Genomic DNA, 72089 nt, shown 5'->3' on the forward strand with positions numbered 1-72089 from the left:
GAGACAACGGTGCTATCGTGCTTCACCGAAATGTGCAATGCCTTTGTGTGATCATGACCATTGGCAGGGAAATCTTCATCAGTGAAAGAGATCCGATCCTTCAATAAGATGGTCCCCACGAACTCCTGTAACTGGATATCATCGATTGTTTCAAGGACATGTACCTTGTTAAGGACCTTTAACAAAGCGTTTCTCTGCTTTTTAGAGGATTGAATTAGCTCCAGGATGGAGATTTGGACCAGCATTTTCTGCAGTTGATTTACTACGTTGAAATAGCTCATTTTCACCACAACTAGGAATAGCTTCATGTCCTCCTCAATCACGGCTTTCTATTCAACTCCTTTGGCAAGTGCATAGCAGCAGCCTAATCGAGTGACAGCATCTACTTCCTTTGTTATGTAATCCCAGTGTACTGCTTTGGTGTTGGATTCCAAGGGAGGTTCTAGCATTATTGCCTTGTCTTTTTCTTGAGGTGGTAGTTCAATCACGACCGGTGTTAGGCCTTCCTCCAAAATTTCAATCTCTAATAATTCCTCGATCATAAGGTCAATCATCATTAGCTCCGTGGTTTCCATCTTGACATCACTAGTGCGATCCTCATCAGGCAATTCTATCACCACCGGGGTTATCATAGCGACTATCCCCTCCTCTTGTGGCATCGGGTTATCCATGCCCCCCATCCGTCAGGGATGATGTCCTTAGGATCATTAAAGAAACTCGAGACAGGCAAATATTTCATTTAGTAGTCATACTTTCCACTTGGTTGACCCAACGTATTGACCATTTCTCTTTTTTCACACATCTTCTCTAGGAAGTCATGGCTCCAAAAGGTTCTCTTAGCGCCCGTTTTCGAGACGTTTTCTATGACAACGCGTTCACCCTCCTTTGGGAAAGAAGGCTCAATTTTCTCCATTTCACGAGCGCAAGTAGTATTACGGGATGATGAGCTAATCATGGATGGTGCTGTCATAGGTAGTAGCCCTTCTTCTCCATTAACATTTCAGATTACCCCCATGCCTATCATTTTATGGATACATTCTAATTTTTCTTCCACAGTTATGTCCTCCCCTCTTTCATAATGCCTAGCTAGCTCGAGGGCTTCATACAGTCTAGGGACATCCACCACAATGGGTTGCTCATTCACTTGCACTTCCCCAAGAATCACATTCACTCCTTCAGCGTGAGAGAGCAAAGGGTTTTGTTGCACATTAGGCATAGCTTCTTTGAAGGTCAACTTTTCTTTATCCAATAGGTTCTGAACTTTCAATTTCATTGCGTAGCAATTATCGACATCATGCCCCCTTTCTCCCATGTGGTATTCGCATGTCTTGGTCACATCGAAACCTGGGAATCTTAAGGGATTGTCTCTAGGCACCTCCTTGGCTACCAATCTCTTTTCGAGAAGGATATGTAACAATTTCGATATAGCTCGGGGTAGAGGTGTGAATTCCCTTTAGGGAAACTTCTTGCTTCGGTCAAATCCCTATGACGCATTTCCTTGCATGGCTTTAGGCCTTTGTGAAGGCATCGACAATGATTTAGGTGCAGATGGCTCTTGGACAAATGTCACTTCAACTGCCGTCTCCTTGTCCTTCCTTGCTGGGAACTTTTTGCTATTCCCAATAGGTTTTCTTCCATGAACTATTGCCCATTCAACTCCTTCGTCAACATCCACTAGCTGTGAAAATGTTTGGCACCCAGAGTACACTAATCCCTGGAAATATTCAGATGGCAGAGTCCTCAAGAAAAACTGCCTCATTTCTTTCTCACTCAGTGGAGGCTTCACTTGTGATGTTATCGTTCTCCACCTCTGGGTGAACGCTTTAAACGATTCATATCTCCTCTTTTTCAATCCGAACTAGCTCTTCTCTTGTAGGGACAATCTCAAAGTTGAATTTATATTGCTATAAAAACTTGTCGGCAAGATCCTCCCATCTAGTGAGCTCTTCAATATCCAGTGTGATAAACCACGGCAAGGCAGGGCCGTCTAAGCTATCTTGGAATGTATGTATGAGGAGCGGGACATTATCGGAGTAATGAGCCATCTTCCTCAAGTAGTATTTGAGGTGAGTTTTGGGGCAGCCGGTGCCATCATACTTTCTCATGAATTCTAGCTCCTTGAAAATCTCAGGCAATTTTACTTTGGCCTATAGGGTTAGTTTGTCCACTCCTTTCATCTCATATCCTTGAAGGACACAAAGTCGTTCCTCCATTTTGGCCAAAAGTCTTGCACTTTCTTCATCGAAGTAGACGGCAGGTCCCTCCTTTGGAGGTGGATCAAGATTGACGATTACTAGCATAACAAAAGGGGCTTCATAAGAAGCACCTTTTTCAGCAGGATCGGTGATATGTGACTCTCCAGTTGAGGGTGGAGTGTATCCCGACTAAGCGGGTGTGACATCCTGATTTTCGACCCTGTTTCGATAAGATAAAATGGACTTTTCATCAACGCGCCTAAAGCTTTTTTTCTCTGAGTTGGCCACTCATGAGATAACTTGTCACGTCCCGATCCTCAGGCACGCACACATCCGTCTCACTTGGTCGATTTTATAATGCGATATCCCAGGACAATGTATCGCCGACCCTTTCAATTTTATGCACATGCGGAAGCAGTTAAAATCCCCAGACAATAAAACGATGGGATAGAAAAGCAGAGTCATATTTTTCATACTGAAATTTATAACCAAACTTTTATACAAACCACAAATCACTTCATAACTATTCACATCAAAAAGGAGATCTCAAAAGAAGATAGGATCTCAATCCATCCAGATGATATTCAAGGCCCCTCTCGGGACTATCTTCTTCTTCCAAAAATCTTTCTCTTCAGATCTCACCTCCGAGTTCTCCTTCTCGGATTCCTCCTCCTCAGCTCTTCAGCGGGGTCCTGAAATGGTTTCCCCAAACTGGGATGAGACTACGTCTCAGCAAGTTCTACCCCACTAAGCCCGATTAGTAAACCATTATACTAAAGGCTGCCTAAACACGCACAGGGCAAAGGACTTACCTTGGCCTGTGATCCCACCTGCAAGTCAGTACAATTCACAATAGGCACCCATTTACTTCAAACAAATCGAACCAGTCGATTACATGTCATACAAATCAATCCCCACTATGGGATATTTAAAAGCTAGGCCACGTGCATTCTCCAGGACGACCTTCCAAGTCTCCGAGTTCACGTGCCTCGAACCTTGGGCCACGTGCATTCTCTAAGGCGACCTCTTCGCCAAAGTGATACATCAAGTCACCGAGCCCACGTGCCATTTTAGATGCTATTCTCAAATACTGGACCCACGTGCATTCTCTAAGGCACTCAATTGCCAAGGTGACACATCAAATCACCGAGCCCACGTGTCTTTTTTTTTTACGATGCCTGGGCCCACGTGCATTCTTTTAGGTGCTATCTCACCAAAGTGATGCATCAATTCACCGAGCCCACGTGCCCTTTTAGATGCCAAACTCTGTCACCGAGCCCACGTGCATTCTCCAGGAGGACATACCGAGTCTCCGAGCCACGTGCATTCTCTCAGGCGACCTTTTCGCCAAGGTGACATATTCAACCACTGAACTCACGTGCATTCTCCAGGTGACATTCCAATTGACCGAGCCCACGTGTCCTCTTTCAAGTGGTTACCAATTTACTTTCAATATCGACAACCAATGCCCAACGATTTCTCAATCAAATAATTAAATCAACTCAACAAAGCATTATAAATACTGAATAACATACTTGGCCATTTACTAATCAACAATTCAATCTCAATCAATTCCAATCAATTTAGGGTAAATCCCTAAAATATCACAATTTATTCAATTCCATACAACGTGGAGCTCAAATAAATAAACGGACTGCGCCACAACGATCAGCACGAGATTTCGGTCGTCGGCCATCAAAATCTTAATTTCTGAAAAATAATTAATTAATTTATTAATTTCGAAAATTAAATAATTAATATTAAAAATTCAATTTAGCTCAAAATAAAGTCTGATTAAATAAACGGACTTCACCACGATCATCAGCATAATTTTCCGGTTCCGAACCATCTCAGTTGAATTTTCGGAAAATAAATAATTATTTAATTTAATTCCGAAAATAATATTTAAATACCAAACTTTTTTCACTTAGGCCCGAAAAGCCTAATTGGAGCCCACTAAGGGTCGGGAAAAATCCCGAGGCACTTCCAATAATTAGTAGACCATGTCTACTTGCTAATTACACGTTCAATTTATCTAATTCGCATCACAATTGGCTAATAATTGCTAATTTAATCTAATCTAACAACCTAAACATAATTAATTAAATATAAACCAACCATAAGCATAATTAGCCACTAATCCTGGATTAGTGAGATTACTCACCAAATTGCGCGCAAATCGGATCAATCCGACGGCGGCGACGCGAGGAATGATTGTTCCCAAAGCACGGCTCAGGTTCGGGGCCGGGAAACGGCCCAAAAGCGGGCCCGAAGTCGCTGAAACCCACTCCGTGGGCTTGCTGGACGGGGCTGATTGGGCCTGCTCCGGCGGCTAGGGCGGTGAGGGAAGCCGGCGGAGGGTGAGGGGGTCGCGGGGAGGTCGGCGGGGGCTAGGCGGTGGCCGGAGGTGGCCGGACGGCGGCTGGTCGGTGCGGAACAGGGCGGCAAAACAGGCTGGGCCGAGCGGGAGAGGGACGCTGGCGCGCGCGCGGACGGCGGGACGGCGGCGGGCGCACGGGCGCGGGTGCGGGCGGCGGTGTGACGGCGGGGACGAGCGGCTCCATCGAGCTGCAGCCGTGTGGCTTCTTCTTCCTCGTTTGTGGTTTTCACGAGCGAGAAACGAAGGGAAGGGGAAGCCTTCGGTCACGTGGGGGAAAAAGTGGGAGAGAAGAGAGAGGAGAGAGAGGGAAGACATAAGGGAGAGAAGAGATAAGAGAGAGAAAGTGAGTCGGTGGGTGGGGCGTCCGCACGAAAGGGAGGGGAGAGGAGAGAGGAGAGAGAAAGAAAAGAGAGAAAAAGAAAGAAAAGAAAAGAGAGGGAGAGAGAGGGAAAAAGAAAAGGAAATACATAGCATAATTTTTTTCTCTTTTCCTTTTCCTTTCTATTTTCTTTTGGTCTTCAATTTTTCTTCCGATAATTTCTTTCTTGAAATTTCGGACCCGTCAATAAATTGACGAGCGATGAGACAGGATCCTAAAAATAAGAATTATGACGCGCTTAAAATTCGATTCCCAAAATCGAGTTCAATTTCGTGGTTAAAAATCGATCTAAAGTGATTTTAGCTCAATCCAACCAATTAGGTAGCTTTTAGGGATTTTACAGCTGATACATCCCTTAACGGCTTCACCCAATAGGTTAGTTAACTCGTGAGTGATCAGCTCGAGAGAAAAAGAGCCATAGGCACGTCGACGAAATGCCCATTTCACTTTATCGAAACGGGGTCGAATTTTAGGATGTCACAACTCTTCCCCTCTTATAAAAATTTCGTCCTCGAAATTTAAACCATTACACTTTGTTCAAAAAGGCAGGGGTACAACTGTCTCATCGATTCTTCAGTCTCCCAAGTCGCTCCTTCAGTGCCGTGGTGTTGCCAGACCACTTTGACCAACGGGATGGTCTTTGTACGCAGAACTTGCTCTTTACGATCGACAATCTGAACCAGGCTTTCAACGTATGACACACGGTCATCCACGTCCAATTCCTCGAAATTGAGCACGTGGGTCGGGTCAGGCTCGTACTTCCTTAACATCGACACGTGAAAGACGTCATGCACTTGCGCCAATCTTGGCGGCAACGCAAGACGATACGCTAGGTTTCCGATTCTTTCAAGAATCTCAAACGGACCTACGTACCTCGGACTCGGTTGCCTTTCTTACCAAAGCGCGAAGTTCCCTCATTGGTGACACTTTCAGAAAAACGTGATCACCAACTTGGAATTCCAAAGACCTTCGGCGCTTATCTGCATAACTTTTCTGCCTGCTCTGCGCTGTCTTCAATTTGTCTCTAATCACTGCCACGGCATCTACTGATTGCTGAACCAACTCTGGGCCTGTTATCTTCCTTTCTCCGACTTCATCCCAACACACTAGAGTTCTGCATGCTCTGCCATACAACGCTTCAAATGGAGCCATCTTGATGCTCTGCTGATAACTATTGTTGTAGGCGAATTCCACCAGATGAAGCTGATCCTCCCAACTTCCTTTGAAGTCTATTACACACGCTCTCAGCATGTCTTCAAGAGTCTGAATCGTCCTTTCAGACTGGCCATCCGTATGAGGATGATATGCCGTACTGTACTAAAGCTTTGTGCCCAAAGCACTCTGCAAGCTCTTCCAAAAAGCAGCAGTAAACCTCGAGTCTCTATCGGATGTTATTGTAATCGGCACTCCATGCATACGAACCACTTTTGCACATACAGGTCTGCATGTCTATCCAGACTCAGGTCCTTTCGAACTGCGATGAAGTAAGCCGACTTTGTCAGCCTGTCGACTACTACCCAAATCGAATCATTTCCCCTTTGACTCCTTGGTAGTCCAGTCACAAAGTCCATCGTGATATGCTCCCATTTCCACTATGGGATCGCGAGAGGTTGCAAAAAGTCCTCCGGCTTGCAATGCTGGGCTTTTGCTAACGACAAGTCAAACACTTGGCCACATGCTTGGCGATGTCCGCCTTCATACTTGACCACCAATAGTGTTGACGCAAATTCTGATACATCTTAGTGCTTCCAAGATGAATGCTGTAATTGCTACGATGTGCTTCAGATAAAATTTCTTCTCTAAGCTCTACATCATCAGGTACAACCAAACGTCCACGAAGCCTCAGTACCCCATCATCAGAAACTTGAAAATCAGCCTTTCTTTTATCAGTATCCTCTTGAAGAATTTTCTGTACGTCTGGATCTGTCGGTTGAAGTTGCTTGATTCTGACCTGGACATCCGGTTCAATTTTGAGGGTGGCCATAAAACTTGAGAGGTGGCTTACCTCAAATTTGAATTCCGAATCTCGAGCTCTCTCGATTAAGTTCCACTCCTTAACCAAGATCCGTGCCACTGAAGACTTCCGACTCAATGCATCGGCGACCTTGTTCGCCTTTCCCGGGTGATATAAAATATCACAGTCGTAGTCTTTCAACAATTCCATCCATCGCCGTTGTCTCATGTTCAACTCCTTCTGAGAAAACAAATACTTGAGACTCTGATGGTCCGTAAAGATCTGAAACTTTTCCCCACACAAGTAGTGCCTCCAAATCTTCAACGCAAATATGATGGCTGCGAGTTTTAAGTCATGCATCGGATAATTCAATTCATGAGGTCTCAACTGCCGGGAAGCGTATGCAACAACTCTGCCATGTTGCATCAGCACGCAACCCAATCCCCTGAATGACGCATCACTATAGATCTCGAATCCTCCAGGACCAGATGGAATCGTCAGCACAGGTGCGGTAGTCAGCTTTTCCTTCAGCTCTTGGAAACTACGCTTGCACTTGTCTATCCATATAAACTTCTCATTTTTCTTTGTGAGTTTTGTCAGAGGCGACGCTATCGATGAGAATCCTTCCACAAACCGTCTGTAATAACCTGCTAACCCCAGAAAACTTCTGATCTCTGTCACTGATGTCGGTCTCGGCCACTTGATCATGGCTTCTATCTTGCTCGGGTCGACGGAGATTCCTTCTCCGGAAATCACATGACCTAAGAACGCAACACGAGTCAACCAAAACTCGCATTTGCTAAACTTAGCATATAGCTGATGAGTTCTTAAGGTCTGAAGCACTAATCTCAAATGATTCTCGTGCTCTTCATTACTTCTCGAATAGACCAGGATATCATCTATGAACACGATTACAAACTAATCTAGATATTCCTTGAACACTCTGTTCATCAAATCCATAAAGGCAGCCGGAGCATTCGTCAATCCAACGGCATCACTTTGTGAACTCGTAATGACCATACCGAGTACGAAATGCTGACTTAGGAATATCCTCTTTCCGAATCCTCAGCTGATGATATCCTGTCCTCAAATCGATCTTCGAGAATATTAACGCCCCTTGCAATTGATCAAACAAGTCATCTATCCTCGGCAATGGATACTTGTTCTTGATCATTACTTGATTGAGCTGCCGATAGTCGATGCACAAACGCAATCAACCATCTTTCTTCTTAACAAACAGAACTGGTGCTCCCAAGGCGATGCACTAGGACGAATAAATCCTTTATCCAGTAACTCTTGCATCTGCACCTTCAGTTCCTTCAACTCAGATAACGCCATTCGGTAAGGTGCCTTTGAGATCGGTTCTGTCCCTGGTGCTAGCTCAATTACAAATTCAATCTCTCTTTCTGGCGGTAACCCTGGCAATTCTTTTGGAAAGACATCTGGAAACTCTTGTACCACTGCAATATCTTCCATTTTTAGCTCTTCAACTGTCGTATCCACGACAGTCGCTAAGTACCCTCGGCAACCCTCGTCTAACAAACGAGCTGCTTCCGGCGACGAGATTAAGGAAATCGAAGGTCCTCCTCGATTCCCGACAAACTCGAAGCTCTTATCCCCTAATGGGTCAAACTGAATCGCCTTACGATAGCAATCCATTTTAGCTCGTTGATTGGTGAGCCAGTCCATGCCAATTATCAAATCAAAATCATACATGGCTAGGACTAACAAGTCAATTTTCCCCACTCGCTCACCAATCTCTAACTTGCACCCCGAACATCCCAAAGCAGCAATAACTTTATCTTTCAAAGGTGTAGATATGCAAATTGCCGATTCCAACAATACAGGATTCAATCCTAGCATCCTAACATATTGCTTAGCAATGAAGGAATGGGTTGCTCCCGAATCAAACAAAGCATAAGCAGGTTGGTCGTTGAGTGAGACCGTACCTGTAATCACGCTAGGCGCAGCTTCTACCTGACCTTGGGTAATCGCGTACACAGTGCCCTGAGCTGGAGGTCTCTGCTGTCCTCCTTGCGGTGCATTTTGAGGGGCATGCCCTCCTATCTGTCTCATCGGTGGTGGTGGCAGCGGCAGCAACTGAGGTTGTCCTCTTTGCTTCTTTGGACAAAATCTGGCTATGTGGCCCTGTTGGCCACATTCAAAGCATGCACCCGTCCTAGCTGGGCACGGTCCTGCCCCATGTCTTCTCCCACAGAAGCGACACTCATTAGTCCTAATAGGTCCTGACCTATTAAATCCACTCTTCTTGCTGGGCGGACTTTGGAATCTATTTCCAAACATCGGCCTCTTCCCTTGACGGATGTTGTCTCTGTGCGAGCTAAACCTCGATCGAGATGAGGCTGCTTGCTTCGATATACCTCTCTCTATCATCTGAGCCCGACGGTAGACTTCACGATAATCTACCAAATCCAATGGTAATAGAGGTTGTTTCAGTTCTGTATGAAGACCATTCCTAAATCTCCGAGCTTTCTCCTCGGGGTCCTCGATCAATCTTGGGGCATACGCGAGATAGTTCGGCGAACTTAACCCCATACTCGATCGACAATCATCGATCCTTGGCGAAGGCGTTGGAACTCCTCCATCTTCAACTCTCGGGCAGCACTCGAAAAATATTGATCATTAAAGGCTTTGAGGAAGGTGTTCCACACCCTTGGTACTCCTTCCGGGAACACAGCATCCTTGGTGGCTCTCCACCAAATGTTGGCATTATCTTGAAGTTGATACACAGCTAGTATCACCTTTTCTTCTTCATTACACGTCAAGACTGCGAATGCTTTCTCCATATCTTGTACCCACTGTGATGCAGCCTCAGGGTCTCCAGTACCCCTAAATCTTGGTGGATCTAGCCTTCGAAAGTGCCCCACTAACTTACTTATTGGTCTTTCTGCAACCACTATTCCTGGCTAACCTTCAACGATCACTTCAGGAGGAACTATGGCAGGTGCGACTGTGGGTGCGGTGGTAGGAGCGGCCGAGCAGCGGTGGCGGCGCCTACGGCATTAGCGGCGGCTTGAGCGGCGGCTTCAACTGTAGTGGCTTGCTGATCAATTCTATTACCCATTGCTTCCAAAACACGCAAGATCCCATCCACCCTGGGATCATTAGGGGCTGTTACCCCGACATCTACGACAGGTGGATTCACTCCACTCGCGCTAGCTGTGTCTTGGCGCTCGACCACGTCCACCTCGGGTTCCGACACGAGTCGGAGCTCTACCCGAATAACGGCCCTGCGGTCCTCTTTGCGGGAGTTCTCGGCTCTGATCGCTCATGGTGTAGCTTTACTCAACTAACACTTGTTTCCAATTCAACACCGAATTAGAAACAGAGCGATCCAAACAACAAACAATTTTAGCACTTAGCTAACACAGACATGCACTAGCATGAATTTAAAGGCCATCCTACTAACTATCCCATTAACCATCGCTCCTTATCACTCCAATCTTGAACCTCACTCTGATACCACTTAAACTAGATGTCACGCCCCGATCCTCAGGCACGCACACATCCGTCTCACTTGGTCGATTTTATAATGCGATATCCCAGGACAATGTATCGCCGACCCTTTCAATTTTATGCACATGCGGAAGCAGTTAAAATCTCCAGACAATAAAACGATTGGATAGAAAATGAGAGTCATAGTTTTCATACTGAAATTTATAACCAAACTTTTATACAAACCATAAATCACTTCATAACTATTCACATCAAAAAGGAGATCTCAAAAGAAGATAGGATCTCAATCCATCTAGATGATATTCAAGGCCCCTCTCGGGACTATCTTCTTCTTCCAAAAATCTTTCTCTTCAGATCTCACCTCCGAGTTCTCCTTCTCGGATTCCTCCTCCTCAGCTCTTCAGCGGGGTCCTGAAATGGTTTCCCCAAACTAGGATGAGACTACGTCTTAGCGAGTTCTACCCCACTAAGCCCGATTAGTAAACCATTATACTAAAGGCTGCCTAAACACGCACAGGACATATGACTTACCTTAGCCTCAGATCCCACCTGCAAGTCAGTACAATTCACAATAGGCATCCATTTACTTCAAACAAATCGAACCAGTCGATTACATGTCATACAAATCAATCCCCACTATGGGATGATTAAAAGCTAGGCCACGTGCATTCTCTCGGGACGACCTTCCAAGTCTCCGAGTTCACGTGCCTCGAACTCTTTGCCACTGGGCCACGTGCATTCTTTAAGGCGACCTCTTCGCCAAAGTGATACATCAAGTCACCGAGCCCACGTGCCCTTTTAGATGCTATTCTCAAATACTGGACCCACGTGCATTCTCTAAGGCACTCAATTGCCAAGGTGACGCATCAGATCACCGAGCCCATGTGTCCTTTTTACGATGCCCGGGCCCATGTGCATTCTCTTAGGTGCTATCTCACCAAAGTGATGCATCAATTCACCGAGCCCACGTGCATTCTCCAGGAGGACATACCGAGTCTCCGAGCCACGTGCATTCTCTCGGGCGACCTTTTCGCCAAGGTGACATATTCAACCACCGAACTCACGTGCATTCTCCAGGTGACATTCCAATTCACCGAGCCCACGTGTCCTCTTTCAAGTGGTTACCAATTTACTTTCGATATCGACAACCAATGCCCAACGATTTCTCAATCAAATAATTAAATCAACTCAACAAAGCATTATAAATAGTGAATAACATACTTGGCCATTTACTAATCAACAATTCAATCTCAATCAATTCCAATCAATTTAGGGTAAATCCCTAAAATATCACAATTTATTCAATTCCATACAACGTGGAGCTCAAATAAATAAACGGACTGCGCCACGATGATCAGCATGAGATTTCGGTCGTCGGCCATCAAAATCTTAATTTCTGAAAAATAATTAATTAATTTATTAATTTCGAAAATTAAATAATTAATATTAAAAATTCAATTTAGCTCAAAATAAAGTCTGATTAAATAAACGGAATTCACCACGGTCATCAGCATAATTTTCTGGTTCCGAACCATCTCAGTTGAATTTTCGGAAAATAAATAATTATTTAATTTAATTCCGAAAAATAATATTTAAATACCAAAAATCCACTTAGGCCCGAAAAGCCTAATTGGAGTCCACTAAGGGTCGGGAAAAATTAGTAGAGGCACTTCCAATCACAATTGGCTAATTGCTAATTTAATCTAATCTAACAACCTAAACATAATTAATTAAATCTAAACCAACCATAAGCATAATTAGCCACTAATCCTGGATTAGTGAGATTACTCACCAAATTGCGCGCAAATCGGATCAATCCGACGGCGGCGACGCGAGGAACGATTGTTCCCAAAGCACGGCTCGGGTTCGGGGCCGGGAAACGGCCCAAAAGCGGGCCCGAAGTCGCTGAAACCCACTCCGTGGGCTTGCTGGACGGGGCTGATTGGGCCTGCTCCGGCGGCTAGGGCGGCGAGGGGAAGCCGGCGGAGGGTGAGGGGGTCGCGGGGGAGGTCCGGCGGGGCTAGGCGGTGGTCGGAGGTGGCAGGACGGGGGCTGGTCGGTGCGGAACAGGGGCGAAACAGAGCTGGGCCGAGCGGGAGAGGGACGCCTAGGCTCGCGCGGACGGCGGGATGGCGGCGGGTGCACGGGCGCGGGTGCGGGCGGCGGTGCGACGGCGGGACGAGCGGCTCCGTTGAGTTGCAGCCGTGTGGCTTCTTCTTCCTCGTTTCTGGTTTTCATGAGCGAGAAACGAAGGGAAGGGGAAGCCTTCGGTCACGTGGGGGAAAAAGTGGGAGAGAAGAGAGAGGAGAGAGAGGGAAGAGATAAGGGAGAGAAGAGATAAGAGAGAGAAAAGTGATTCAGTGGGTGGGGCGTCCGCACGAAAGGGAGGGGAGAGGAGAGAGGAGAGAGAAAGAAAAGAGAGAAAAAGAAAGAAAAGAAAAGAGAGGGAGAGAGAGGAAAAAGAAAATGAAATGCATAATTTTTTCTTTTCTTTTCCTTTTCCTTTCTATTTTCTTTTTGGTCTTCAATTTTCTTCCGATAATTTCTTTCTTGAAATTTCGGACCGTCAATAAATTGATGAGCGATGAGACAGGATCCTAAAAATAAGAATTATGACGCGCTTAAAATTCGATTCTCGAAATCGAGTTCAATTTCGTGGTTAAAAATCGATCAGACGTGATTTTATCTCAATCCAACCAATTAGGTAGCTTTTAGGGATTTTACAGCTGATACATCCCTTAACGGCTTCACCCAATAGGTTAGTTAACTCGTGAGTGATCAGCTGAGAGAAAAAGGGCCATAGGCACGTCGACGAAATGCCCATTTCACTTTATTGAAACGGGGTCGAATTTTAGGATGTCACATAACTAGTCTATTAGGTGAAGCTGTTAAGGAATCTAAATACGACAGACTTGAGAATTCAATGAGAAATCGATAGCTCGACCATGCTAATTTGCAAGGGTCAATATGGCACCGTTAAAATTGATTGGAGACCGGAGATAGGTTAATTTGACAAAGGCATGTAATTAAATTGTGGGTGATTCCATCTAATTGCAAAATTCGTGTCGAACGGCACTAAACCGATTTTTCTATCAAATATGTACCTTGTGCCCATAATTGAAACGTTGAGATTTTCACGACAATTGAGAGTCGCCTATGAGTCGAAGATGCACGTGTGGATCAAAAATAATCGACCACAGGTCAAGCACGTTAAAAATTCCTAAAAGCTACCCGGTAGATTAGGTCATGCTAAAATTGTGTCCGATCGAAATTAACCACGAAATTGAATTCGGTTCTGGGAATTGGACGTTTGAGCATGCTACGATTCATTTATAGGATGTCGCCTCGTCTTTCGGAGAAATTTCGTCGAGTCCAGGACTTTTCAAAAAAAATTGGATTTTGGATAAATTGGAAAATGAAAGTAAAATTCGGATCGGAGCAGGGTTTGGCTAATTTGCTGTCCAAAATTAGTTATTTGTGGGAATTTATTTGCAAGAAAGTAATAGGGGACCAAAGGGATGAGCATGAGGACTCTGGGGACCAAGACATGATGATATTGGATATTTTCTTTGACTTTCAAGGCATTGTTCCCTCCCCTCTTGCGTTGCCTACCTCAGCCGATCACCACAGCTGCTTCTTCTTTCCATTTCACGTCTGTGCACACCTCAAGCTTTCCTCCATTTCCTCTCTACCGTTGACCTTCTCTGCTGGTTTGCTGGTGTTGTTTCCCATCATTTTAATTGTTGCTACATCATCATCCATCGCCACTCCATTCCTAGCATCCCCATTCCACCAACTTGCCACCTCACTCCCCTCATTTCAGCCCCCGATGCATCCCCTCTCCACCAGATCTGCTCCTGGTCGCTGCACCCCTTCATTTTTCTCTTTTCTTTGTTACCATACAAACCCCCACCAGCGACAAAACCCTCCCCTCTCGCCTACACACGTCAACTCCCACTTCCTCCCTTTTCCCCCTTGCCGTGCTGCCACACGCCCGCACCCACACCACTCTTCCTCCTCTACAACCCACGCGACTTCACCCCCTGCCAACACTCCCTCAACTATTCCACTTCACTGCCTAGTCAACTCCTCGTAGCGTCATCACCCAGCATCTTCCCCTCCACGGTTGCCGCGCCACCAAAGACAGCCCAACCCTCGATCTAGCTCAACTCAAGAACAAATCTCAGCTTGTTACACCATTTTCAGCCCGGTCTGAGCCTCTTTTGGTGTTGCCTTAGGTCTGAGTTTCGGCCACCATCGCGCCACCATCACCGTGAATAAGTTTTTGTGCTAAACCAGTAAGTTTACCTCCTAATCCCTATTTAGGATGCTAATGACACTTATAGGTGGATTAGTGATTAAGTAGTGGATTAGTTTAGGCTTAGAAAGGGTTAAGGGTTAAATTAGTTCGTATAATTAGTTATTTAGTTAATTAGTTACATTAATTAGGTGGTTAGTGACTTTAGGTAATTAGTTGGTAGGTTAGATTGGTTAATTAAGTTACTTATGTGGTTAGATTAGTGTATATAGCTTAATTAGGCATTTATTTAATTATTTATTATTTTTCGAAAATTATACCGGGATAGTCAATTGTCGAAATTTCATGCTAATTGTCGTGGTGCAATTAATTTGTACAATTGATTGTTAGATTGTGCAATTGAGTGATGATTGTGATTTTTGATTTATAATTTCAAAATTCTGGATTTTTGGTATTTAATCAAAAAATAACAGGTGTCGGTTTTTGATACCAAATTTTTTTTAAGTACTATATAAAATAGTGGGATTTTTAAAAGAAAGAATATCGCTTTTTATGGTTCAGTTTAACTGTGTACCCATAAACAATTATTTTACTAGGTGTTTTTAATATGAAGAAAATAGGCCAAGTACATTATCTTAATTGAGGCATTTGAGTACAAAGCACAATGTTCTTGGCCGAGATTGGATGGTCGTGTGATGGTTATGAGAACCCATCCCCGATATGCGTTGAGTGGACGATGCTCCTATATGGAATGCCCCACATCAACGGATGTTAGATCGTGGTTGAGGCTGGACCAAAGCTCCTTCAGGAATGCCATCTAAAGGTAGACGTTGACGTGCTCAATCGATGAAACGATGCCCGATTACGCCGGAAGACTGCTAAACATCGAGTAGGCCATACCCGTGGAACTGTAATCAATTGGAACGTATGAATGTGTGTTTCAACCGCACCTGATTATGGGATGAAATAGTGTGGCATGGAATGAGACGTGTCATAACGATTTGGCCTTATAATCAGGACCCCTGTGCTTGATTGATTTGAAAGTGAGATGTTCCAATTGATGGGTACATTTATTATATGCATATATTTTATGAACCGTACTAATGAGCAGGGAGGTGTTCAGGCAAGGTAAGCATTATTCGATGTGTGTATAAGTTACCTCTAGGCGTATTAGCTTCCTAATCGAGGTTTAAGGCGTGAACTCGCTAAGACATTGTCTCACCCCGTCATGGGTTTAACTTTTCAGGTCCTTAGATGGAGGCACGCCATCTGCGTTACGGGGTCTCGAGGGAGGTAGACTTCCAGCGTTCCTATTTCCCAGTTCCTGGGACTAGCATGACCTGTGAGTTTGTTGAGTTCACTGTTTGGGTTGATGAGGGCCTACCCCACTTGCTACCTCATCGTTTCAAGATGTGGTACCTTCACAAGCCCGATGGGAGTCGGGAAGGTCCTTTGGTTGGTTTTGACGGGCCCCCCGTTGGGATAAGAGAGTGGGAGATAGGGCACCCTTTGGATATCGACACCCCTGATGGTGCCGTAGAAGACCTAGAGCCAGAGACTGGAGAGTCCGGAGTTTGAGTGGCTCCGTAACCCTTTTTTTATCTAGACTCTTGTACATGAACCCTAGAGTTGGCCTCTGTGTATAAACTAGCTTGTTTATAAAAGTGTGGTTTGTTTTATATGGTTGTCATGTTTTTCTATCCCATGTTGATTGTTGTTTGAGGATTGGTTATTTCGTTTCTGCTTGTGCATGAATCGATTGGGTCAACGACACATCCTAGGAACGTCGCAAATTTTATCAACCACTAAGGGATGTGCGCGCGCTCGAGGTTAGGGGCATGACAGCGAGAGTAGAGGCTCCAGCTACAGCCATGACTAGAGGCTCTTTGATTTTTTTGACTTATCTCGGCCATCAAGGCAATAAATTGAGCCAGCTAGTTCTCCATGTTGGCCATGCGTATACTGAGATCCTCGTTCTACATTTTGACCTTTTTGTGAGTATGGATTAGAGATCTCCGCTTAGCCATGTTGATAGCGACAATGGGGGCCGGCTCAAGCGAGCTGCGACAGCACCGCACTTGAGGGCTCGTGGCTCCCTTTCTTCCTTGACTTTGGCGACGCAACTTCAAGGACCCAACTTATTGACATCTAGATGGGAAGGGGGGAGATAAAGAGAGAGAGAGAGAGAGAGGTGGCGGAGGCTCTAAACAACTAGTCCAAGGGTGGGCTTCAGTCAGGCGTTTCATCAAATAGAGGGCACAAACTAAAGAGCTAGGGATTTTCGACTTGGCCAAGGCCTGAGCGGGAACCTAGAGAACTAACGGACCACACCGGACCGTCAAGCAAGGCAACAGGGACGAGTAGGGGCTGGAGCTCACTTGAATTGGCCGGGATGAGCTTCAACCAGCTCATTTCTAGAGACGCACACCAAGTGCTTGATGAAAGGCCTACCTAGGTTCTAGCGGAAATGGCGGCAATCGGCGGCGGTTAGGCATTCTGGGAGGTCCTCAGCTCCTTGGCTGACCTCCACAAGCTCTGTCTTCTTCCTTTTTCCTCTCGTTTTCGCTCTTTCTCTCTCGATTCTCTCTCGGTCCCCCTTGTTCTCTTTTTTTCTCCCGTTTTTCTTCTGTAGGTCCCCACGAAGACCCTTGCCGTGCCAACTGCCCTTGCCGGCCTGATTTACGACCGCTAGCTCCAATCGATCGTCCCTCTAATTCAGCTGTTCCCCCGCTCCCTCTACTGTTGTTGCTTTTCTTCTTTTTTTGCAGGCACGTGCAAAGGACTACAAGAGGAGGATGACCAATTGGTGGGCCGTGCGAGAGAGGCTGAACGGGAGAGAAGGCCGGATCGGGCCCAACGTGAGGGAAGGAGAAAAGGAAGGCTGGGCCACAAGTGGGAGAAAGAAAAGGAAGGGGACGGGCTGGGCCAAGGCCGAATCTGGCCTGACCCAACCCAACCCCTAAGGTTTTTTTTTTTAATAAAATAATAATAATTTTTTAAAAATTTTTAGCCACTAATTCCTAATTTTCTAAATAAATCTGTAAAATTTAGGTGTCAACAATGATTTATAAGACAAAGTGAGTGGGCATCTACCTTTTATTTTATCCATCCATGCGCAAGTCAAGTCCCTTCCATTGTATATTAGCAAAACATCTTGGCAAGTCTCCATGCCGCGGTCTTCTTCTTGGTTGTCTTATGTTGTACATTGTGTAAGTCCCATTGCCAACGGCAAAGAACAGAAAAATTAGCCAATCAATGCTAGATTTATTGTACGTGTGCTAATTTAGTCATTAGTATTCCAACTTTGCCAATTGAGTGATAAACTTTTGTACGAAATTCCATTATAGTGCTTTTGGATAATTTGTGCCATCTTATGTCACAAACCGTCACGTCATTGATTTCTTGCGAAAATTGGCTGTATACTGGAATTGTTAAGATGATTAGGATTAAATTGGCAAAATCAAAAAGTTTAGTACTGAAATAGCATCCACACAATAGATTTAGAACTAATTGATATTGCTAGTATGAGTACCTAGAGGGGGGGTGAATAGGTGCCTAAACAATTTATCGATATACAGAAGCGATTCTTAACATATGATAGAAAGTAAATTCTCTCTTAATTAACAAAATGAAATACGATTGAGGTAGAGAGAGTGAGGAAGAGAAAATTGAACACAGGATTTATAGTGGTTTGGCTTATTCCAAGCCTACGTCCACTCTTCCGCACTGACAGCCCACCGGCTGGATTTCACTATGATCAAAAGAGAAGTTACAGCACAGCTTTGCCTTGATTCCACAGTGTAGATGTTTTACCACACCTCCTCAAGGTCTCTCACAAATATAGACTCTCTTTTGTATACAAGTATTCGCTCAAAGGATTTATCTAAACAAATAGGAGCTTCAGACTTTGGAATTCTTCTATCGCGCACACCTCGAACAACTAAGAACGTCTTCCTTATATACTCCTTTATGCCATCATACCCGTTGGCACTTACCAAAGGAGTTCCTCCAATCTACCCGTTGGACGGAATCAATTAGGAAGATTGTCCGAGCTATTAAAGGAACGTGTTGATAGCCCATCAATCCTGTTCGCCCATACAATCAGGATCTCGGTTTCCATAAGTAGAACCTTCCAATAATATTTAGACAATCATCGAATCTTCAGTCATTGAATCAATCTTGATCAATCAAAGGATTCTGATACGTCTTCTCCAACCACGAGATCTTCTCCAGATGATAAGGTTAAATCCTGAACAAAACATCCAGTTCTGGATAACCTTTCTTTAACGGATTAGAGACTGTCAATGAGGATAAACTTTGAGTCTTGAGTCTGGCTATCCGGAAGTCTTCAGACTTTAACTAACAGAGTCTGCAGACCTTCAGACTAGACTGATGGAAACGTTTTGTCAACTTCAAAACACTTCACGAAGATTTCTCCAACACTAATAAGACAATATTTATATATTTGGTTTTTCTTCCCATGATAATGGGATCTATGGAATCCATTGAGCAATCAAGTAATCATAATTCGCGTGAAGTGTGATATTCCTCTCATCCTATTCGGATTTTTCTATATGCCCTGAATAACATTAATTAGTTTACATAGACCGGTATGCTCATCATAATTACCCATATCAATCGATGTGGTTATATTTGTCGACAAATTAAAGGTGTATTTTACTTTTCACTGTGGTAATTGATCATCATGAGCAATAACTTCTATGGTAGACTTGCCATGCTAAACAATATCACAGCGTTTCATCGTAATGTACAAAAAAATGTTGTAACAAGTCATAAAATTGGTTTATCACGTTATATACACATATATAGTCCCGATGAATGCAAAAATAGCGTAAAATAAAATATTACACGGTAATGCCTTGAGAATTTTATTACCTACTTACTAGAGACTTGAGTTAATGTTACCTTGGTAAATGACTACATGTCAACAAACTATTTAATTTCGATTCTGATAATGTGGGACTCTACGTATAGAAAGTTTGTGAAATCAGTGCTGACTATTCTAACACCTTCAACTTTGGTATGATGCCTTCAGGCTTTTTGGCCAAAAGAAGTTGATCAAAAGCGAGAGCTTTCTAGGAAACGGAGTGGAAACGGCCATCATCGTGCCAGAGAAGTGTAGGGATGAATATTCACTGCAATCTCATTGATGGACAATTTTGAAGTACTTTTACGTGCATCTTTGCTTTTTGAGACAAAATATCTTCCAATAAATTCCATCAAAATCCACGTCGGATTACTTGAAACACCTGAATAATCTCTAGTTATTAATAAATAACAATCTCAATAGGCTTGGTGACTTTTGTTCCCCAAATTTAATCTAGATATTTCTTTTCTTCCAATGACCAAGATATTCCATGGAAAATTCAATCATGACATTTCAGTAGTCGTCCTTTGGGAAGATCGGTAAAATAACGATGTTGTATGAAATAATGCTATGGGAATGGCATTGTATGTTCCCCAAAAATAACAATGTTGTATTTGATAGGGGGGAGTGGAAGGGAATCAAGGAATGACATGACGTGACTATTCCAGTATTTTTGTTTGGTAAAATGTGGAAATAAAATGGAATAGGGATTCCTGTTTTTGGTGAGTATGAAATAATGCTATGGGAATGGCATTGAATGATGATACTTTAATAATTTTTACATTGTATTGACATTAATAGTACTAGCAAATGGGCACACGTTTTGTGTATGGCAAAAAAAAAAAAAAAAAAAGAAAAAAAACAGTTGAATCCCTTCAAAAATGGGCCAATATGATTATTCTTTTCTCGCCAAACGTAGATCGGGACGACTCTTGTTCAATATTTTTCCCCATTTTCCCTCTGCAGAAAAAAACATACCTCTTCCTTTTACGTCCAATTGAGCAAAGTTGGGAATTTTCATTTTTTTTCCCGACACTTTTTCCCCATTTCCCCCCACTATACTGGTAATGTCCGATTACTTTTCTACATAGAATCTAGTTTAGTATATGTCCAAATAAATTTCTGGGTTAGAGAACAAGTAAAAATATATGAGACTGAAAAAACCACGACGTGAAGTTACAAAATCAACGTTTTATATGTTATCATTATTAGACAATTCATCTCATAATTTACTGTATAATTTTCATGGCAGATGCCTCCAGAAAAGGCTAATTTCACGTCCATTGTGTACATTGATATATTTTGGTACTTAAACTTTGATACATTTGCAGATAAAGACTTGGCTGCAAGTCTTGGTTTTGGTCTGTTGTTGTAGCCATGTCTCCATCAATTACGAGCACCGCGTGGGGCGTGAATTACAAGCAAGTCTTGGTCTTCTTGGGCTATAGATGAAGACCTACCTGCAAATCTTGGTCTTCTTGTGCTGTAACCATGTCTCCGTCAATTACGAGCACCGCGTGGGGGCGTGTGTTACTTTCTATCCTCTTAATATTTTCAATGGAAGAAGAAAATAATTGGAATAATTATCGCCTGAGTACGAGTCAAAAAGATGATATCGGTTGTATGGGGAGCTCAAGATATTAATATAACGCCTCCATGCATAAATCTTCCTCACACTTCTCCCTTCGACAATCTCCACTGCCTGATGACGATGGAAAGATCAATTACAGCTTTCCCGTTTGCGCTTTTTGCTTCTTTAGCTTCAGCACTAGTCCTTGCGGTTCAAGCCCAACCAGGTCTCTCTCTCTCTCTCTCTCTCTCTCTCTCTCTCTCTCTCTCTCGTCCACGCTTCGTACAATATCACTGCCTATAGCGTTCCATGAGTTTTGACCCTTTAATGAAACAAAATGGTCTCTTCTTTATATTCATTCTCACTTGCTCCGGCGTCAAACTAATGGTACACTAGATAATATGGTATGGAGTTATGTGAATGATCAAGATTCATTGAACTTGTTCCAATGGTCCAAATAGAAAAATTGCAGTTCTATTTCTTTGACATTTTCTTTTCTCTAAACTTACAAGGTTTTATCAGCATCGATTGTGGGGCACCCAATGAATACACCGACGAGAACACTAATATAACATACAAAATGGATGATGGGTTCATAAGCTCTGGAAAAAACATGCAGACATTGATGTGGTATGAAAATAATCTACAGTTGAACACTGTAAGGATTTTTCCCAATGGAAGTATGAATTGTTATAATTTAAGACCAGACCGAGGCAAGAATAGAAAATACCTAATTCGGGCATTATTTTGGTACGGTAACTATGATGGGAAGGATCAGCCTCCTTTATTTGACCTATACATCGATGTTAATTATTGGGCCACGGTGGACTTCTCCTTTCATATTATCAAAGAGATCATTTATGTGCCCAAGGCAGATGATATACGAGTGTGTCTTGTGAACACTGGCAATGGAGTGCCCTTTATTTCGGCATTGGAACTAAGAGCTTTGGAGGATGACATCTATCCATTGGGATCTGGGTTCTTGCAAGTCCGTAAGCGGTACAACCTGGGACGAACCTCGGCGGCAGATAGATTCAGGTGATCAATTTTATTTCTGAAATACAAATGTATAGTAGTAATCATTAGTAAAGAGAAAGATTCGGTATTTCCTCATCGAATTTTGCCATTCCGCAAACTATTGAAGGCGCCAGTCAGCAAAGACGAAAATGGCCATGAAAAAATCAACAAATTACAGCACAGAAAACTGCTAAAATCAACAAAGATAGTTGAAGAAAATGATCCTAGATGTCAAAGATTATAACAAAATCACTAGATGATGACACAAAAAAAAAAAAAAAAAGAAAAAAAAAAAGGAGCCATTAGGTTCAACCAAAAAATAAAATAAAATCATTTAACAACTTACACTTATAATCCCAATCAAACTTAGTATTTCCCATATGTATCAAAAACACCTAAGTTACTCCATCATAACAAGATAACTCATTGATGAATTTCTTTAAAAAAATAATACATTTACACATTTATTAGTATGAAACCGTAGTTATTTTTTTTCCTTTGCTAATAAAAATTCATTAAATTAATATGAATTACTAATATAATAAAGTGAGAATTGCATAATATTACTTATTTATTTTAGGGTAATCATTGTGCGTGTATTATCTACAAGATTTGAGAGAATCTTTTTTTCCTGTGTAGAATTTGCAGGCATGGGGTTTACCAGCTACTAGTTTCTGTTAGCTTCTCTCAATTAGCGAAAATATGATAAATATATTCTAAGATATCGCACTCTTTTTTTTTTCTACTCCAAAATTTTTTTAAAATTCTATAAATTGACAATTCTGTAAATTAATAATTTTATTTTATCTCCCACATATTCAAATCTAAATTTAGATCTTTTCTATCTGATAAACAGTCTTATACTTTCGATCCATCTATGTGTTCGATTCCCTTAAATCGTTCAATAATTTCTTTCTATTGATAAAATAATTCTTATGTTATGATAAGATGATTTTGCAAAATTTAATAAATAATACTTTTTGCATATTATATGATAACTGTCTTCCCTAAGTGTTGCCTTTAAGATTGGCACTAGGGATTGATTATCTATTTTATTACTATTGTCTGTCTCCCTTCCTCTCTCTTCGTTATTTTTCTATTCTAATTGTACCTCTTTTGTATCAAAGAAGTTTTATATCATAACATTGACACACTATTTTGTATTAAGTTACAAAAATTACGTGTACCCAACAAATGAAAGATTATAGGTCAAAATATCACGTTAACTACTTCATTATCTAAGTTGCTCAAGATGATTAATGCTATGTTAATATTGGAATCTCATACTACAAATACATTAATGAGATATTTTCTTTATGCTTAAATGTATGTATGTGTTATATATATATATTACAAATCTGTACAAGAATCCGCCCAAAGCACTAATTATGTATATTATACGCGAGAACTCGATGTCTACTCGTGAAGTGCTTTTAGGACATTTGTTAATGGCTATTAATTATGCTTCGAAAATATGAACATTTCTATTTAAAGTACTTTACTTTCTTGAAGTATGTTAATTTTTAATTTCCAAAACATATCAGTGTTTGTTTCTACTAGTTTTAGTGGTCTTAACTAGTGCCCAAGACTCTGGTTAATAATATATCTCTAAAACTTGCTGATAATACTCAATGGCTTGCACTATTTCCATCCCTTTTTTTTGGCTCTCAATACCCCCTATCACTTTGAATTAATTATATTATTTCTTACAGGTCCTAGTCTTGATTTAAAATTATTTCTTGCCTTTTTTCTTCTTCTTTTTTCAATTTCACTAAAAAGAAAAACTTATCAACATCCCTCCTAAACAATTTTTTTTTCACACTTTCTGCTTCTTCTACACCCATTAAATTTCAGCGTGTCCTTCATGTTTGTCTTCTTTAGATTTATTCTCCATTATTATAATCTAAGCAAGTACTTATCATATATTAGGAGTGAAGAAATGTTATTTTTATCTTCAAATCATTTACTTTATTTCCTTAGAGTATTCTCATGATCGTGAATTTTTCGACCATGATTTTTTGTGCAAATTTGCTAGAATTTACTCAAAAATTGAATATTGTGGTTGACGTATGCATAATACTGAATTTACTCAAAGCTTATCATCTCACTCGTGCTTAAGTTATTTTTTAATAATATTTTCCCAGTACAAAAAAAAAAGAAGAAATATACAAATAATTAACAAAATAATTCATTTTTTAAATCAGAAACACAATAATTAGTTAACTATCTACCAAATAAACTGTTTTTTGGAGAAGAAATAAACGACTTTTGTTTTTTCAAATGAGAAAGGAAAGGAAAAAACCTTTAAAAAAAAAGGGCAAGCATTATTCTTAAATCAAGTGTGGGCCTCCTAGTTAACCTTAATAATCGCTGTTTGTCAGGATCATGGTAATTTTGTCTCTAGTGAAATTAAAACAAAAGAAACAAGAAGAAAAAAGAAAAGGTAAGAAATATTTTGAAATCAAGAGTGGGACTTGTAAGGGATAATATAGTCATTTCAATGTAATTTGGGGTGTCAAGAGCTAATAAAGGGATGGCAATAGCACGAGCCTACTCATTTTACATAAAATATGTGATTAATATTTATTGTTATTTCAAAGTTCAAAAGTTTCCAGCCATTGATGAGGTAAGTCCCAATCCAATTCAAACCATTCTTTTACTTTGAAAAAAATAAAAAGAGTTCCATCTGGACATCATATTGCAATTTTCAAGTTATCACTCTATGTGTTACATGTCCGTGGCAATTAATTTCTCTCTGACAAAAATATTCGTCTGCGCATCACATTGCAATTTTAAAGTTTTGCATTTATTTTTTGATCGAAAATTTTTGCATTTGACCGCTAGCGAGATGTTTGATTTTTGGAAAGCCAATAAACGCCTCGGTTATTCGCTAGTAATGTGTTGAATATTGTAGCTTTAATATTTCCATTGCATATCCGTATGAATTGGCATTTGTCAGTCATTCAGTCAATTGCTTAACTGTTTACTCTTAAACTATTTGTCAAAATGCCTCACACAGGTACCCTCACGATGTTTATGATCGATTGTGGCCATTTAGGAACTTCCGTAACTGGTCCATACTGAACACCACATCTGCGATTGATTTATCTAACAATAGTAATGCTTATAAGGTTCCCGACAAAGTTCTTCAGACCGCTCAAGGGACAATGAGTTTAAGTTCTCCCTTGTATTTACAGTGGACAGTAGATTCACCGCCGACCAATGATGCGGTATCATTACCAAGGGCACCACCAAAGATATGGATTGTGTACTTACATTTCATGGAGATTGAGAGACTGAGTGGTCCACAGAGGGAGTTCACAATTTCCATTAACGATAATCAATTCATGGAGACCGTGAGCCTTGAATACTTAAAGCCAGTGGTTGTAGTTTCTCCTCCAGTTAGTGGGCCGCTCATCACCCTCTCGATTAGTTCGACGAGTAAGTCTGGAAATCCACCAATCCTCAATGCCATGGAGGTCTATAATGTTGTTGATCTTACAAATGTACCCACAGCAAAAGATGATGGTATGCTTTTATTCTTCTACATGTTTTTATTGTTTAAGTACGTACACAGATATTCCATTGTCAATAGTCAACATTTAGGTAAGCCAACACTAAATATACTAGTCTCCACTGTGGGTCTTAAGTTATTTGTGAACTCTCCGATCTATAGTTGCTTTGTTGGGATCAACAGATTTGACTAAGTATTACTCTGCCATCTGTTTAATTCCTTGTTTTGGCTACTTTTCGCTTGGTAATTATTGCTGAAGAGTCTCTTCAAATTGAAGCCCTGGAGTGTTACAAGTCTTTTGGAAAACTGACTCTGCATGATGCATATGGATCACAATCGCTTTTTACATATCTATCCCTCTCTTTAAATAATTGATCTTTTTCTTATTAAATTGCAGTGAAGGCTATCAATGACATCAAAGCAACATATCACATTAAGAGAGAAAGCTGGCAAGGTGATCCATGCGTACCAAGAGTTTACACATGGGATGGTCTAAACTGTAGCTACAGAAATCCTCCAAGGATTATATCCCTGTGAGTACCCTGGCAAATTTTCTCAGATAATACTAGTTTTCTAGGTGAACTTAAGAATAATTCTCATTCGTCATGAAAACCGAAAGTTTTATGTATCATGAGAAAGAACACTTAGGATGAATGCAACCTTCCAATGTGAATTTTCAGATAGACCGCGTACTTTGTCATGCTTTTGTCAAGTTTTTTCAGGGCATAATTGGAACTTCAGTGTTTTAATAGCGGGAGTGCTTGACAACTTAAGCTTCGCATAGCATTGAAGAAAGCTCATGAACTAATCCTTAAGTTGACACCCACCCCAAAAAGTCGCCATCGAGTATTTATTTTGGGAGCTTGCTCCATATGAATGGGCCTGGTCATGACAAGTTATATGATCATCGATTAGCAATAAATGCCCCCTTCTCCGATGTATCGTTATGTTCTTTTTTCAACTTCATTCACCAATAGCCTAGTTTTCCAAAGTTGTCATAAGTATCGAAATTGCATTGTGTGTGAGCAAGTATTAGGTCCTCCGCAAATAGTTATTAGGTACTCTAAGTCCAAAAATAACCATAAAATAGTGAGACCCATGCAAGGAATGAGATTGACCATTCTGAATGGTCTTCTAGTACTTGGAACATTTACACTGGGAGGATCTAAAATATTTTCATTCTGAAGAATTGATTGCACAAACTTTTTTTATTGTACCAAAAAATTCTACCTTTATGGATATGGCAATGACAGGATCCTCTCTTTTGATCTATCATGGCAGGAAATTGAGCTCTAGCAATTTGATGGGCGACATAGTCTCATCACTTTCGCTTCTATCAACAATGGAATACTTGTAAGTTGTGTCCCTCATGATTTAACACCCCCAAGGAGTCAGCGCACAATTGAATAATTTAGGTTGTGTGTTAGGAGACATAGGCTGTAGAATTACGGCCCTAATGCGTGGAAACACTTTGCTTTGGCTATTCCCAGAGATTTGTCCAACAATCAGCTTACAGGAACGATACCAGAAACTCTAGCTGAATTACCACATCTTAGCTTTCTGTAAGTTAATGTCTCTAGCTGAAGCATCAAAGTGTTTAAAGTGGCCAAATCTCTTATCGTGGATATATTTGCAGAAATTTAAGTGAAAACAACCTGATTGGATCAGTTCCTGAAGCTCTTAAGAAAAGGGTAATCGACAATACTTTAAACATGAGGTTCTCTCTCTCTCTCTCTCTCTCTCTCTCTCTCTCTCTCTCTCTCTCTCTCTCTCTCTCTCTCTCTCTCACTCTCATACATGAATTTTATAGGGTGGAAAGATTATCAACGTGTTCTATTTATTGCGATTAAAAGCAAATAAGAAGGCCAACTTTTGATCAGCACTTGGTAAATCTATCTGGACAATTGTTGATAGAAATTTCAGCTCAACTCCTTCATTCTTTGTGGCAGTTTGACAGGAAACACGCATCTTTGCCTGGCTGATCCTTGCCCATAAGAAGAAACAAAAGACCATCCTTGTTACAGTTGTTACATCAGTTTCAGGCTTCTTTGTGGCTCTCTTTAGTGCTTTGGCAATTATTTGGTTAATCAAATGGAAACAGACCTGTTCTAAAAAAGGCGAGGCATTTGAACAAATACCAGGTGCTTTTCTCACTTGTCGTGTTCACGCAATTTATATTACATTTGAAGACAATCTTGACCGTGCTTTTCCTTTGGTACATTTCTATCTGAACAATGTCTTTTCTAGGATCTGAGAATATACAACTCGGCAACTTGCTATCTCTTCTCACGCACCATAAGAGTCTCATTTTACATTTTCATCAATATTGCAATCAAACATAAAAGAAAGTTGGCTTTAATCGAAATTTCACAATGCTAGTAATATGAGTTACGTAATGATCACAAGAATATGGAGAGAAGAGAGAGACGGGATCACTGAAGCATTTTCCCATCCGCATCCCAAAGAGAATGTGCATTATTGAGCTTAACTTATCCACATTGAATTTTTTGATTTTTCTCTTCAAAATTAACTGTGTTATGCACGAGACGGACTTATAACAACTTGAGAATACAAGTTTGTCAATAGTATTCTAATAGTCCCTCAAAGAAAGTTTGATCGTGCAGTCTCGGATTTATCTACTTGTATTGAGCAAAGCAAAAGAATCTATATGTCAGCATAATAAAGGCAGGTGACAGAGAATCCCTACGCAGATCTCTCGATTTTTTGTCCTCTTTTCCATTAATACTGATCTTGAAATGGGATCTAAAAAACCTCTCCTACATTTTTAATTGTTGAGGACGCAATTGGAGTCATTTGCCTTGAAAGTCCACTATCCAAAGTGGTAGTCGCAATACTCACAGGAACCTTTTTTGGCAGAATCTAGTGAGAGGGCACTGAAATTAAAGAATCGACCTTTTGAGTATGGAGAGATCTCAAAAATCACTCAAAACTTTGGACAAGTGATTGGTAAAGGTGGATTTGGAAAGGTATATCTTGGCACACTAGATAATGACACCATAGTTGCTGTGAAGATACTCTCCGAATCATCAGAACAAGGGTACAAGGAATTTCAAGCCGAGGTGAGATAAAATGATGCAATCACTCTTCCTTTGAAAATCAACTTATCTAGACACTTAGATATTTGTTCAGAAATTTCCTCTTAGACTATTGTCAGTATATGTTATAATAAATGCACACTCGTGGTACCATAGGCACAACTCTTAGCGATTCTGCACCACGGAAATTTGGTCTCCCTATTTGGATATTGCGATGATTCCAAACACAAGGCATTAGTATATGAATACATGGCTAATGGAAATTTAAGGCAAAATTTATCAGGTGCGTAATCCTATTCTGTTGTATTGGTTCTTCTGCAAAATAATCTTGTTGGACTCTCTCTTGCTTATATGGAACGTTAAAATGCATCTAACAGAGGACCATCCGAAGGTCTTGACATGGAGTAAGAGACTACAAATAGCCGTGGATGCAGCACAAGGTGCATGATAAGATATCCACAGTTGGTAGGTCTTTTTTCGTCATTGCTTTAGCATTGTTGACAATGTTTTTGCGAGGATTTCAGGTTTGGATTATTTACATAATGGTTGCAAGCCACCCATTATCCATAGAGACTTGAAGACTTCAAACATCTTATTGAGTGAAGACTTCCGAGCCAAAATAGCTGATTTTGGCCTGTCAAGAGCTTTTGCATCTGAAGATGACTCTCATGTGTCAACTCGTCTTGCCGGCACCATTGGCTACCTCAGCCCCGAGTAATAGCTAAAATTAACATCATTGATCTAGTTCAGCTTAGGATCTTTAATGGCATAGCAATATTGACATTGCCTAAGATTTTATCTTTGATTTAAGATTTGTATTATTTTCCCCTTCCTAGGTTTCATCTTCTGAAATCGTGACAAGAAGAGTGATGTTTACAGTTTCGAATTGTCCTCTTTGAGTTAATCACAGGCCAACCTGCAGTAATGAGAAGCCAAGATGGCAGCAACTTCATTCACATACTTGAATGGCTAATTCCCATCATTGAAAGTGGTGATATGCAAAGGATTATGGATCCTAGGTTACAAGGAGAATTTGACATCAACTCGGCTTGGAAAGTGGTGGAGATTCAAAGGCCGGACATAAATCATGTATTGGCAGAGTTGAAGGAGTCTTTGGTGAGCAAATCAAGTGGTTCTTTTGAAGTGACCTCTTCAGAGATCTATTGTGATAGTGTCCCCATGGCAAGGTAGCAAATACTTTTCCAATACAGAGAGGTTATGTTCTTTTAGGTATTTGTCTGCAAATTTGTACTTTTTTCTTTTATCGCATCATCCATTTTCCCTTTTCTTTCTATCATCGTATCTTCCAAACTCACTGTTTAACAATAATACGGTTTCGTCCTATGTCGTTCCTCTCTCCATTAATAATGTTAGTTCATTGCATTCCTAATCCCATGAGTTGGAGGTTGTGTTATCCATGGAGTGGGTAAACGGCATTAGCAGGCCCTCAGGGCACGTTGTTGTCGTTCAACTGAAAAGTCAGTTTGTCACACCCCAATCTTCGGGCATGCACCCATCCCTTACATGGTCGATTAATAGCGACACCCCATAACGCATCGTTGACCCATTTCATTTTAAATGCGCATGTGGAAGTAGATATAGAATCCACGGACAATAAAATAATGAGATAAAAAAGTAGGGCCAACTTTTTCAAATCAAAACAAACATTTTATAACAAACAGGTTTATTCACAACATCAGGCCACTTACAAAATATCAACTTAACAAAAGGGAACCATCCTATGACTAACTAGTCGATACGTATGCCAATTCTTCAATCTCCACCTTCTCAGATTTCGGGGCTTCCAGTCCTCCACTAACTTCCTCTAAGGACCTGAAAATGGTTATACAATAACCAGTGAGATAACATCTCAGCAAGTTCTACCCCACTAAGACCCAATTAAAAAGCTAATACACCTTAGGGCTGTCTAAGCACAACACGAGTCAGAGGACTTACATTGGCCTCAGTCCCTTCCTGCAAATCAGTTCAATTAATAAATACTAATAATCACATCAACCCATCAATTCAACCAATAGGATTGACTCAGCGATCAATTGACTCGCCGATTACATGTCTTCACGACCATCTCTTGGTTGGCCCATTTCATACTATCTATGAATCTGATCAAAATGCAAGACTACTCACCCTAGGTGATATAAAGACAAGAGCTTGCCCTGAGGCCAATAACTAGCATACTATCCATTCTCTAAGATGACATACAATTCATCGAGTTAATATAGTATAATATTCTTTCTCCATATGACATATAGAGCCATCGAGCCATTATATTATACTGTCCTTTCTCAAGATGACATGGAGTCATCGAGCCGCATATCATACCGTCCTATTTCAAGATGACATATAGAGCCATTGAACCGATATACACACAATTCATCATACCATCCTTTCTTAAGATGACACATAAAGTCACTAAGCTAGTAGATCATACCATCCTATCTCAAGATGACATATAGAGCCATCGAGCCGGTATACATGCCATGTTCCAATCATACAATTAATTTATCAAAATTAATTAATTTAGGAAAATAATCCTAAAATCACAATTAAATCAATTCAGCACAAATTAACATTCAAATAAATAAACAGACTACACCACCATAATCAACATAAAATTTCGGTCATTCGGCTATCCCAGCCTAATTTTCGAAAAATAATTAATTAATTAAATAATTACGGAAAATATTAAATAAATGTAATAAATCCAATTTAAGCCTGTAATGCCTAATTGGACACCAGAATGGACCCGGAAAATTTTCAAGATTCATTCAATAAATAATAACGCGAGTCTACTTGCTAATGTCACTAACCAATTGTCTAACATGCATTGATAAAGCACTAATTTAATTATTCTACTCTAATCTATCCACCTAATTATACTTAATTAAATATAAACAACCCCTAAGCATCATTAGCCTACTAATCGGGGATTAGTGAGAAAAATTCACTTGATTAAATGCGAAGGCCAGATCACCCCGACGACGACGCGACGGCGGCCGAATTCTGAATTTTTGGCGGCGGCGTCGATGGGTCTCGGACCGAGCCCAACAGGCCTTGCAAGCCCACAGCAAATTGCTGGGCTTGGGTTGAACTTGCAGTTGGGCTTGGCTTCGCAGGGTTGGGCTCGGAATTGGGCTTCTAATGGGCTGGACCCAAGGCTGAAATTGCGGACGGGATTGCTAAAATTCACAGGCTTGGACTGCTGATTTCTTGGGCCGAAGTTGGGCTGAACTTCACGTGGACTCTCTTTGGATGGGCTGGAATTACACGAACTGGGCTGCTGATTGAAGATGGGCTGTTCGGCTTCGCTGGAATTTGCTGGGCTAATCCACGAGCGAAGATGAGAGCTGCTGGGCCGTTGCTGCGGGCGGGCTGAATTCGAGCGAGCCAGGCCAATCCGAAGCAGCAAGGAGGAGCTGGTGTCGTTGTGGTGGGGGAACAGGGAAAGACAAATGATGGCAGACAGCGGCAGACGGTGGGGCAGGAGATGGGGCGGTGTCGTTGCAGGGAGAGGGACAAACGGCTTGCGGTCAACTGCCAGGGAATTTGCTAAGGAGGGATCCACGGTAGTTGACTCGTGGACGTGGCAGCGTGAGCGAAGCTTGGGAGAAAAAATGGGGTCGGTGGAGACGGCAGGACTTCGGGTAGTTTGCTGGCGTTCGGTAGAGTCTTCGATGGGGGGCTTTGCTGCGAGGATTGACCGAGCAGGAAGAGACAGAGGGACGGAGATGATGCGGCCATAAGTGAACGAGAATGAAAGCAAGGTAAAAGGAGACAAAAATGAAAGCTGAAGCAGATGAAGAAAAAAGAGGCAATGGATAGGAACGAGAGAGAGAGAGAGAGATAACTGGAGATGAAGTCGGCGAGACTTGCTGGAGAAGCCGCCGGTGTGGAAGAAAAGTCAAGCAATTATCTAATCCAATAAAAGCATGTCCCCTATTTCTTTCTTCACATTATAATTTCCATAATAATCCAATTTAAATGCAAATAATGCAACCCCCCAGCCTAGTTCCGAATTTCATTAATAATGAACTTCAATATCATCTCCAAATTCCTCAAATCGAGGTCCAATTTCGATGAAGAAAATTCCTGAACAATTTTCTATAAATCCCTAACACTTAAAGGCTCGGCTTGGAAGTTCAAATTTCCTTTAATTCGGCCCATCCGAATTTTCGTTAATTTCCGCAACGTCCGAAACGATTTTCCGTAAAATCTTGGAATCTCCGAAAATTATTCGGAGGATGAGTTGACGTTCCTAAAATAGATCGTGACATGACAGAACTTTTAATTTCTGAAATCGAGCTCAACTTCACGGTTAATTTCAATCCGATGCGATTTTAGCGTAACCTACTCTACCGAGTAACTTTTATGAATTTTTGGTGCAATTGACTCGTGATCGATTTATCTCGAGTCACATTGTACATCTTCGACACATTGGCGACTCTCGGTTGTTATGAAAGTCTCGATATTTCAATTACAGGCACTGGTTACCAAAACGATAGAAAAATCGGTCTAGTGTCGATCGACGAGTATTTTGCAATCAAGTGGAATCACCCACACTCTGATCACATATCTCAATCAAGTCGACCTATTTTCGTTCTCTGATCAATTTCAACAGTGCCGTAATGACCCTTGCAAATCAACACGGTCGAGCAATCGATTCATGGTCGAATTCTCAAATTCATTGCATTTAGATTTCTTAATTGCTTTCTCGTATAGTCAAGTTATCTCGTGAATGATCAACTCAAAGAATAACACTATCGGCACGTCAATGAAAGGCCCGATTTATTTAATCGAAAACGAAATCTGAAAATTCAGGTTGTCACATAGTTGGAGTCAACACCATTAGGTAAATAGCGACAATTTTGCAATATTAATGGGCAGGATTGAGAAAATATATAATGAGGGACTAATTATCTTCTTTATTTCTGGGTTAAGCTCAAACATATATATGTATGATTGTATCATTTGTGGTCCTAATGTAGTACTTCTTGCAAGCAACTTGGGATACAAACACATGCATCTTTAAACAAAATATAAACAAGACTCTTATGATAATGAATGCATTGGTAATGAGTTTATGTCCAGATAAAAGGAAATCCTAATCTCATCTAATGCTTAGCATGTGGGATAGGCCTACCGTCTATAATTCTAATGCAACAACTAGTACCATTGACAAGACAAGAGCTAGTGGCTGGAGAAGATGCATACCACCACTATAACTATGATATCCCGAAATTTGGCACCTATTTCGAATATATTGAATAGTTATTTCATCGATGCACTTATGGTTATTTTACTCAGAACTGATCACTCACGAGTTAACTAATCTATTATGTGAAGCCGTTAAGGGATATAAACGCGACAGACTAAAGAATTCGATCGGAAATCGACCGCTCGACCATAATAATCGGCAAGGGTCAATACAACACCGTTATAAATCGATGAATGAACGGATATAAGCCAATTCAATGGAAATACGCAGTCGAATTGCGGGTGATTCCACACGATTGCAATATTCACGTCAAACGGCAAGTAAACCGATTTTTCTATCAATATTATATTCATGGTACATAATTGAACCCTCATGATTACATGATGACTGAGGGTCGTCTATGATTCGAAGATGCATAAACATGGATCGAAAATTATCGACCACGGGTCACACACGCTAAAACCGCTAAAAGCTACCCAATAGATTAGGTTGTACTAAAGTCATGTTCAGTCGATTTTAACCACGAAAATTAATTCGGTTTTAGGAATCAAACATTCAAGCGTGTCACGATTTATTTATTGGACATCGTCTCATTTTTGGTGAATTTTCGACGAGTCCAAAATTTTGCAGAAAAATGAATTTCGGACAAAAAGAAAATGAAAATGAAATTCAGATGGGGATGAGAAATTAGATTTTTCTACCCAAAAAGGCTTATTTGGAATTTTCCGTTGCATATAAGTAGCATTACATTTTGATAAAATTTGCATGTCATTTAGGATCAATGCATGTTAGATTAGGATTCATGTAGTTAAAACGCTTGAACTAAATCATATTCGTATTAAACAGAAAAGAGAATTAAATTTTATTAATCATGTTTAGCAAATACATGCATATTTAAGTTAATATCTTGCAAAACATTCGATGCATTGCAATTAATGGGCTTTTGCTTGCTTGAAGTGTTTAATTTCCTTACAATTATTGGGCTATCTTTAACAATTTATTTGTTACTTTTTTTATTATTGGCTATTAAATTCTTGTCTATGCATTCGTATGGTCACTTCTCATTAGTGATTTAAGTTAAATTGATCAAGATTGCTTATAATATTTTTGAAATTAAGAGAAAAGGCACCAAAAAATGCATTAAATTTATCTAGCGTAATCAATTTCCCGTATCCATAAATCTCTGTGTTAGGGAAATCCCTTATGATGTTTTGAAGATGACAAAATAAATCAAAGGCTACTAACATGTTTAATGGTTAAGTAATAGACCATGCAGATGATATAACATGTAAAGGATATTGTCAAAGTGTGAAGACGACTTAAGACTGAACGTAACACATGTCCAAAGTATATTCTGAAGATTTCCAAACTTCGTGTCAAAGTCTGAAGACTGCCGACTTTAGTGTCAAAGTCTGTTCTACATCGAAGTCCGCTCATTCCGACAAATTCCAGACTGAACGTGAATGATGAACCGAAGACGGACTATGTTGGAGCTGAACTTATTCAGACGGTGTTCGACCTTAAAACTAAATCTATTCTGAAGCCGAACCGGGTACGACCTTAAAGCTAAATCTGTTCGAAGCATATATGTTCAGACCCAGATTGTAAAGTCTACGACTCGATTGTAAAGTCTATGGCTCTCGACTTTACATCCAGACTCGACAGAACGTAACTCAAGCCCAATCATATAACGGCTAGTGATCTGGTTTGGATTCCACATCAAGATTGATTTGATTGACTCAATCTAATTAATTGACAATTGGATGTTGAAGACAAGATCTTTCTACACGAAGAAGCTTTACTTATGGAAACCAAGATTCCGTTTGTATGGGCGATCGAATCAATTTGGGATTCTACCTTTATCACTCAACGGCTACCAAATCTTCTAGATACGAGCTGTCCAATGGGTATATTGGAAGACGATTCTCCGGGATGCTGTCCAACGGCTAGTTTGGAAGTGGAGGAGTATTTAAGGAGACGAAGGACCGATGAGCAAGTAAGAGATAGAGCGTAGAATTTATAATTCCAAAGTCTAAGCGACCTTCGATCATACACTTTTCTTTGGAGAGCTTAAACGTTTGTGATCGTGAGAGAAATACCAAAAGAGTGACTTAGTGAGATAGTGTGATCTACTAAGTGTTTGCACTCAAAGTTGTAATCTCTTGTTGATTGCATAGTGGAATCCAGCCAAGAAGGCTGTTAGCGTGGGAGAGTGGACGTAGGCTTAGATTAAGCCGAACCACTATAATTTATGTGTTCTTATTCTCTTCCTTAACTCATTTGTTTGAAGTTTATTTTATTCTGCATATATTTGCCAAGATTTATTTTAAACACCTATTCACCCCCCTCTAGGTGTTCATACTAGCACTCTCAATTGGTATCAGAGCCAAGTGCTCGGTTTATAAAAGTGTTTTTACTTTTGAGCTAAAGATTCTTTATGGAAGGGCAAAGCAACACAAGGCCACCATATTTTGATGGAAAGGAATACGTCGTATGGAAGAACAAAATGAAAGCATTCCTAAGATCCAGAGATCCCTTGCAATGGGATGTTGTGGAAAGAGGAATCAACCCCATCGCTGTGTCTACATCAAATAAGAATGGCAAAGACAAAGAAAGCAAACCCCCCGCTCCTATGTCTCGGATGGAGATGTCCAAAAGAGAAGCACTTGATGCGAAAGCAATTTATTCTTTATATTGCGCTTTGTCTCCTACTGAATATAATAGAATCTCTTCATGTGAAACAGCAAAAGAAGTTTGGGATAAACTTCATGTTACATATGAAGGGACCGATCGTGTAAAAGAGACAAAAGTAAACTTCCTGCTCGGCAAATATGAATCCTTCAAGATGAAGCAATGAGAGTCGATTGGAGATATGTTCAATCGTTTTACAGAAATTGTAAATGGTTTAGCATATCAAGGTCAGCAAATTTCTACCCCGATGAAGGTCAACAAACTCTTACGAGGTCTCTCAAAAGATTGGAACCATGTCAAGACCTCAATCCGGGAGACTCAGAGGATTATGCCACTCTCCGTTGATGAATTTACAGTGGACAGTAGATTTACCGCCGACCAATGATGCCATATCAGTGCCATGGGCACCACCAAAGATATGGATTGTGTACTTACATTTCATGGAGATTGAGAGACTGAGTGTCCTGCAAAGGGAATTCACAGTTTCCTTGAATGATAATCAATTCACGGAGACGGTGAGCCTTGAATACTTAAAGCCAGTGGTTGTAGTTTCCCGTCCAGTTAATGGGCCACTCATTACCCTCTTGATTAATTCGACGAATAAGTCTGGAAATCCACCGATCCTCAATGCCATGGAGTTCTATAGCGTTGTTGATCTTCCAAATGTACCCACAGCACAAGATGATGGTATGCTTTTATTCTTCTACATGTTTTTATTGTTTAGGTACATGGATATTCCATTGTCAATAACTAAGATTCGGGTGAGCCAACACTAAATATACTAGTCTCCACCGTGGGTCTTAAGTTATTCGTGAACTCTCTGATCCATAGTTGCTTTGTTGGGATCAACAGATGTGACTAAGTATTACTCTGCCATCTGTTTAATTTCTTGCTTTGGCTCTTTTGGCTTGGTAATTATTGTTGAAGAGTCTTCAAATTGAAGCCTGGAGTGTTACAAGTCTTTTGGAAAACTGAGTCTGCATGATGCATATGGATCACAACCACCTTTTGCATCTCTATTCTTCTCTTTAAATAATTGATCTTTTTTGTGATTAAATTGCAGTGAAAGCTATCAACGACATCAAAGCAAGGTATCACATTAAGAGAGGAAGCTGGCAAGGTGATCCGTGCGTACCAAGCAATTACACATGGGATGGTCTAAACTGTAGCTATGGAAATCCTCCAAGGATTATATCCCTGTGAGTCCCCTGGCAAATTAATAGAGGGAGTCTTTGACAGCTTAAACTTCGCATGCTATTGAAGAAAGCTCATAAACTGATCCTTAAGTTGACACCCACCCCAAAAAAGTCACCATCGAGTATTTTTTTTGGGAGCTTGCTCCATATGAATGGGGTTGGTCATGACAAGTTATATACTCATCGCTTGGCAATAAATGCCCCCTTCTCCAATGTACTGTTATGTTCTTTTTTCAACTTCATCGACCAATAGCCTAGTTTTTCAAATTTGTCATAACCATTCGAAATTGCATTGTGTGTGAGCAAGTATTAAGTCCTCTGCATATAGTTATTAGGTACTCTAGGTCCAAAGGTAACCATAAATTACAAAAGAGGGAGATAGTGAGACCCATGCAAGGAATGAGATTGACCATTCTGAATGGTCTTCTAGTACTTGGGACATTTACACTGGGAGGATCTAAAATATTTTCATTCCGAAGAATTGAATGCACAAACTTTTTTTATTGTACCAACAAATGCTCCCTTTATGAAGATGGCAATGACATGATCCTCTCTTTTGATCTATCATGGCAGGAAATTGAGCTCTAGCAATTTGATGGGCGACATAGCCTCATCACTTTCGCATCTATCAACAATGGAATACTTGTAAGTTGTGTCACTCATGATTAAGCATCCCCTGGGAGTCAACTCTTGATTGAATAATTTAGGTTGTACTTTAGGAGACATAGGCTGCAGATATACTGCCCTAATGCGTGGAAACATTTTGCTTTTGGCTATTCCCAGAGATTTGTCCAACAATCAGCTTACAGGAGTGATACCAGAAACTCTAGCTGAATTACCACATCTCAGCTTTCTGTAAGTTAATGTCTCTAGCTGAAGTAGCAAAGTATTTAAAGTGGACAAATCTCTTATCATGGCTATATTTGCAGAAATTTAAGTGGAAACAACCTGAATGGATCAGTTCCTGAAGCTCTCAAGAAAAGAGTTATGGACAATACTTTAAACATGAGGTCTTTCTCTCTCTCTTTCTCTCTCTTGTTGAGTCATATACGACTTTTATAGGGTGGAAAGACTACCAACATGTTCTGTTTATTGTGATTAAAAGCAAATAAGAACGCCAACTTTTGATCTCCATTTGGCAAATCAATCTGGATGCTTATTGATAGGAATATCAGTTCAACTCCTTCATTCTTTGTGGCAGTTTGATAGGAAACGTGCATCTTTGCCTGGCTGATCCTTGCCCACATAAGAAGAAACAAAAGACCATACTTGTTACAGTTGTTACAACAGTTTTAGGCTTTCTGGGGGCTCTATTTGGTGCCTTGGCAATTATTTGGTTAATCAAATGGAAACGGACCTGTTCTAAAACTGGCAAGGCATTTGAACAAATACCAGGTACTTTTTCTTACTTGTGCTGTTCACACAATTTACATTACATTTGACACAATCTTGGCTATGCTTTTCCTTTAGTACATTTCTATCTGCAACAGTGTCTTTTCTAGGATCTGAGAATATACGACTCAGCAACTTGCTATCCTCTTCTCACGCACCCTAAGAGTCTCAATTTACATTTTCATCGATGTTGTAATTAGGAATAAAAGAAAGTTGGCTTTAATCAAATTTTCCCAATGCTAGTAATATGAGTTACGTAATGATCACAAGAATATTGAGATAAGAGAGAGACAGGATCACCACAGCATTGTGGCATCAACATCACAAAGAGAATGTGCAGTATTGAGCTTAACTTATCCACAATAAATTTTCTGATTTTTCTCTTCAGAATTAAATGTGCTATGAATCAGAAGGACTTATAACAAGTTGAGAGTACAAGTTTGTCCATAGTATTCTAATGGTCCCTTAAAGAAAGTTTGATTGTGCAATCTCGAACTTGTCTATTTGTATTGAGCAAAGCAAGAGAATCCATATGTTAGCATATTAAAGGGAATGACAGAGAATCCCTACATAGATCTCTTGATTTTTGTCCTCTTTTCCATTAATATAGATCTTGAAATGGGATCAGAAAAACCTCTCATACATTTTTTAATTGTTGATGACACAATTGGAGTAATTTGCCTGGGAAGTCCACTAATTAAAGTGGCAGTTGCAATACTCATGGGAACCTTTTGCTACAGAATCTAGTGAGAGGACACCGAGACTAAAGAACCGACCTTTTGAGTATAGAGAGATCTCAAAAATCACTGGTAACTTTGGACAAGTGATTGGTAAAGGTGGATTTGGAAAGGTATATCTTGGCACACTGGATAACGGCACCGTAGTTGCTGTGAAGATGCTCTCTAAATCATCCGAGCAAGGGTACAAGGAATTTCAGACTGAGGTCAGATAAAATGATACAATTACTATTCCCTTAAAAATCAACTTATGCTGATAGTTAGGTAGATATTTGTCTAGAAACTTCCTCTTATACCATTGTCAGCATATGTTATAATAATGCACACTCGTGATACCACAGGCACAGCTATTAGCAATTCTACACCACAAAAATTTGGTTTCCCTGTTTGGATATTGTGATGATTCCAAGCACAAGGCATTAGTATATGAATACATGGCTAATGGAAATTTAAGGCAACATTTATCAGGTTCGTACTCTTGTTCTATTGTATTGGTTCTTCTGTAAAATAATCCTGTAAGACTATCTTGCTTATATGGAACGTTAAGATGCATCCAACAGAGGACCATTCGAAGATCTTGACGTGGAGTAAGAGACTACAAATAGCTGTGGATGCAGCACAAGGTGCATGATAAGATATCCATAGTTGGTAGATCTTTTGTTGTCATTGCTTTGGCATTGCTGACATTGTTTTTGCAAGGATTCAGGTTTGGATTATTTGCATAACGGTTGTAAGCCACCCATCATCCATAGAGACTTGAAGACTTCAAACGTCTTGTTAACTGAAGACTTCCAAGCCAAATTAGCTAATTTTGGCCTGTCAAGAGCTTTCGCATCTGAAAATGACTCTCATGTGTCAACTTGCCCGGGCGGCACCTTTGGCTACCTCGGCCCCGAGTAATAGCTAAAACTCAACATTATTGATCTAGTTAGTTCAAGATGTTTAATTGCATAGCAATATTGGCATTGCCTAGGATTTTATCTTTGACTTAAGATTCGTATTATTTTTCCCCTCCTAGGTTTCAATCTTTTGGAAACCGTGACAAGAAGAGTGATGTTTACAGTTTCGGAATTGTACTCTTTGAGTTAATCACGGGCCAACCTGCAGTAATGAGAAGTCGGGATGGCAGCGACTTCATTCACATACTTGAATGGCTAATTCCCATCATTGAAAGTGGTGATATCCAGAGGATTATGGATCCTAGGTTACATAGAGAATTGAACACTAACTCAGCTTGGAAAGTGGTGGAGATTGCTATGTCTTGTACACAACCAACGGCGATTCAAAGGCCAGACATAAATCATATATTGGCAGAGTTGAAGGAGTCATTTGTGAGCAAATCAAGCTGTTCTTTTGAAGTGGCCCCTTCGGAGATCCATTGTGACAGTGTCCCTATGGCAAGGTAGCAAAAACATTTCAAATACAGAAAGGTTATCTTCTTTTATGTAAAAGATTAACTTTTATTTACAAATTTGTACATTTATTCTTTTATCGTGTCGTCCATTTTCCCTTTTCTTTTTGTCATTGAATCTTCCAAACTTACTTTCTAAAAATGATATGGTTTCGTTCTATGTCACTCCTTTCTCTATTCATAATGTTCATTCACTGCATTCCTAATCCCGCGAGTCGGAGGTTGCGTTATCCATGGAGCGGGTGATTGGCATTAGCAGGCCCTCAAGGCGTGTTGTTGGAGTTCAACTGAGAAGTTAGTTGGAGTCGACACCTTAGGTAAACAACGACAATTTTGCAATTTTAAGGGCAGGATTGAGAAAATATATAATGAGGGACTAATTATATTCTTTCTTTCTGGGTAATGCTCAACATATAGATGTATGATGGTATCACTGGTGGTCCTAATGTAGTGCTTCTCGCAAGCAAGCTTGGATACAAACACATGCATCTTTAACAAAATATGGACAAGATTCGATCTTGACTTATGATAATGAATGCATTGGTAATGAGTTTATGTCCAGATAAAAGGAAATCCTGATCTCATCTAATGCTCAGCAAGTGGGATAGGCCTGCCGTCTAGGAATTCTAATGCAATAACCAGTACCATTGACAAGAAGAGAGCTATGCGGGTGGAGAATATGCGTACCACCGCTATAACGTTGCCTAATTCATCGAAAAACAATCCACTAGCATGCCGTCGAATAGCCCCATTTGCAGCCATTAAAGTCGAGATTAAGAAAATATGAGCTTATACTAGAGAGTAAACCTAAAAGAAGAACCTTTTTCTGATCCTAGACGAACAAGGAATTTGAGCATACTGTGACAAAAGTATGTGATGTCCCTTCTGGGTACAGGGGACTTTGATCAAGCACCACATGCACTAATAGACCCACATAGTCAAAACACGTGACATAGAAAATGTGTCCAGAACTCAAGTCCCTTGTCATTAAATCTCGAGCGACTTTGTTGGTCTACAATGAGAATTGACAAAAGCACTTATGATCTATGTTTGTTTAAAAGACAAAGGAGAGCCAAGTCATTAGTGACCCATAATTGTTGGCAACCTGTCTAATCATTTATTGCATAGGAAAACCCCTAACCAAAAATATTATTAATTTAAATTTGCATATTAAGAACATTTTTAGTTAGGCCCATATAATTGCATTAAACCGACTCTAAATAGACTGATGTAGGGAAGTTTGAGTTAAATTAGATTTTGATCATTCCCCCCCCCAAGTGGTCGAGATGGACATGTGCTTTGCACATATGATACTTCAAATTAGGGAATACTGAGGCAAATTTTGAGAACCAATATCATGAAAATCTTTTGGTCACATGGCTATTTGAAAAGAACAAATATATAGCAAAGTTGATTCTCACTCTTGAGGAAAAGAAGGAAAATTTAATAACGAAGGAATTGAGTAGATTTGGCCAGCATTTAAAGAGGAAAGAAAAAGAAGATATTTGGGTATCTTTGAAGTAGACAATTAACCAATTACATGTTGGGGGAGCAGTTTCAAGTGTTGTCTAGTTTCCAGAACCTACCCCTTAGAATAGGTTTCTTAATTTTTGAAACCTAGAATTTACCCTACCATGGGTCATAGGGTATTTCACCTTTATTATAAATTAAACGATTGAAGTAAATTATCGCATGTAATAACCACTATTTATTACAATCCATTGACCATAACTAATATCTAGACACTTGAAGAATATAGAATATTAATAAAGTAAAAGTTGGATATCATTGAAAATGAAAGATTAGTCTAGTGGCTTCATATTACATACTCATCATCGAATGCCATGGAATACCACGGAATCGCACAAAGACATGGAACAAGGTAAACACAAAGACTTGTTTTAGGTCCAGGTTCCACCTAGAACCTCAAATTTACTAGTCAGAACAAAATCCTTAATTCTTAAAACTTGGAATCTACTTTGCATATCCTACCAGTTCTATTCTAGAGCCATGTTCACCAATACTTACTTGGATGTAAGAGTGCTACACAATTCAAGGAGAGGTTTTTATGTATTATCACAATTGGGGGAATAAGAGGGAGAAAATATTCATTACGAGTGGATTAGTAATTCCTTGAATTTCAAAAAAGAAGGAAAAGGAATACAAATAAAAAAAAGTCAAGAGAATTGATGGCAAGGTGGATTATTTTATGATTCTCAAGGCTTCTTATATTGACATTGACCATGCAAAATGGAAAAAGGATGAGTGTCAAACAATGTATGTCATGCCTCGAACCCCGGGTAAGTGCACATCCCTCGTCGGTTGATTAAAATGTGACATTCCAGGATGCGTCACTGACCCATTCATTTTATCTTTCAATTAAGCACATGCGGAAGCGAATTAAATATAACCTAAAATTTTTATAACAAGCAAAAGCAAGTAATAATCTTATTACTTCTAAACTCACTACTAGGTAGGTCTCATAATAGTCTATCCCTTCTTCTTGCATGTATCTTTTACCATGAGTCTTGCTTTGTTTCTGACTACTTTTCCTTTCTCGTCAACTTTGTTCCTGGAAACCCATTTAGTTCCAATAATCGACTTACCTTTAGGTTTAGGAATTAACTCCCAAACATCGTTGATGTTGAACTATCTGAGCTCCTCTTACATAGCTTCAATTTAGCTTTCATCAGTTAAGGTTTCTTCTATGCTTTTGGGTTCAATTTCAGAAATAAGTGCTAAAGCACTAGACTCTTCTCGCCTTTTGGATCTGGTTCGAATTCCTTCATCAATGTTGCCAATGATGAGTTCTTTAGAGTGACTTGACTTGTGCTTTCAGTTGTTGGTTGGTTTATAATTCTGCTCATCTTCTGCTTCAGTTGAATCTTCTAGTCCCGCTTGATGTTGATCTTTAGAAGTTTGTACCACTTCAGGGAAAGTGGACTTTGTAAAGTCTGGAGCAGGTTTAGCTTATTCAAGTTGAGTTTGGTCTTCTTGATTCTCGACAAAGTCTTGAAACTTGACGTTCATAGACTCTTCAACTAATTGAGTCTTATTATTAAAGACTCTACATGCTTTGCTCAAGGTTGAGTAGCCAAGGAAACTTCCTTCATCTAACTTTTCTTCAAACTTCCTAGTTCGATCATTTGCAATTTTCAAAACAAAATGTTTACAACCAAACACATGAAAGTAATAGACAATTGGCTTTTTTCTTTTATAGATCTTGTAAGGAGTTTTCTCTAAAATAGGCCTCAAGAACACTCTGTTGATGATGTAGCAGGCTGTAGAAACCGCTTCAGCCCAAAATCGAGAGGAAACTTTACTCTCAATTAAGAGGGTTCTGGCCATTTCCTACAAAGATCTATTCTTTATTTCCACAACTCCATTTTGTTCAGGAGTGTATGGAGAAGAGAAAACATGCTGGAAATCAAATTCATCACAGAATTTTGCAAAGTCTTGATTTTTAAACTCACCTCTATGGTTTGTTCGTATGCTTGAAATAGCATAACATTTTTTCATTCTGAACTTTCTTGGAAAATTTTGAGAAGTGAGAGAATGCTTCAGACTTATTTGCCAAAAAATAGACCCAAGTGAAGCGAGAATAATCATCCACGTTTACTAAGCAATATTTCTTTCCACCAATGCTTTGAGTTGTGGTTGGTCCAAAGAGGTTCATGTGTAGAAGCTGCAAAGCACTATTAGTAGAAACTCGATTTACAAATTTAAATGAACTTATAACCTGTTTTCCGGGTAGAAGTACAACGCAAGTGCCATAACTTGGCACCGAGGGACACTTAAGTGCCATAACTTTAAATGGTATACTTGAGTGCCAGTTTTGAAGTTAAATAGGACACTTAAGTGTCACTCCGGCGAAGATCCGGCCAAACGGTTTACGTGGCGACTTTCCGGCGAGCTTGGTCCAAAACGGCGTCGTTTTGCACGTTGACGTGGCGGAGAAATGCAAAAACGACGCCGTTTCGTGTCTACGTATAAATAATAATATATAAATTAATGAAATTAGATTAAAAATATTCAAAAAATTTTAAAAAAGAAAAATTTTAAAAATTTAAAAATTAAAAAAATTTAAAAGTTAAAAAAATTTAAAAGAAAATTTAAAAAAAGGGGGTGGTCGAACGGGGCGGCTCCCTCACCGCCGCCGCCTCCCGCCGCCGCCGGGAAGGGCCGGCGATGGAGGGGGAGGGCGGCCGGGGTCGCCGGCCCGGCCGGGGCCGGCGAGACCCTCGCCGCGATCCGGCGAGGGCTCGCAGCCCTCGCCGTCGGCCGGCCGGGGGCCGGCAACCCCGGCCGACCCTCTCCCCTCCGTCGCCGGCCCTTCCCGGCGATGGCGGGAGGCGGCGGCGGCAAGGGAGCCGCCCCGTTCGACCCCCTTTTTTAAAATTTTTTAAATTTTTTTAAATTTTAATTTTTCTTAAATTTTTTAAATTTTTTAAATTTTCTTTTTCTTTTAATTTTTTGAATATTTTTAATCTAATTTCATTAATTTATATATTATTATTTACACGTAGACACGAAATGACGTCGTTTTTGCATTTTCTCCGCCACGTCAACGTGCAAAACGAAGCCGCTTTGGACCAAACTCGCTGGAAAATTGTCACGTCAGCCATTTGGCCGGATTTTCACCGGAGTGGCACTTAAGTGTCTCATTTTACTCGATATTGGCACTTAAGTGTACCATTTTAAAGTTATGGCACTTAAGTGTCCCTCCGTGCCAAGTTATGGCACTCCAGTGTCCCAACCTCTGTTTTCCGAAAACACAGGAGTACATAGATCAGGCTTTTGATAGCTCAAATTCGGAAGACCACAAACAAGCTTTTTGGAGGAAATCTTGGCAATCTACTTCATGTTAACATAGCCAAGCTTTCGATGCCAAAGATTTACTTCATCTTGAATGGATTAAGACACTAAGAACTTTCTGGTTTTATATCCAGAAGCTAAATATTATAATGCTTTCATCCAGTGAAAGGTTGAGAGAGAGATCTTTATTTATTCTCGAACAAATGCCTTCTTAGAAATTGATTTTGAATCCAGTATCGCAAAGCTAACCTATGCTGAGTAGATTTTAATTCAGTCCTTCCACCAAAGAAACATTATTGATAGTCAAGCTTTCAATCTTCACGGTTCCACATCCAACGATTCTTCCCTTACTATTTCCACCAAAAGAAACTTTTCCACCATTTATTTGAACAAACTTTATAAAGCAGCTAGAGTCTCCCGTCATGTGCCTCGAACAGCCACTATCCAAATACCATTTGATCTTCCTCTTGATAGTGACCTGTGATAAAAAAAGAGAACTTGAGTTTTCTTTGGTATGCAAATTTTCTTGGGTGTAAGGGAGTTAGTATTAAACACTATCTTTGCCCAATTTCTCTTAACAGGTTTCTAAATGTTGGGACATTCCTTCGAAATGTTCTGAGCTGTTACACTTTGAACATTTGAGAGCACTCCTGCCAACAGATTTTACAAAAACCTTTTGAAAATGAATTTTGTAAAATGCCTTTTTAGGTCTTTGTTTGATCATTTCTTTAACTTTGGGAAAATCAATTAAAGGAATAGTTTCTAAAGTCATTCCCAAACCAGACTTGTTAAAATAAGATCTTTGTACTGAAAGGATTTTCTCCAACTTCTCGGATCCTCTTGAAAATCTTTTTGTGATGTTTGAAATGTCCTATTTAGAAAAGTATTTTCCTTTGTAAGAGATTTAGAATTTTTTTTTTTTAAAATCAACAGAACTTTTATCTAGATTTTCAAATTTCTCTTTCCAATGAGCTTCCAATAGCTTGAGTTTAGAATTTTCTCTTTTTAGTTCATAAATTCTTTTAAGAGAGATTTTGAGACTAAGACAAAGTTCATCAATATACTTTGAGACTTTAACAGGAATTTTTAGAGGGCTTACCCCAATTTCCTTATATGAGTCTCGAAGTCGAATCTGATTCGAATTTGCCATTAGACAGATATTGGCATATTCTTCATCACTTTCCTCCTATTCTGTATCGCTTCATGTCTCTGCTTTGAGAGCCTTTTTGTATTTCTCAGTTCTTCCTTTCTTTTTCTTCAATAAAGGATAGTTTGGTCCGATATGCCACTTTTTTTCCACATTTGAAGCATATCACATCTTGACTCGTTTCATCATCCTCAGTTGGTTTTTTCTAGAATTTTTGCATGCTCTGCTTTTTCCAGTTGAATTACTTCCCTTCTTGTTCAACTTTCTGAACTTTCTAATCATGAGTGCTAGCTCTTCATCATCCATGTCGTCTTCAGAGTTTGTCATCAAAATCATTAAGGCAATTGACTTCTTACCTTTGGGATCTTCATCCTCATTGATTTGCTCCACTTCATATGACTGAAGTGTGCCTACAATTTCATCTACAGAGTGAGGCATGATCCTTTGCATTTCTCTGATCAATGTCTTTACATCATTTCAGTCTTTGGATAATCCACGCGGTAGCTTATTGACCTTCATTGATCCTAAGATTGGTTGTCCTTGATATGCCAAGCCGTTTACAATTTTTGTGAAGCGACTAAACATATCAATGATGGATTCACCAAGTTTCATCTTGAAGGCTTCGTACTGTCCGAGTAAAATATTGATTTTTGTTTCTTTTACTTGATCAGTTCCTTCGTATGTAACATGCAACCTGTCCCAAACTTCTTTAGCTGTTTCACAAGAAAAAATTCGGTTATACTCAGTAGGTGATAAAGCACGATATAAGGATTAGATGGCTTTAGCATCAAGAGCCTATCTCTTGGTTAATTCTGCTTCTGGTAATTCTCTAGCATCTACAACTTCCTTTCCTCTTTTTGAGATTGATGAAACTTTGGGAATAATCCCTTTTTCAACCACATCCCATTCTAGAGGATCTTTTGATCTCATAAATGCCTTCATCTTATTCTTCCATACGTTGTATTTCTTTCCATCAAAGTATGGAGGTCTGGTGTTGCTTTGGCCTTTAACTAATCCTGTAGTCAAAATACTAGCCATAGATCTTTAGCTTTTCAAATAAAAACACTTCAATAAAATAAGCACTCACGCTTTGATACCAATTGAAAGGGCTACTATGAACACCTAGAGGGGGTGAATAGGTGTGAGAATAATTTTTCACGGAATAAAATGATTACTTTTGGAATTATGTTTTAGCAGACTTAAGCAAGTTCAGGCTTTAACAGTTAACTATGACTACAAACAATTAAAATAGTTTAGGGAAGAGAATAGGAACACAAGGTTTATAGTGGTTCGGCTTAGATCAAGCCTACGTCCACTCTTTCACGTTGACAGCCTACTAGCTGGATTCCACTATGAATCAAAAGAGATTTTACAATCTCACAATCTCAACTTCACAATGTGGAGACTCTACTACACTCTCCCGAAATCTCACAAATGTTTGCCCTCTTTTGAGTACAATTTTAGCTAAGCAAATGAAATAGCAAGGAACTAGGAAGCTTCAGACTTTGAAATTTTTCATTCACGCTCTTTATCAAACAACTAGCGAGTCTACCTTAAATACTCCTTCACGCCAAAACAACCGTTGGCAATTTCCAAAGGAATTCTTCCAATCTACCCATTGGATATAATCAATCAAGGAGATCTCGAGTCATTTGATGATTGAGATGAAAGCCCGTCAATCATGTTCACTCATACAATCAGGATATTGGTTTCCATAAGTAGAACTTTCCAAGTTTACTCGCCTTTCAAAAAATTTGATTATCGAGATTGAATCCAATAAAGATAATCAATCATGAGAGTGCTGTATGCAGCCATAAGGTTATCCATAAGCCATACGGATCAATTCCTTGAAGAAATAAAGATAATCTCACATCTTGGATAAGTCTTCATTCTTTTGTCTAGAAACTGTCAATGGCCAGACTTTGAACCGAAAGTCTGGCGCTCCTCAGACTTTAACACTAAAGTGTGAAAGTCATCATAATAGACTTTGGATAAGTTTTGTCAACTTGAAAACCTTAGGGAGTTTTCTCCAACAGCCTCGTGTTTTACTAGGACGGGAGCTTGTTTTGGATGTGGCCAGCATGGCCATCAAATAAGAAATTGTCCATGCAGGCTTATGGGAGCATAGGTGCCATTGCCGTAGATGGGATAGAATAGAGGGAGTGCATCGTAGAACACACTGCAGGGTAGTTTGAACATGCCTCTGGTGCAAGGAAGGGTATATGTTGTCACCCGAAGGGAAGTGGATGACTCACAGGATGTGGTTATAGGTACGGTCTCGTTGAACGACCATACTGCTTATGCTTTATTTGATCATGGAGCTATGCATTCATTTATTGTTGAGCAGTTTGTTAAGTTAGTAGGATTGAGTCTAGAACCGTTGGGGACAGACATTAGTATATCTACCCCATTAAAGGATAAAGTGTTGTCTATGATAGGGTGTCCTAATTACAAGTTAGTGATTAGTGAGCAAGAGGAAATGATAGATTTGATTGTCTTGGCCATGTTTGACTTTGATGTGATCATTCGCATGGATTGACTCACCAAACAACGAGCTACAGTAGACTGTTTTTGTAAAGCGATTCAGTTTAACCCATTAACAGGTGAAAGTTTCGAGTTTATCGGAAGTCGAGGAGGACCCTCGATTACCTTAATCTCGTCACTTGAGGCAACCCGTTTGTTAGAGGTGGGTTGCCAAGGTTATATGACAATTGTAGTAGATACGATAATTGAGGAGCCAAAGATGGAGAACATCGTCATGGTATAGGAGCTTTCTAATGTGTTTCCTGAGGAATTACCCGGTTTACCCCCAGACAGGGAGATCGAGTTCATGATTGAGTTAGCCCCTAGGATGGAGCCAATTTCTAAGGCTCCTTACCGTATGACATTGTCAGAGTTGAAGGAACTGAAGGTACAGATGCATGAGTTGTTGGATAAAGGATTTATATATCCTAGTGCATCACCTTGGGGAGCATTAATATCGACAACTCAACCAAGTGACGATCCAAAACAAGTATCTATTGCCGAGGATTGATGACCTGTTTGATCAGCTACAGGGAGCATCAATATTTTCCAAAATCGACCTAAGGATAGGTTACCATCAGCTAAGGATTAAGAAGGAAGACATACAAAAAATGGCATTTTGTACGCATTACGGCCATTATGAGTTCACCGTAATGCCATTTGGTTTGACCAACACACTGGCTACTTTCATGGATTTGATGAATCGAGTATTCAAGGAGTATGTGGATCAGTTCGTGATTGTGTTTATCGATAATATCTTCGTGTACTCAAGAAGTTCAAAGGAGCATGAAAGACATTTAAGGATAGTGCTTTAGACCCTGCGAGAACACGGGCTATACGCCAGATTCAGTAAGTGTGAATTTTGGCTAACTCGTGTAGCTTTCTTAGGTCACGTGATTTCTAGTGTAAGGATTTCTATGGACCCGACTAAGATTGAAGTCGTGATAAATTGGCCGAGATCGACGATAATGACCGAGATCCGAAGTTTCTCGAGATTGGTAGGCTATTATAGATGATTTGTGGAAAGATTTTCAGCAATAGCCATGCCTCTACCTCAACTACTGAAGAAGGAAGAGAAGTTTGCATGGAGAGATAAGTGCGAGCGTAGTTTCCAAGAGCTCAAGGAAAGGCTGACTACCGCATCTGTGTTGATGATTCCGTCTAATCCTGGAGCGTATGTGATTTACAGTTGTGACATCCCAAATTTCAATCCGTCTCGAATATATGATGCATTTCGTGGAAGCGCCTATGGTCCTTTTTCTCTGAGCTAATCACTCACGAGTTAACTAATCTATTAGGTGAAGTCATTAAGGGATATAAATGCGGCGGACTTGAGAATTCAATTGGAAATCGACTACTCGATGAGAGTCAATAAAGCACTGTTATAATTGAAATGTGATCAAATATAGGTCGATTCGACGGAAACACGTAATTGTATGGCAAGTGATTATGCTTGATTGCGAGATTCGCGTCGAACGGCGCTAACCCAAATTTCTATCGATTTTATACTCGGTACACGTAATTGAAACATTGTGATTTTTACGACAATCGGGAGTCGCCTATGAGTCAGAGATGCACAAACATGGATCGAAAATTATCAACCACAAGTCAAATGCGATAAAATCCCTAAAAGCTACCCAATATGTTAAATTGTACTAAAATCACGTTCAGTTGATTTTAATCACGAAATTGAATTCGGTTTCAGGAATCGAACATTAAAGTGTGTCACGATTTATTTTTAGGATATTGTCTCATCTTTCGGAGGAATTCTGTCGAGTCTAGGATTTTTTTGGAAAATCAATTTTGGACAAATCGGAAAAGAATTGGAAGAACATATGGGCTGTTGAAGGGGGTTATTTAGCTGCCAAAATTGCTTTGTTTGGTGAAGAAATGAGAGAAAATCAGCCATTGGTTATCCTCCCGACATTGTGCGCTAATGACTTTGTGGCCAAAGCACTCAAGTGTATGATATTTTCCCTTGGATTTCAGTTGGCCCTCACCTTGACTTTGTTTCCCTTCTTTCCCTCCTCTTTCCTCTCCATTTCCCCTCTTACGTGCGTGCACTTCCCCCTTCTGCTCAGTCGAATCACCTCATGCCTTCTCCTTCTTCACACATCCTTCCCATTTCCTTTTCACGCTCATTTCCCATCTGTTTTGCTACCACCGAACAGTCCAGTCCACCATTTCATCACCTGCCATCCCCTTCCATTCCATGCCCGCATCTCATCCCCTTCGTCACTTCCACCAACGCCCAATCCCTCACCAACTCATCGCCTCACCATCCCCATCGAACAACCCCAACGCCAGATCGCCAACCCTCACCACATCACTGTCCAGCCAAGTCTGGCGACCAGTGGCTTCCGCCTAACTCCAACAGCCGCGCCTATCCGTTCGCCAGTCCAGCCGCCCGTTCTAGCCATGCCAACAGCTTTGACTAGCCTCCAAACACAACCAAGTCCAGCCCTTTGGCCGTGACTTGCTAGGTTGTTTTTCAACCTTGGTTTGGCCTTTGTTGGAGAAACGGTTGCCTCAACTCTTCACTGTCTTTGTGCCGCCGTTGCCGTGAACCCGCCGCTGTGCTAATCCGGTGAGTTAATGCCATAACCTCGGATTAGGAAGTTAATTACACTTAAGGATTAGTTTATTTTTAATTAAGATTATGGGTTAATCCTAGTTAGTTTGGTTAGGGGTTAGTTTGTTTAACTAGGGTTAGTTAGTTAACCATGGTTAGTTTAAATAACCATGGTTAGTGTAATTAAATTATAATTATTTATTTAATTGTTATTTAAGTAATTAATTATAATTAGCGTAAATTGTGATGGAATAGCCATTTTGCAGAATTTTGCGCAAATCGTCGTGGTTGAATTGATATGTGAAATTCATTGCTTGATTGTGCAATTGGGTGTTTGGTTGTCGTTATGGATTATTATTGCAAAATTGGATTTTTTGTATTTGATTAGAAAAATACCGGGTGTCGGTTTTTGACGCCAAAATATTTCATGTATTATATAAAATTGTGGAATTTTGAAATGGGAGAGTATCATGTTTTATGGTTCAACACAATTATTTTACCGAGAATTTTTAATACGAAGAAAATAGGCCAAGTCCATTATTTGAAATTGTGGTATTTGAGTGCAAAGCTCGATATTCTTAGCCAAGTATGTGCTGGTGTGTGATTACTTAAATACCCTGATGCGTTTACGTGGGGTAGTGATCCCGTCCTGATGTGTTTACGAGGGACAATACTTGATTAAGTTCGGATGCTCCACGTCAATGGATGCCGATCATAGTGGAGGCTGGGCCGATGCTTCTTTATGGAATGCCATCTTAATGCGTTTATGTGGGACGATGCCATGCTCGACGGAGCTGGACAACGCCCAGTTATGCCGGGTGATCACTGACTGTTGAGTTGGCCGTGACCTGGGTTGTAATAACTGGGACATACCTAAGTGATTGAGATAGTTGCGCCTGATTATAGGATAAAATTGTGTGGCATGGAATGGAACATGTCATAACGGTTTAGTCTTATAATCAGGACCCATGTGTTAGTTTGGAAGATAAATAGAGGTGTTCCAGTTATTAAATACGTTTGTTGTATGCATATGATCTATGTGATAAGCTAATATGCAGGAACACACCAAGGCGAGATAAGTCGTATGTAGTGCATGTTTAGGACGCCTCTGAGTGAATTTGCATCATAATCGAGGTTTAAGGTGTTAACTCACTGAGATTTTATCTGACCCCGTCGTGGTTTAAATATTTTTAGGTCCTTTGTATGGAGATACGTCACGTCCATTTTGGGTGCCCATGAGAGATGGAGTCTGAGTCTACCTTCTTCCCTATTCTCGGGACCACCTGGACTCGTGAGCTGGTGGTGACCACGGTTTGGGTCGATGAGGGCCTACCTCACTTGGTGCCTCATCGCTTCAAAGCATGGTTCCTTCACGAGCCTGACAGAGTTCAGGAGGGTCCTCTCGAATGTTTTGATGGACTTACCATCAAAACCAAGAATGAGGAGGTAGCTCACCCCCATGGACATCGATTTGCCGAATGATGACATGGAGGACCCAGGGTTCGAGGTGGAAGGGTCTAGAGCGTTGGTGGCCTAGTAGTTTCTTTTTGAGTCGAACTTTTGTTTATAGACCTGTAAGACTGACTTGGCATGTATATAAAGTGTGGTTTGCGAAATAAGCATTGGCTTGTTTTTACTATCCCTATGTTCATTGTTGTCTAGGTATATGTTTAAATTTCGCTTCGGCATGTGCATAAAATGAATGGGCTGGCGATGCGTCCTGGGAACGTCGCAAAATTTTAGTCGACCACCGAGGGATGCGTGCATGTGCAGGGTTCAAGGCGTGACAACAGTGATGCGTTGTATAGAGGATTGGGTTGCGTTTTAATGCAACATGGAAGAGTTGTTGCATACACATCCTGTCAGTTGAGACCTTATGAGTTAAATTATCTGACGCATGACTTGGAACTCGCATCGATCATCATTGCTTTGAAGGTTTGGAGACATTACTTATGTGGAGAAAAGTTCCATATCTTTACTGACCACTAGAGCCTACAGTACTTATTATCTCAGAAGGAATTGAACACGAGGCATCGTCGTTGGATGGAACTTCTCAAGGACTACGAATGCAACATCATGTATCATCCCAGAAAGGCCAACAAGGTCACAAATGCATTAAGTCGGAAATCATCGATTGCACATATGATGGTTCAGGAGTGGATCCTACTCAAAGTAGTTTGAGATTTAGATTTCAAGTTTGAGGAATGCCTACTTTCAAGTCTCGTGGCTGCCCTCAGAATTAAACTAGAAGTGTAGATAAGGATTAAGACACTGCAGTTGACAGACTCTAAGATCCAGAAAATTCTGCAAGAGGATGCGGAAAAGAGGAAGGCTGACTTTCAAGTTACTAAGGACAAAACACTAAAGTTTCGTGGGGGATTATGGGTACTTGACGATGCGGAGCTTAAGGAGGAGATCTTGTCAAAAACTGATCGTAGTAGTTATAGCATTTATCTAGGCAAATATCGCCAGACATGTTGCCAAGTGTCTAACGTGCCAGCAAGTGAAAGCACAACATTGCAAGCCTAGAGGACTTCTGTAACCTCTCGAGATTCCCGAGTGGAAGTGGGAACATATCATAATGGATTCTCTGATGGGATTACCAAGAAGTCAGCGAGGTAATGATTCCATATGGGTTGTAGTCGATAGATTGACGAAGTTTGCTCACTTCATCACCGTACAAAAAGACTTTGCATTAGATAAATATGCTGAACAGTACGTGCAAGAGATAGTTTGTCTTCATGGAGTCCCAGTGACGATCACGTCAGATCGAGACCCGAAGTTCACGGCAGCTTTTTGGAAAAGCTTACAAACTGCCTTGGGAATGAAGCTGTAGTACAGCACGGCCTATCATCCGTAGACGGATGGCTAGTCTGAGAGGACGATTCAAACCCTTGAGGACATGCTACAAGCTTGCGTATTGGACTTCAAAGGAAGCTGGGAGAAATAGCTTCATCTGGTCGAGTTCACCTACAACAACAGTTATCAGTAGAGTATCCAAATGGCACTGTTTGAAGTGTTGTATGGCAGAGCTTGCGGAACTCCCATTTGTTGGGACGAAGTTGGAGAGCATAAGATCATCGGTCCTAAGTTGGTTCAACAGTCAATCGACGCCATTGAAGCTATCCGAGAAAGACTCATGACCACTTAGAGTCATTAGAAAAGTTATGCAGATAAGTGGTGTAGACCATTGGAGTTCCAAGTTGGTGAACACATATTCCTCAAAGTGCCACCGATGAGGGGTACTTCATGCTTTGGCAAGAAAGGGAAATTAAGTCCGAGGTACGTCGGTCCCTTTGAGATTTTGGAGTGAATTGAGACTTTAATGTATTATCTCACATTGCCACCAAGACTTGCTCAAGTTCATGTCATCTTCCACGTGTTGATGTTGAGAAAGTATGAACCTGACCTGACTCATGTGCTGAATTTCGAAGCATTAGACGTAGACGAGAGAGTGTCGTACGTGGAGAGACCGGTTCGGATAGTGGATCAAAACGACCAAGTCCTACGCAACAAGAAAATCCCCCTAGTTAAAGTGGTTTGGCAACACCACGAAACGGAGGGAGCCATGTGGGAAAGCGAAGAAGCGATGAGACATCAATACCCCCACCTTTTGAAGAAAAATTGTAATGATTTAAATTTCAAGGACAAAATTTTTATAAGAGGGGAAAAGTCGTGACATCCCGAAATCTAACCCCGTTTTAGCAAGGGTCAATATGACACCGTTTTAATCGATTAACGAATGGATATAAGTTGATTCGAGGGAATTGTGTAGTCGAATTGCAAGTGATTTCGCATGATTGCGAAATTTGTGTCGAATGGCAATAACCTGATTTTCTATCGATATAATACTGGGACACGTAATTGAAACTTCACGATTTTTGTAACAACCAAACGTCATCTATGAGTCGGAGAAGCACAAACGTGAATCGAAAATTATCGACCACGGATCAAATGCGCAAAAATTCCTAAAAGCTACCCAATAGGTTAGGTCATATAAAATCATGTTCAGTCAATTTTAACCACAAAATTGAATTCGGTTTCGGGAATCGAACGTTCAAGCGTGTCACGATTTATTTTTAGGACATCGTCTCATCTTTCGGTGAGTTTTCGTCAAGTCTAGAATTTTTCGGAAAAATCGAATTTCGGACAAATTGGAAAAGAAATGAAAATTCGGATCAAGAGAGAAAAAGGATTATTTGGCCCCTAAAATGGTTTATTTTGTGAAGAAATAGAGGAAAATGGCCATTGGATGGCCAATTGACTTGTTGGGCATGAAGACTTTGAGGCCAAAGTCATGAGTGCATAGATACTTCTCTAGCCTTCTTATTGGTTGTTGCATGGACTTTCTTTTTCCCCCTCTCCCTCCAATTTCCTCTCTCACGCTCACAATTCCTCCCCCCCTCTTTCTACCATTCATTTATTCCTCTTCATTTTGACGCTAGCTCCAATTTCCTCCCTCATGCACACCATCTCCCTCTCTGTTCTTGCTACAGCCGACCACTCCATCTCCTCCATTTCCTTTCTTTCGTTGCCACACGCCCACACACCATCACCCACTGTCAACCCACGACAACGGCCCACTTCAGTCACCACCGCCAGCAGTCACGCCCCTGCAGCTTCCCAGCTTCAGCCGCCATCTTCATCTTCAGCATTTCTTCTTGGCTGCACCCTCAACCCATCTTCTTCATCATTTCTTCCCCAGCCACATACACCCACCTTCCATCTTCAGCAGCACTCACTCTAGGACTCCACCACCGACTAGCTCAGCCCTCGTCTCCTCACGCCAACTCCATAGTCCAGCTCCACCTCCCCTCACGCCAGCAAGCCAGCTTCAATCATCACTCATCATTCCACCACACCAACAAATCAGCCCACGTCCAACCGCCTGTCTGGCCTTCACCTCCCGTTCATCCACCCAGAATCCACCATCCAACAGTTCCAGTCCAGCAACTCCGCTACCACTAGCCGCACCAATAGGCCCCACAGTCCAGCAACCATAAAACCGAGCCCTCCTTAGCCGTGAGCCTTATAGGGCTGTTTTCAGCCGTTGTTTGAGCTCCGTTAGAGATGCGGTAGCCTCGAGTCTTCACCACCATTGCGCCGCCGTCCCCGTGAACTCGACGTCGTCCTAATATGCTGAGTTAACTCCCTAATCCTTGATTAAGTTGTTAATTGCTCTTAGGGGGTTAGATTAGTGCTAAGTGGATGAGTGTTAATTATTTTAGTTAGAGCAACTAGCTTAGTTAGGTTAGTTTGGTTAGGCTAGGTTAGTTTGGTTAGACTAGTTTGTTTGGTTAGGTTAGTTAGTTTAGTTAGTTAGTTAACCTTGGTAGTTAGTTAGCCATGGTTAGGTTAATTAAGTTGGATTAGTTTAATTAATAGCAATTTTTTTAATTAATAGTGACTTAATTAATTAATCGTAATTAGTGTAATTAGTGACGGATTAGCCGTTTTGTGAAATTTTATGCTTGTTATCGTGGATGAATTTTTGCATAATTTTGATGACTTATGTGTGCAATTGAGTCCCTGGTAGTAGTGATTGATTATTATTGCAAAACTCAATTTTATGGGTATTTAATTTGAAAAATACCAGGTGTCAGTTTTTTACGTCAATTTTTATGTACTATATAAAATTGTAGAGTTTTAAAATAGCAGCGTACTAGGTTTGATGGTTCGCTTTTGAATACATGACCACACACGATTATTTTGACCGGGATTTTTTATACGAAGATAAGTGGCCAAGTTCATTATTTGAAAATGAGATATTTGAATGCAAAGCAAGGTATCCTTGGCCAAGTATGTGCTCGTGTGGTCACTATCGGAACCCGTCACCCAACAAGATACCAGTCGCGGTGAAGGTTAGGTCGATGCTCTTTTATGGAATGCTGTCTAGGCAGGTAGTATTAGACGTTGTCGTGTCCGACGGAGCAGGACAACGCCCGGTTACGCCGGATGACCGTTGGCTATTGATGTCACGCCTCGATCCTCCGAGCGCACACCCATCCCTCCTTGGTCGATAAATAGCAACGTCCCAAGACGCGTCACCGACCCATTCATTTTAATGCACATGCGAAAGAAATTAATAATCCCCAGACAATAACATAATGGGATAGAAAAGTAGGCCTTACATTTTCAAACCACAACATCACACTTATATATACATATATCAAAACCAGTTGTGTATTACAAACTAATATATATATATATAAAGGTTCTACAAAACAGGAGTGGGGGTTTCAACAACTATGGGTCCTTGTCCTCCTCTTCATCATCTTCGATTTCACCCTCTTCCACACTTCAACTAGAACCCATTGCTGAATACACCGAGGAGTCTAGCTCTTCAAGGGTAGGGTCCACCGAGTCTGTCACTGAATCACCTGGAGGATCAGCCGTTCCCTTACCAAACGCAACCTCCATCACATACGGAGGTATCTCTTATTCCGGTATGGGTCCCTCACACATTCTAGTATGATCCTGGTGATACCATGCTCTATATTGATGGGGCACCTTTTTAGGGAGGCTCGCATCAACCCAGATTATGGACTTCACTAGTTCGTACTCTAATCCATTAGGGTGCCCATGTATTGGAATGTAGTACTTTTGTTCTGTGAGTTTCTTTGGTTGCCCAAAATGTTCTGGTAGGGCTACCATCTAGGAACCTAAAAATGGTTATCCCACAACGGGTGAGACAATGTCTCAGCGAGTTCTACCCCTTAAGCCCTAATTGGGAAGAAAATACACCCTAAGGGCTGCCTAAGCACAAATATGGGGTAGATGACTTACCTGGGCCTCCACTTTTTGCAAATTAGTTTAATTTAAATACTGACAAATCATGCCATCCAATCAAATCATATCGAAGTATCGATCAATCGACTCAGTCGATTGCATGTCATAACGACCTCCCTTGGTCGGCCTAATCAATACTATCTAATAAGTCCGATCATGTTAGGACTGCTCACCCTAAGCTGAAAATAGATAGTATAGCTCACACTAAGCTGATAAATAGTATATTATTCTCTATCTAAACTGACATATCGCCCGTAGGCTGATATAGTATACTATTAATGCTCAATCTAAGCTGATCGGGTATATTGCTCTTTATCTAAGCTAACATATCAGAGCCCGTAGGTTGATATAGTATACCGACATTACTCACTCTAAGCTAATAAGGTATACTACTCTCTATCTAAGCTAACATATCGTCCGTAGGCTATGACATCCTGAAATTCGAGCCCTCTAAGGGATGAATGAACGTGAATTTTGTCAATGCATTCTTGGTTGATCTCACTCATAATTGATCACTCCTGAGATACTAACCTCGAGAGGAAAGGCTAATGAGGACAGAACTCATACTATGGCACCCCTGAAACAGCCTCCGATCCATTAGGGTCGCCACAATTCGCCTACCTTTCACTTGTCCTAATAACATGTCACTTTGATACCATTGAATTATAGTGGGTCCATATGTCTTGGGGGTTTATATTATCTTAGTCAGTCCCAGCGCAGTTCATATAACGGAAGCATATTCAACATCTCCCTAACCCATACTCAAACTAAATAATACAATGCAATGCACACCAACTACACCTTTCATATATATACACGTAAGAGCCGAAACACTTTTATTTACATAGCCTGATCAAACATCAAGACTCGGTACATCAAAAGGCCAAGGCTTTACTAAGCTCGGCTATAACCAAAAGTACCCGACCCTAACATCAGTCATGTACACCAATCCATCATCCAGTGTCGGCTATCCAAAAAGTGTCAACCACTACCAGTCACACACACAGTCACACCCAGCCCGGTGCATCGGCTGGTGGCAGTGGCAGCATCCCCATCATGACCCCGTCGCGGCGGATGTGGACGGACAGGAACTCCTGGACTACAGGGCTATCAGGTAGACCCACGTCATACATAACTAAAACTTGAATACGGATGAACACCAACATAGGAATGCTCCAAACACTCAACCTCAACGTCGGACAGTAAGCCATAGAATGTACCACTTGTGACCGGTAACAAAGGCATCTCTCAATCAGAAATGTTAGTCCCCAAAAATGGTGAATACAACCACTCAGCAGTAAAAGATCCATCAAACTACATAATGCAACAAGCAAGACAACCAAAATTTCATGTGAAATGCACATATCATCCACGCAATCATGCTTATGTATCCATGAGATCCATTCAAAACCTTAATGACCACACTTCCAATGCCAAATATTACCAATTCAAGTTCATGGACAATTATATCCCATGCCCTATGCACACACAAATGTGCATGATTCAATTCCCAATTTTAATTTTAAAAAGGATCTCATTTTTCTTCCAGGGACTAGTGTTTGCATCCCTCATATCGCTCGCATCCAACCTGGCATCATGAGGAACCTCTGGCACACACCTTTGGGCATCCGACACACACCTCCGGGCATCTCGCACCCCAACTAGCATCACGAGGAACCTCCGGCACACACTTCCGGGCATCTCGAAACTCTCGAGGTCATCCGACACACACCTCCGGGCATCTGGCACACATCTTCGGGCATCCTGACACTCTCAGGGTATCGTCAACTCAAGGGTCCGACGGTATCATCAACATTATAATGCATATTCACATATATGTGTCACTTTCACAATAACATTTGAAGCAATAATGTCAAAGGTTTTAATAAACTTTTGATGTCATATGATAGGCTAAATGTCACCACATATGCTGTATAAATAACAACCCAAGATATCACATCTCATAGAGCAATTCATTTGTTCTTGAAAATAAAACAATTTTTGCATAAAACAGAATGCACTTCTTTAATTAAAATTCTGGAAAAATTAGTAAACGATCTTAATAAATTCTGAAAATTTAAGATGTTATAAAAAAGATCTAGAGAAAAATGTTTCATGAAGAACACCATGTCAAAAGAACTTCGTACAAGTCGCTATGAACCATGCATCACAGCCTTAAAATTTCAAACATCACCATTGCACAGTTTCATAAATAATTTCGATTAAGTCCTTATATAAACTCATAAAATTCTGAGATTTTAATTTGTTATATTTAAGACCTAGAGATAAAAGTCTCATGAAGAAATTGAAGTCGAATTCTTTCTGGATTAAAAGCTATAATTATGATAGCCCTCCCTAATTCTCGTTACAGTTTCCAGATCAATCCCTTTTGAAGAAAATCGTTTCCTCGATCAATAGTCATCCGTTTATTCTCAAATTTTAGTACGTTATTACTCAAGATGTCATATACAACTTTCTTCAAGGACATGAGCTCAAATTCTGACTGGATAATTGCACAAAATTCACTGAATCCGCAGAGGTCATGCTGTGTTTCCATAAAACAGTTTACCAATCCTAAAGAACTACTCCTACTAGTTCGAAACTTCAACATCCAGCATCAAATTTATGCATCCTCAAGTATATTTACACTTCACACAACCACAACAAGCAAAACGGCGACTCAAGGCTTCAACGGGCTCGATCGATGGCGAGGCTAGGTGGCGTCGACGGCGGCAGCTGGCGCATGCACAGTGGGGCTGGTCTCCTTCTTCCCTCCCCAATGCACCCTCATGAACTCCCTCTTTCTCTCGAACTCTCTCTTTCTCTCGGATTCTCTCTCTCGCTCGCTTGCCCGCATGGTCTCACTCTCTCTTGCGAACACTCCCTTCCACTTAAATCCCCACTCATAATTACTTAATTGCAATTATTCACATGGCCATAAAATTTTGCAATATTAATCGATAGAAATCCGACTTATAGAGTACATGGCCGAGAAATTTCCCCATCAATTTATCCTTTAGTACAATCCTTGATCACATATGGACATACGATAGATTTCCAACAAAACAATTGTCCATTAAATGCTCGGCCTTGTTTAATTGTAATCCATTGGTCTAATGGCTATTATATAGTCCAATGGCGCTTCCATCACCTATTCATGGGTCGTAATGCATCTAGAGATTGCTATGAAATTTTTAGGATGCCACAATTCTCCCCTCCTTAGAGAATTTTGTCCTCGAAATTAGACATGACCTATGTCTCTTTAAACAAGTGAGGGTACTTTTCCCTCATCTCATTCTCACTTTCCCATGTGGCTTCCTCCACATCATGATGTCGCCATAATATCTTAACCAATGGTATTTTCTTGGTCCTGAGAATTTGCTTCTTTCGTTCCAGTACTTGCACAAGCTCCTCAATGTACCTCACTTTCTCATCCACTTTGATGGCTTCATGATCAAGTATATGACCAGGATCCGGTCGATATCTCCTTAGCATCGACACATGGAACACATCATGTAATTTCCCAATTTAGGAGGCAGTGCCAAACAATAAGCTACATCTCCTATTCTTTCGAGTATCTCAAAAGGTCCAACAAACCTAGGGCTTAACTCACCCTTCATTCCAAATTAAGATATTCCTTTCATAAGGGATACTTTAAGGAATACATGATCCCCCACATTAAACTCTAAAGGTCTTCTACGCTTATCTGAGTAGTCTTTCTGCCTACTCTGGGCTGTTTTAAGTCTTTTTCCTGATAATTTCAATAGCCTCAGTAGTAATTTGTACCAATTCAGGTCCTGTCAATTTCCTTTCACCTACTTCATTCCAACAAACAGGAGTCTTGCACCTTCTTCCATATAATGCTTCATACGGAGCCATGTCTATATTTTTCTAAAAACTATTGTTATAGGCAAACTCTATCAAGTGCAACTTTTCATCCCAACCTCCCTTAAAATCAATAATACAAGCTCTCAGCATATCCTCCAAAATTTGAATCACTCTTTCCGTTTGTCCATCTGTTTGAGGATGAAAAGCAGTACTAAATTGAAAATTTGTCCTTAAGGAATTTTGAAGACTTTGCCAAAAATTTGAAGTAAACCTAGAGTCTCGATCATATGTGATCGTTATAAGAATACTGTGTAAGCATATCACTTGGCTTACATATATCTCAGCAAGTCTATCCATCTGGTAGTCTATGCGGACCGCTAGGAAATGAGCAGACTTAGTCAAGCGATCTACTATCACCCAAATAGAGTCGTGACCACTTGATGTCCTTAGTAGTCCTTGCACAAAGTCCATTGTCACCTGCTCCCACTTCCATTCTGGTATATCTAATGGTCTCAATAGTCCTGCGGGTTTGCAGTGTTCCTCTTTCAGTTGCTGGCATGTTAAACACTGGGAAACATGTTTAGCTATATCCTTCTTCATGCCATTCCACCAAAACTGCTAGTGTAAATTTCTAAACATTTTTTTACTCCCCGGATGAATACTATAATTACTCCTATGTGCTTCTGACAAAACTTCCCTTCTCACTTCTTCATTGTCAGGAACATAGAGTTGTCCTTGGCATCTTACTACTCCATCCTTAGAGACTTGAAACTCTGGTCTTTTCCCTAAAGACACAACGTTTCATATTTCCATAATCTCCGGGTCAGATTTCTGTAGAATCTTAACTTTCTGGATAACTTCGAGCTCAATCCTTAATGCAGTGAGCATACCAGTAAGGTGGTCTATTTCTAACTTGAAGTCTGAATCCATTATTGACTTTAACAGATTCCACTATGTTATTCTTAGACCAGCCATGTCCATAGCCGACTTTCAACTAAAGGCATCTGCCACTTTATTTGCCTTTCCTGGATGGTATCGTATTTCGCAGTCATAATCTTTTAGTAATTCCATCCACTTTCTTTGTCTCATGTTCAACTCTTTTTGCGAAAACAGATACTTCAAACTCTTATGATCTGTATAGGTTTCAAACTTCTCTCCATACAGATAATGTCTCCATATTTTCAAAGCAAATACTATAGCTACTAACTGTAAATCATGGGTTGGGTAATTTAACTCGTGAGGTTTCAATTGCCTTGATGCATAGGCTATGACCTTGCCATGCTGCATCAAAACACATCCTAGTCCTTTATGAGAAGTGTCACTATACACCATGAATCGATCAGATCCAGATGGTATAGTCAAAATTGGAGCTATAGTTAACTTCCTTTTAAGTTCCTGAAAACCTTTTTCACATTCTCCACTCCATTCAAACCTCACATTTTTTCGAGTCAATTTCGTTAAAGAGCCTACCAAGTGTGAAAATCCTTCGATAAACCTCCTATAATAGCCAACCAACCCTAAGAAACTTCGTATCTCAGTTGGCGTTGTTGGTCTCGGTTAGTTCACTACCATCTCAACTTTTGCAGGGTCTACTGCAATTCCATCTCCTGACACCATGTGCCCTAAAAATATTATCCGGTCTAGCTAGAATTCACACTTACTGAATTTGGCGCATAACTTATGATCTCTAAGTGTTTGCAATACTATCCTTAGGTGTCGTTCATGTTCTTTAGGTTCTTTAGAATATATCAGGATATCATCAATGAAGAAAATTATAAATTGATCCAGATAAGGCTTAAATATCCTATTCATTAAATCCATGAATGGGGCTGGTGCATTCGTTAATCCAAAAGGCATAACTAGGAACTCATAATGTCCATAACGAGTCCTAAATGCAATCTTAGGAATGTCTACTTTCTTTATCCTTAACTGATGGTATTCTGACCTTAAGTCAATTTTAGAAAAGACTGAACTTCCCTGCAACTGATCAAAGAAATCATCAATTCTAGGCAAGGGATAATTATTCTTTACAGTCACTTGGTTCAGCTGTCTAAAGTCAAATACATAAACGCATCGACCCATCCTTCTTTTTCACAAATAGAACTGGTGTCCCCCAAGGTGAAGCACTTGGCCTAATAAATCCTTTATCGAGCAATTTTTGTAGTTGCACCTTCAATTCCTCTAGCTCCACCAAGGCCATTCTATACGGGGCTTTCGATATTGGTCCTGTTCTAGGCATTAGTTCAATTTCAAACTCAATCTCTCATTCCGATGGTAATCCAGGCAACTCCTCAGGAAACACATCCTGAAACTCCCTGACTATTCGAATCTCATCGATTTTAGCCTCTTCCTTAGTAAGATCTCTTACTACTGCTAAGTATCCTTGACATCCTTCGTCAAGTAGTTCATGAGCTTCTACCATTGAGATGATGGCTATAGAGGGGTTTGTCTGACCTCCAAAAGATTCAAAACTAGACTGGTAAGGTAACATGAACTGGATCACTTTCCCATAGCAATCTACCTTAGCCCGATACTTATGGAGCCAGTCCATTCCTATGATAACATCAAAGTCATACATAGCCATCATGACTAAATCTATTTCCATATCTCATCCGTCTATAGTTATCTTACATTTTGCACACATCATTGTAGATAATACCATATTCTTTAAAGGTGTAGAAACACAAAGAGGCGTCTCAAGAGGTGTAGCTTCTATTTTACTCAATTGTCTATATTTTTCAAATATAAATGAATGCGTAGCACCCGTGTCAAACAATGCATATGCCTTCTTGCCATTTATAAAAATTGTACATGAGATAACATTTTTGGAAGCTTCTGCTTCCTCTTGAGTGACTGCATACACCCTTCCTTGTGCTGGTGGCCTCTGTTGATTCCTTGGTAGATTTGGTCTAACAAAGTAGATTTGGTCTAACAGTACTTTGTTGTACCTATTGCACCGAGCCGACACTCAGCTGTGACCTCTCTTATGGACAATCTCTCTTGAGGTGACCTACCTGTCCACAACCATAACATTTCAGCCGTCCATTGCAAGGTCCTGGGCCATGTTGCCCATCGCATCTTCGACAAGCATCATGTTGATAGGGTGCTTTCCCTATATTCAGGCCATCCCTAGCATTTCCAAAATTTCCAAAATTACTCTTTTTCTTAGAGTCCCAGGTCTGACCTTGACCAGGATAGGGTCTTTTACCCCATCGATATCACTAAAGGTCAATTGTCTCTTAGACTCTAATTGCTCTCTCACCAATTCCCGCTCTACCAACTGTGCCCTTTCATAAATCTCTTAACTTTTTCCTCTCGATCCTCAATTAGCTCGGGAGCATATTTAGACAATTTAGAAAATTTTGCCTGATACTGGTCTACTGTCAACTCCCTTTGTTCCAACTGAACAAATTCAGTGATCTTCTTATCCCTGGCACAATTAGAAAAATGCTTTCTATTGAAAGCTCTAACAAATTCGTCCCAAATTATATCATTTCTTGGTGGAAAGATCGTATCTCTTGATGCTCTCCACCAAAATTTTGCATTTCCCTCCAGCTGGTACTCTGCCAAAGTTATTTTCTTAGCATCATTGCAGTCCAACAACCGAAAAATTCGTTCCATTCCATCTATCCATTATTCCACCTCCTCAGGACTTCCTGTTCGACTAAATTTAGGTGGCTTCAGCTTCAGAAATTGTTCCACCAGTCCTTGAGGGCGACATTCCACTCCAGGTTGTTGCTGCACTTGTCTTTCCATCAGATTTCCTATATTAGCCAATGCCTGTACGATGTCTTCCATTCGGGGTTTAGCCCTTGCAACAGAGGCTTCAGCCCTCGATGGATGAGAACTTCCAGCTCATACAATGATTGTCTTGCATTTTCCAAGCATTTGCCTCAGGAATAATCTGTGACTCAATGTCTCCATTTAAAAACAATTACAACTATATATAAGTAACATAAACATGTTACTAGCACCTAAAAGTAACTCATAAAAATTACTAGGGATTCACGAGTGAATACCCATCACCCGTTGTTCAAAGTTAGTCAACTATCCTAGTTAGTATCATATGGTGTGCATTGTCATCATATTCCTCAATTTCCAAATGAGGCTCTTTATCACTCCACATATAACCATTGCTCTGATACCAAACCCGTCGCCGTGGCACCCCCGAAATGGCCCTCGATCCGTTAGGGTCGCCACAGTTCGCCTACCTTTCACTTGTCCTAATAACATGTCACTATGATACCATTGAATTATAGTGGGTCCATATGTCTTGGGGGTTTATATTATCTTAGTCGGTCCCAGCGTAGTTCATATAACGGAAGCATATTCAACATCTCCCTAACCCTTACTCAAAATAAATAATACAATGCAATGCACACAGACTACACCTATCATATATATATATATATATATATATATATATATATACACATATATACATTAGAGCTGAAACACTTTTATTTACATAGCTTGATCGGACATTAAGAGTCGGTACATCAAAAGGCCAAGGCTTTACTAAGCTCGGTTATAACCAAAACTACCCGAACCCAATAGCAGTCATGTACACCGATCCATCATCCAGTATCGGCTATCCAAAAAGTGTCAATCGCTATTAGTCACACGCACAGTCACACCCAGCCCGGTGCATCGGCTGGTGGCAGCGGCAGCATCCCCATTATGACCCTGTCGCGGCGGACATGGACGGACAGGAACTCCTAGACTACAGGGCCATCAAGTAGACCCACATCACACATAACTAAAACTCGAACACGGATGAACACCAGTCCACGAACACCAACACAGGAATGCTCCGAACACTCAACCTCAACGTTGGATGGTAAGCCTTAGAAAGTACCACGTGTGACCAGTAACAAAGGTATCTCTCAATCAGAACTGTTAGTCCCCAAAAGGGGTGAGTACAACCACTCAGTAGTAAAAGATCCATCAAACTACACAATGCAACAAGCAAGACAACCAAAATTTCATGTCAAATGCACATATCATCCACGCAATCATGCTTATGTCTCCATGAGATCCATTCAAAACCTTAATGACCACACTTCCAATGCCAAACAATACCAATTCAAGTTCATGTACAATTCTATCCCATGCCATATGCACACACATATGCGCATGATTCAATTCCCAATTTTAATTTTCAAAAGGATCTCATTTTTCTTCCAAGGACCAGTGTTTGCATCCCTCATATTGCTCGCACCCAACCTGGCATCACGAGGAACCTCTGGCACACACCTCTGAGCATCTCGCACCCCAACTGGCATCACGAGGAACCTTCAACACACACCTCCAGGCGTCTGACACACACCTCCGGGCATCCGGCACACACTTCCGGGCATCTCGAAACTACCGAGGACATTCGGCACACACCTCCGAGCATCCTGACACTCCTGGGGCATCGTCGACTCAAGGGTCCGACGGTATCATCAACATCACAATGCATATTCACATATGTTTTACTTTCACAATAGCATTTGATGCAATAATGTCAAAGGTTTCAATCAAATTTTGATGTCATATGATAGGCTAAATGTCACCAAATATGCTGTATAAATAACAACCCAAGATATCACATCTCATAGAGCAATTCATTTGTTCTTGAAAATAAAACAATTTTTGGATAAAACATAATGCACTTCTTTAATTAAAATTCTGGAAAAATTACTAAAATATCTTAATAAATTCTGAAAATTTAACATGTTATAAACGAGATCTAGAGAAAAAGGTTTCATGAAGAACACCATGTCAAAAGAACTTTGTACAAGTCGCTGTGGTCCATGCATCACAGCCTTAAAATTTCAAACATCACCATTGCACAATTTCAGAAATAATTTCGATTAAGTCCTTAAATAAACTCAGAAAATTCTGAGATTTTAATATGTTATATTTAAGACCTAGAGGTAAAAGTCTCATGAAAAAATTTAAGTCGAATTCATTCTAGATTAAAAGCTATAATTATTATAACCCTCCCTAATTCTCGGTACAGTTTCCAGATCAATCCCTTTCAAAGAAAATCGTTTCCTCAATCAATACTCATCCGTTTATTCTCAAATTTTAGTAGGTTATTCCTAAAGATTTCGTCTACAACTTTCATCAAGGACATTAGATCAAATTCTGACTGGATAATTGCACAAAATTCACTGAATTGGCAGAGGTCATGCTGTGTTTCCATAAAACAGTTTACCAATCCTAAAGAACTACTCCTACTTGTTCGAAACTTCAACATCCAGCATCAAATTTATGCATCCTCAAGTCTAGTTACACTTCATACAACCACATCAAGCAAAATGTAGGCTAACGGACTTTACTTGCCTTAAGTTCAAAGAAATCAAGCAAGCAAAACGGCGACTCGAGGCTTCGGCAGGCTCAATCGACGGCAAAGCTAGGCGGCGTCAACGGTGGCAGCTAGCGCATGCACAGTGGGGCTGGTCTCCTTCTTCCCTCGCCTGTCACGCCCCGATCCTCGAGGATGCGCCCATCCTTCAATTTGGTCGATTATTAAAGTGCGATATCCCAGGACTAATTATCGCCGACCCTTTCTTTTTATTACGCATGCAGAAGCAGTTATAAATCCCCAGGCAATAAAATAATGGGATAGAAAAGTAGGCCATATTTTTCATATTGAAATTCACAACCACACTTTTATTAACAGCACAACTTATAGTATATTTACAATACTATTTACAGCGTAAAAGTCTCACATCTATCTACACTAAGACAGGGCTCACAAAAGGGATGGGATCTCAATCCACATCTGAGTTATACTCAAGATCCCTCTCTGGATCATCTTCTACTTCAAAATACTTTCTCCCCTTCAGGTTCTTCCTCCTCAGCTTTTTCTCAGGGTCTTGAAATGGTTATTCAATAACCAATGAGACCACGTCTCAGCGACTCCTACCCCCTAAGACTCGATTAGTAAACTAATACGCCATACGGTTGCCTAAGCACAACACAAGTCAGAAGACTTACCTTGGCCTCAGTTCCAACCTGCAATTCAAGGTTAAACACAGATATTCAAACAATTCACGACATCCGATCAAGCACTGGTCAATCGACTAAGTCGATTACATGTCAGTCAAACCCTCTCTAGGTCATTCCCACTCATACCACGATTTCCCAGTGGTGTACTCATTCACCAAATCACATGTGTTTCTCGGGTGTCGTTTTCACCAATGACATACCGATCACCGACACCGTGCGTTCTTTAAGGCGCCGTTTTCACCAGTGATATCCTCGATCACCGAACCACGTGTCCTTTCTAGGGCGCCATTTTCACCAAGGTGACATCGGCAATAGACAACATCGTGAGTTCTTTAAGGCATCGTTTTCACTAGTGATATTTCCTTAATCACCGAACCACGTTTGTCTATAAGTCATTCACGTGCGTTCTTTAAGGCGTCATTTCGCCGATACTTCCAATCACTGAACCACGTATGTCCAATAATATCGTACCTGATTGGTCTCAACCAATAATGTTCTCAGTTAGCTCTCACCATTCCCTCTACTATATAGCCCATCAACGTACTAGCGCTATATATCCATGCTCGACCATTACCAATCAAATACTCAATAACAAACAATTTGGGACAATTCCTCAAATTTCACAATTTAAATCAATTCCATAAAAATTGAAGTTCAATTAAATAAACGGATTGCACCACGACAATCAGCACGAAATTCCGGTCACCGGCCATCCCGGTTGAATTTCCGGAAAAATAATTAATTAAATAATTAATTTCGAAAATTAAATAAATAAATATTAAAAATCCAATTTAGGCTCGTAATGCCTGATTGGAGCCTGAAACGCGTTGGGAAAAATCCCGAGATGCATTCAATAAATACTAATACATCTCCACTTGCTAATGACTAAGTCTAACCATCTAACATGCATCATTAAGTCACTAATTTAATTGTTCTAAACTAATCTAACCACCTAATTGCACTTAATTAAATCTAATCAACCCTTAGGCATGATTAGCAAACTAAGAAAGCATTAGTGAGTAAAACTCACTTGATCAAAATCGGGGATCGAATCACCATGACGGCGGCCGAAATTGGACTTTTGACAACACCGGCGGACTTGGACCGGGCCTTAAGCTTAGGCCCTTAGGCCCAACAAATCTCAGCCCAACTGAGATTTTTTCTTGCTTTAGGGCCAGACCCAAGTTGAATTGGGCCTGCTGAAGATGCGCTTCAAGTGTTGGAAAAATTGGGCTTCAATTCAATTGAATATGGGCTGAACTGGATGGGCCTGCTGCTGGTGAAATTCCAATTGGGCTTGAAGACTGCAAAATGGGCCGAGGCTTCTACCTTCGCTGGTCTACAGATTTGGGCTGAAGACTGCTGAGCCGAAGACTCGTGAATTCACGGCTTGTTCCGTGATTTGCGTGGCTTGGCCGGAATGGAGCCGGGGAGGAAGCGCAATTTTGCTGGAGTTGATGGCTACTTTTGTGTTGTTGCCTTGCAGGCAAAGGAAATCCGTGGATGCGGGGTCAGCGAAGGGCTTCCGCTGGGCTCGTTCGTTGACCAGGGAGGAGTGGGCTGGATGCGTGGAGGCTTCACTGGACGCACGAAGGAGCTACGGTGTTCTCATCGCTACCGAGTGGGAAATCGGGCTGTGCGGACGTGGCCGAAGCTGCCGGAAATCACAACTTCGCTAGCATGTGGCTTCTTCGATGGTGTTGCTCGGTCAACAAGTGCTTCGCTCGGCGGAGAATTTGACCGAGATGACGCGTGGAGAAGCACCTGGCTTCTCTGGACGTCGTGGCTATGCTAACAAAAGGGCGTGGAAGATGGAGCAGCTTCGATTGCTGCCTCAGCGTCTTCAACTCGATTGCCGACTAGTACAGCGAAGTGGAAGATGGACGTGTGGAGTTGAGGGCTTCGGTGGGATCTTGGCGTTGAAGCCAGTCAATTCTTTTTGTTGAAATGGACTGTTCGTGTGGCAGAGGGATGAATGAAAATGGAGAAACAGTTTGGTGGAATTCGTAGGCTTCCTCGGCAAGAGAGAGAGAGAGAGAGTTCACGAATATGGATAGGAACGGAG

General features: G+C 40.6%; 2 protein-coding genes across 2 annotated transcripts; both read left to right on the forward strand.

The window, feature by feature from the left end:
• Positions 1-21236: 21236 nt before the first annotated feature.
• LOC120288376 (putative leucine-rich repeat receptor-like serine/threonine-protein kinase At2g19230) lies at positions 21237-29406 on the forward strand. Its single transcript, XM_039302322.1, has 8 exons — positions 21237-21327; positions 21614-21759; positions 21874-22139; positions 25138-25646; positions 28510-28712; positions 28845-28971; positions 29066-29128; positions 29213-29406. The coding sequence occupies exons 1-8, from the start codon at positions 21237-21239 to the stop codon at positions 29404-29406; spliced, it is 1599 nt and encodes a 532-aa protein (XP_039158256.1).
• Positions 29407-29612: 206 nt separating this feature from the next.
• LOC104420228 (probable LRR receptor-like serine/threonine-protein kinase At5g59680) lies at positions 29613-41343 on the forward strand. Its single transcript, XM_039302323.1, has 13 exons — positions 29613-29875; positions 35374-35473; positions 36969-37299; positions 37676-37811; positions 38382-38453; positions 38592-38663; positions 38738-38818; positions 39010-39203; positions 39941-40143; positions 40279-40405; positions 40498-40560; positions 40644-40833; positions 40956-41343. Exons 1-13 carry the CDS (start codon positions 29613-29615, stop codon positions 41341-41343), a joined length of 2220 nt encoding a protein of 739 aa, XP_039158257.1.
• Positions 41344-72089: the final 30746 nt, after the last annotated feature.

The sequence above is a fragment of the Eucalyptus grandis genome, chromosome 9 (genome assembly GCF_016545825.1).
Source record: "Eucalyptus grandis isolate ANBG69807.140 chromosome 9, ASM1654582v1, whole genome shotgun sequence".
NCBI lineage: Eukaryota > Viridiplantae > Streptophyta > Magnoliopsida > Myrtales > Myrtaceae > Eucalyptus > Eucalyptus grandis.

What these genes read in the sequence shown, in the direction of transcription:
- LOC104420228 (XM_039302323.1), top strand. Translation starts at nt 29,613, where the DNA reads ATGAGAAGCCAAGATGGCAGCAACTTCATTCACATACTTGAATGGCTA. An exon ending in TTACCACATCTCAGCTTTCT is followed by an intron (nt 38,664 to 38,737) that starts GTAAGTTAATGT and finishes CTATATTTGCAG; the next exon opens with AAATTTAAGTGGAAACAACC. An exon ending in AGCTGTGGATGCAGCACAAG is followed by an intron (nt 40,561 to 40,643) that starts GTGCATGATAAG and finishes GCAAGGATTCAG; the next exon opens with GTTTGGATTATTTGCATAAC.
- LOC120288376 (XM_039302322.1), top strand. Translation starts at nt 21,237, where the DNA reads ATGACGATGGAAAGATCAATTACAGCTTTCCCGTTTGCGCTTTTTGCT. An exon ending in TCGGCGGCAGATAGATTCAG is followed by an intron (nt 22,140 to 25,137) that starts GTGATCAATTTT and finishes TGCCTCACACAG; the next exon opens with GTACCCTCACGATGTTTATG. An exon ending in ACAAGGAATTTCAAGCCGAG is followed by an intron (nt 28,713 to 28,844) that starts GTGAGATAAAAT and finishes GTGGTACCATAG; the next exon opens with GCACAACTCTTAGCGATTCT.